Here is a 72089-nt window from a genome sequence, read left to right as displayed (position 1 = left end):
ATATAAGCCTCTGAGGCTTGTATTTTAGGCTAGAATTACCATGACCTGGATGACTGAGAACCTTCACAGACATCTAGCGAAATAATGCGAGGTGCAATGATCATAGTAGATTAAGATGAGATAAGATCGAGGTTTTTCAGTAAGAGGTGACTGGATCTTATCCTGTCTTAATGTTGGGACTTTGTTAATGATTTAATAGAGTATGGTCTGGACCTGCTATGTTTGTTAAAGTGTCTTGAGATAATGTGTGTTGTGATTTGGTGCTATACAAATAAAGATTGATTGACTGATTGATTGATTGATTAATTGATTGATTGATTGATTGATTGATTGATTGATTGATTGATTGATTGATTGATTGGTTGGTTGGTTGATTGAACTGGAGCTGCAGCCGGGCTAGTGGGAAGAGGCCTTACAGCTTTGAGACAACAAGTAAACGGCATTGTGGGCCCAAATTATTAAAAAATAAATAATATCGCTGTGCTGCATCTTAAATCAAGCATTCCCTTAACCAACAGGTGTTCCCAGAGGAGGCAATATAAAGACTTTGGCTTCACTTTTGAGGAAGCTAGTTGTAATGAACACCTACCTTAAGGCAGCAGTTTAGAGTGGAGGAGTGAACATCCATGACAGGTAAAGGGAAGACAAAGAGCTGGTCCCCTTAAAAGGCTCGTCGTCAAGTGTTGGGAGTTTTTTAGGTTCTGGGCAAGTGACATGAAAAAATAACATAAAGAGTGAATGAAACCTGTTTATGATGCAAAGCAACACAAATAATGTCCTCAACCACCTGAAAAACATCATAAAGTGCTGTATGATGAGTGTTTGAACACCAAGAGGAATGACAGACTGCAATTACCAATGCAATCTCATTCCAACTGATCAAAGATATGTGTCCTATAAATACGATGGGTAATGAGGGCTTCAGGAAATTGGTGAATTCATTGGACAAAAATATATCGTTCCACCACACAATTATTTCTCCAAAGTGGCATTACCTGCCCTATGTGAAAGATGTCAAAGAAAAAGAGAGAGGGGTGGTACAGCTGTAGAGAACTTCACAAGCATCAGCGACTTCAGATCTAACAGGGAGCTATTCATTTGGTGGCTGTGTTGAAAACATTCAGACCGTGCTTAGTGGCCTAGCTTTCAAAAATGTTGTGTCCACAAATAGACAGAGAAAACTAGTAGTTTAACCCTGCCTGGACTGCAAAGTATGTATTTGTTTACTGCCGACTCCAAATGCAAAACCAACGTACCTCATTTGCAACGAGTGTGTTGCAGTAATTAGAGAATATTACATTCAGAGGCATCACTTTGAAAAACACCCAACTCTCCGGGGCCAGCTTTCCCGGGGGATCACAGTAGAGGGAGGCCGGAGTAGAGTGTTTATCTGCAGCTTAGAAACTCAAATTAACAAATAATTGTCATCTTGATGTACAACATAGATCAAAATATCATTCAATATCAAAAGAGGCTATCAATATTATCATTTTGCAGCATGATTATGACTCCTACACTCAGGAACAGTGGCTGCTTACCGTCTCTCAGATTCTTATGTGTCTTAATGGTTTGTCGTTGAAGACGCAGGTAGTGAGGGGGTGGGTCAGTGCACTTTTTCATCCTGAGAAATTCTTGATCAGCTATGTTTAATGTTGCAGACAGATCAAAATCTAACTAGACTGTAAAGCTAGGTGGCTGTCTTTAAAGCTAGGGTTGGTAGTCTCGGAAAACCAGCATGAATTTGAATGTAGCTTTTCCTCATGACTCCGTCTAACCCCTCCCCTCCTCCCTCAGAGCTCCTCCAAAACGACGCCCCCCCCCCCCCCCCCCCCCCCCGCTCACATGCACGAGCGCCGCTGAAGGCATTAGGAGAGGTGTAGAGTGTGCGAGTGGGAGAGAGGAGAGAAGTTTTTCATTCATTCAAACATTGATTGTTGCTTTGTTGGTTGGCGTGATCACGGCCGACAGTGACCGGTTATTAAAACTCAACGCGTTCACAAATCGGCTCGTCATCACTACAGCGTCCGGACGGACGCTACAGTACATATATATTTTCTGTAGGACTTACTGAACGTCATTAATTATTCTGCTTGTTGGTGAGAACTTTTTAGACTCTGATCCGGACTACAGTCCTGAGCAAAGCACCTCATCGGGTCAGAGGGGACAGGCCCGAGGACGAGCGAGAGGGGCAGTCAGTAGAGTCAGGGGAAGTAGAGGCAGGAGACGGGGAAATGTACGCGCAGGAGGAGGGCAGAACGGCTGGACGGGATTTGATTGGTTTAAAATTTGGGGACCCAAAAATTGGTGATTGGTTGGTGTTTTCCCAGGTTTACTCCGGCTGTAGATAGCAGTTTTTTTTCACTCTTTTTTAGGAACACATCATGTATTGATTGCCATCAGGACATAAAGATCATTTTAACCAGTATGACAAAAAGTGTATCTAAATCTGATTACCAACCCCAGCTTTAAGTGGAGCCAGAGGAAAGGCAGTAAATGGCTTCAGATTTTTACAGCCTTTTTTATTCATGTGAGAGAAAAAGAACAGAAAACACAATTAAAAGGCTTTGACATGATATGGAACCTTAAAAGTTTTGGTGTAGCTTCTTTACTGTTATTTCACCACCAAACCTCCCTCTTATCTCTGAATACTTTAGCCCTCAGTGTTATGCAGTGTCCAGAAAGTGCATTATCTTTTTCTTTGTAATTGGATATGTACGGATTTTCAGCCGAAACCTTATTGGTTGCCTTGTCTTCATATGACGCCCTCATTACCAACCAATCAGTAGCAATTACTGTCTCATGGTAAGGGCTAAGTGTTAGAAAGTGCACTCTGTAGTAAGTCCACCTGTAGCTGTGCTCACCTTCCAAACACGTGCAAGCATTTTCCAACCTATGTTAGTTCCACTTTAACCCTACAGGAATCAAATGACTTACATTCAGTCAGACAGTTTAGTAAGGTACAAAGAAATGTGCAGGAATAGAAATACTACATGAATGCATTATGGACATCAACCCTCAGGCTTTTATTACAGTATTATAAAAATATTTATCCGATTCTGAAAAAAGCATGTAGTGTGGTTTGATCACTGTACTTGTGGAAAAAAAGAAAAAAAGGTAAAAGCTCTCATAGTGAAGAGAATCTCGCCAGCACAGTTTGGAGCGTTCCAAAAGTGCATTATATCCACAGGAAGAGGCCCTGCTTAGACATGAAATTGACTCCTGCTGTTTGCAACTTCTTTCACTCAGCTGGAGTCCTTCAATCTAAAGAGCCTGGGGTTTCCAAAGCCCTTTCTCTCCTTCTCAAGATAAAACTGTGGTCTAAACAAACAGCGGCGCTGCCCTGAGAACATCGACGCCAGCTAAAAAAAAAAAGCTAAATTTATTCAAAGCAGAAGCTATTTGCATCATCTTTTGAAGTAAATTCATCAGGATAGTGTGCAGCACTTCTTTTTCAACATAGCATTTTACATTTACATCAACAGCTGAGGCTTGTACATCTCATAATTTGTTTTAAAGCTGTTAGCGTTTAGCTAAAGCCGTTTTCTAAATGCTCAGCCTGCTGATGAAAACTCACAATCAAAACACAAAGTGGTCACTTTAATGTGAATACATGCACTTTACCATGGCTTGGGTGAATTATTCATCACAAAGATTAGCATTAGTGAGTGAACATGCTAAAATGGACATTTTTGCCAGAATATCTTATAGTAATTTTGTAAACAAATAATTGCCACAGCACACGATGAACACTTTCATCAGAAATAACTGAAGACCTATTAGGAGACGATGCACTTAAAGAGCTCAGAGTGCTATTACAGATATTTATGTGAGAATATGATTCACTTTAATGCACATTTGCCCTCCAGTACAATGGGCTCTTGAAAGAAATCAGGGAACAAGTTGAAAAATAATGTGGCTTTGCTTCTTAGAACAGAGCTTGGAACTCCACATTTTGCAAGACTATCACAAAAAATGTGTTGTTTCTAATTTGAAAAGACTATTTGAACCTTTTTTGATCAACATTTTTTTTTTAATCTAAAACTGGTAATACATTCTTCTTAAATTGGGAAAAAAGAACACATTGTTTTCTTCTAAATGCAGAACCCATTTAAACATCAGTGTGGTAATGCAGAAGAAACGGATGACACGTTTTTAAACACATATGTGACAGCTTTCAAACAGGACTATAACAACATTAATATTACTAAAATAATTTCCAGTAAATATGTTCAGATGTCACTGGTCTAATTTTGCAGCTCCTTGAGTAGTTCTAAATATTCAATCCATTACTCTACTAAATCAAACTTAATTTACCACATGGTATGCACTTACATTAAAATAAAGTCAACGATTCTTAAAAGGCATTACAAAAGCTCCAGTAGAATTAAATGTGTTGGCATTACTGCAACAAACACTGATATTATAGAGTTACACTAATTAATTAATTCATGTTGATTTATTGCAATCGTCTGCATTGTGCAGTTCTTTCTCTTTGATTTTGAAAGTTCTGCTGTTTTCTGTAAGCAAGAAACCATGTGAAGAGTCTGTCACTGTCAGCTTGTAATATGAAAGCCTGACAAGAAAATCACAGAAGTATGGATGAAAAAGATGGGATCTTAATGTAGCACTAGTACAACAAAAGCACTATTAGAAAAATTATAGATATGTGATATGCTTTTTTCCCCCTATCGCCACTGTTTAGTGTACAAAACAGACAACTACAAGACAATTCAGCCAGTCCATCCTATAACATATAAAACAGGGATTGAAAAACTCTATTTTGCCCACCTATAGAAATACATAATAACATTCAGTAAGGAAAAGTGCTTCCTGACATCTCCTTGCCAATGGTGAAGGATGTGTATGCACAAACATGCTTTTCATACATTACTCACCAACTTTATAAGTCCAACTGTAAAGAAAAGAAGAATACAGAAAGGGGTTAACCTTGCAAGGACTGAATATTTTGATCCAGCAGACACTTGAAACACAGTGATTAAGATATTCTAATAGACAAGCATGATATGAGTGCAAAGACCTTGCAGTAAGAGCATGTCTGATATGTCTGTTTGTGTCTGGCTGTGAGTTCTCTTTAGTCAAAGGCACAGAGAGTTTGAAAGCATGCCGATGGAGTTGTTTTGGTTTCTATCCTCACAGTTGGTGTATGTATTTTCAGTCTGTCCTTTCAGGACTTCATGTCACTGATCTAAAAACAAGTATACATAAACATTTCCAAGGTTAACCAATGCAATGTTGTTGAAAGGAAAAAAATCAATACACCATATATACTGTGTTGAAAGTTTGAAATGTTAGAATCTTGATAATATTTCATTACTCACATATACAAAATCCCTAACACAATTTTGAACATAGAGCACAATAATTTATTTCCCTCAGATGAGCATTTAACATCAACTGAGTGGTTGAGTTGGGAGATAATAATGCTCTTCAGACAAGAACAAAGACAAGAAAGAAAAATTTGTATTTAGTTCACCATCTGACTTTCATAAAGCCGCTATTGTTATTCATAACCAGGAAATCAAGTCTCTTCTTATGAATACTTGGGTGTTAGGATTGAACATTTGGTATCCTGGAAAGATGAGAGAGAGTTTGTCAGCAAAGACAAAGCAAAGATGTGTTTCCTCTCTGGACTTAGAAGTTTTGGGGTGAGCTGACAAACCTGTCCTTTGATGTTTTTACTTTGTGGTTCTGAAAGTCCTACAGTACTGTAACACCACGGTACAAGTGTTCAAAGATTGTGAGCCAATCCATCCAGAGACTCTATGAATCAGTGTACAACGAGAACAAGTTCGAGCATGTTAACATTACTGCCCTTGACCACCATGTTTTAATAAGATCAAACTAAGGTAGTGATGTCAATTAATCAAAACATAACCTTGATTAATTGACTGACACAGTGGAGGCTGATTCATCATGATTGATCACAAGTTTACGAGAAACATTAACCTAAAAAAAAATTTGAAATATAAAACGTGCCACATAGAAATACAAAGAAATAGCATTATGGCAGCCAGGTGCAACACATTCCAAATCTTTTATGTAGGATTTTGGGACTTTTGATGGTCAGTCAAATTTCAAATGGGGCCAAGGCAACATTGGCCACTCCCTGGATCCGCCTCTGCAACCCAGCCAACATAACCCTGAGCCCATTCAGCTTATTGTAAACAACAATACGCAACATTATGGATGCAAATAAAGGTCCACTCCATCATCTATTTTGTACTTTGCACAGTTATAGCCAGATGTTGCACACTCTAACTTGAGCACATAAGCATTATATGTTTAGCCTACAGTTACTGCCAATGCATTAAAGACAGGGAATAGCTTACACACTGCAACAGAAGGTGCCTCTGTTTCCTGCTTGCATAGATGTTCACTTTCTCGTGTAGCAGCCCTTTGGCAGATCCCCTTTTTATAACATCTAGTAGTATAGTGATCGATGAGTTAACAGCACTGATCATTGTCTGTTTTTTCAGTTAGAAAAAAGACTTTGTTCTGCAGCATACTTCTTATATTTTACTGATTATACACAAAACTGTTGGAGCAGTAGGTATTAAATATAAAGCCTCTTTTTCACGTCATCAATGTGGTCCTAATAACATTGCTGGTAGCTTGCTAGCGGTAAACTCTGGCCTCACCTTCTCTGCTTGGAGTCTGCATCATGGTTTCTATCATCCCTCAATGTTTATTATTGGCTTATCCTGTTGAATGAGGCTCATTTGCATTTGAATTGGAAAAGTACTATGATCAACTTGCATTAAAAATAATCAATATGTCAAGGCTTCTAGCTTAAATTGTATATGTTATGTCTGACAGCCTTAAACTTAAACAAAAGCACTCTTTTGTGAACCATCAAACTTCGAGCCAAACCCTGGGTTAAGAGTAGACATGGCTGATTATATTTTAATGTTACAAATTGTGTTTTAAAATGTGAAAAGAAAATACTTAACACCTTCAAGAGCTATAAACCCTTACATTTGCTTTGTATCTCAACTGTGAGTCATTATTATTTTGATATTTAAGGATCTTAGTTAAACACACCTAACATTTTGCATTATGTCCTGCTCTAGCTTTAATCATAGAAGAGACAAAGCGACGTGCATTTTCCTCAACATACATAGGGCCCATTACATCCATGCAACAGACTCTGACTAGGGCTGTTAGGCAGAGGCAGCTGTGTTTTATAATGCAGTTTGCATTCTCTGTTCCCCATTAAACCCATTCCTCAGGACAGACTCGAACTTGTGACCCCTCTATTAGCCTTCATGCACCCAGCCTGGTGATTAGAGGAACATTAGGAAATTAAAGGCAAATTGCATTACCAGAGAAACAGACGGAGGTGCTGCTGAGGACCCAACATGCATGGAACCTGCTGATGCTCAGGCTTTCCGTCCCTTTCATCGGCCAACGTGTGATGCTAAATGTCACCCCGCAGGTAGCAATTTCTCAGGTGGCACATTCTGATAAAGGATAAGACCTATTAGTGGTGCCAGAGCGTTTTAATCTGAAAGTTGGGTTACTAGTCAGGAAAGACTGTAATGTTATTTCAGCCCTCAAACTACTCTGGCATTTTAATAAGATGCAAATAACTTCACAACATGCAGAATGTGTGTTAACACACACTTTGGGGTTTTGAGGAAACACATCCCTCATCTTTTACTATTTTGAGCAGATAAAATGTGATGATGCAGCGAAAGAGAAATGTAAATTGACCCCAGCTGAATTTATGTTTCTCTCAGTGTGGAAATATGCTGTAAGCTCTTCACTAACAGGTATCACTGCTGTGTACATTTACTTTGTGTAAATGGCAGCAGTAGTAGATGATCCTCTATGCTTTTTATTATTAGTGTTTTGTTCTCGCCTGAGAAAGAAACTGTCACAACATCAGATCCTGTCTTCTGATCCCTCTATCAGTCCACCCACTTATGTAATCATGCAAATTCACATAAAGACTGCTGCTTAGTTCACATATAGACTGCACCTGAAAACAGCCTGTGTCTTATAAACGTGTGTGACCTATATTGAGTTGTACACAGCTATAGGTCAAATGTACACAAAAACATTTCAAGCACTTGATTGGGGTGTTTGCAATGTTTGTTTTAGCATACCTTGTGCATTTGCAGGAAAATAAGTAGCCTCGAAATGTGCAAGCAAACAAACAAAGAAAACGTTTTTAGAATTTTGGAAATAGAAAGCTATTTCCTCCTCACAGTTCTTCAGCTGTTTGAGTCTCTTTAAGATTACCTCAGAAATACAATGACCGGCAAATGACTAACTGCATCAATAAACTCTGTCAATGCTATTTGAATGGAAACAATCTGCTAAAGTTTGATTTAGCAGGCAAATTACCTTCAAACAGGCAATTTCATCTATCATCTTTTTTTAATTTTATTATTGAAGCGAACATCTCTTTATCTTATTTTTGCATGACTGTTATTATCTCCATCTCTTTTGCCAAGCAGTACTTTTAATGATGTTGCTGTTCTGGTTGTATTGTTTTCAGCAGTTGTCAATATAGTACATAATGCTATAGTAAATTGTTGCTTATTATTCAGCTTTTTAAAACACGTGGTTAATGAGACTTTACATTAGTATTGAATAATCAACATAAGGACAGGAAAAAATAACATGAAACAACTTCCCTCTCTCTCTCTCTCTCTCTCTCTCGTGCTTACTCATTCACTCAGCAGACTCTGTGTGTGCTCACGGGATGTTCAAAAGTGGCTTACACATGAGCACATGTCTCTACCTTCTATACACACATTACACAAGAGTCTCTATACAAAGGGCTCCATTTAATATGCATAAACAAGTTAATGCACATTTAATGCTCGCAAATATTTGTGAAGCACATTACAGTGTGTCCTTAAGATAGTCCTAATGCGTCTGGGTTGAGTTTAAGTTAATAAGAAAAATAAGTGCGATGTAAATTACAGAGACAATTTTACACATGCTATATAGTCTCTAGTCTGTGTGACCTTAAATCTTAAGAGCCAGACTAGATTTTAACTGCTGTCATAAATTTGAAAGTAAAAGCACCTACAATTTTAGCTTACATAATTTATTCCCAATTTTCTCCCCTTATTATCCATTCTCCTTCTGGGATAGCTTATAAGACTTATTAATATTTTAAATGTTGCCCTAGTAAAGATAAGGCTCATTGCTCATCCCAGGATGGCATAGGATAGTAATGAAAGGTAAGAGCCTTTATGACATGCACACATTTTGAATGAGCGGATGTTTTTTTTAATAAATGATTACCAATAGCAAAGCTTAATTCAATCAAACAAAACACTCCACACAGCTATTATACTGCACTTATTTCTCTGCCTGGCTATGCTCTTCGGAAAGGGTGCTGCCGCTTAGTTTCCACCTCAGACTCGCAGGGAACAGAATATATTAAGTTTTGTAGTTCTGTGCTTTTATATTCCACTGAAACTAATAAATATGTATTTTTGTGCTCTTACTCTTGGCCGATGTTCAGTGCCTGGAGATATGGAAGTTGTGTGGCTGCTTTGACAGTGTGACAGGTTTAGCGCTGGAGGATTGTCAGATGTCTCTCTTGCCAAATATTGTCCTCAGTATCTACTCCCAGATTTCCCCAGAGCACACGTCTTCACAAAAACAAGGCTCACACAGGAGTACCACCAAGGTGACATCTGTAAACAAAATGCCAGGAACTCATCTCACCATGCCTTTAAACCCCTTATATGTCCCTGTATCCTTTTGTTAATATGTTTTAACTTGAATGTTAAAATGTTTGAATGCTTGATCGTAAGGGATAACCATGGCAACAACCCAGCCGCTGTTTCATTAAAAACGAGCTATTGCAACTAAAAATTGTGTACATATTTCCAGCTCCCATGTATTGAAAAACTATTCTGTATGTTTACAACATTAATTTCAACAGCAGAAAAAAATGTCAAGGCTCTGTCAAAGCAAAACCATCCATTCATCTATATAGGAATACATCTAGACCATGAATTTCAAAGCAGTTTGCTTGCTCTGTAACTATGACCTTCCCAGGTCACAATATCTAAGCATAAACTGGCATCATTACAGCAGAAAAAAGCCCCAGTAACTTTACTATTACAATGTCTTACATCACTACAAAGGAGATCATCTTGTAACCTTAAAAACTAATCAAAAAAGTGCTAAAGAGCAATAGAAATGTTCAATTTTCTATCTATCTCCATTTACATTTATCTATATATTATCTATTCTTTATATAGCTCTTTGCGCCTACAAAGAAATGTGAGTATTAATCTTGATGCTATGTGTGAGATGCTAGTTTTAACCTATGTTAATAAGAAGGGGGACCTGCAAACAGACATTTGTAAAAAATGCAGTGGTGTGTAATATTGGCATCCTTGGTAATGGAGTTGTAGGCTGACTGATAGATTGATCCTATAAAGTGGAAGCAGCAGCATGACTGAAGCTAAAATAACCGGAACCTATAACTAGTCAACTGACAGACTGATTTAGCTTGACTTATGTTCAAGAAGATACTTGACCTTTTTTCAGAATGAAAACTGATGATTTTTCCAGGGTTTAGTGATGAGATATTCAAAACTGTGTTTAGATTAGAGATGGGACATGGTTTTAGAATGCTTGATTAATTTTTCAATTATCAAAAATAGCAGAGTTAAAGCGAATATTATCTCATTTTAAAAGTACATATTTTAATTGTTTTCACAGGTGCCTGGTTGTATTACAATATTCCCACCAGACAGTGGCCATATAGCATTTTAAAGCTGTTTGCTAACTGCATTCAGTAATATAAGAAGAATGCTAACTGCATTAAATACCAAAAGAAGAGGAAAACATTGCTGGAAATACCTGTGTAGTGTTGCGAGATTCAGAAATCGAGAAAATTGCAGAGACTAAGCATCGCCGTAAAATGTAAACATACACGCCACGCTGCCCTGTCACAGAAACAACGACATAACGGTCATTACGAATCGTTGCTGAAAAGATGCCAGTGATTATCGAATAGTATTTTGGCTTGAAAAGCCCATCGCAAGTTTAGATGTGAATGAATCACTTGGCCAAATACTAAAATATTCATTCTTCAGAATTGTCAATTATTGTTTCCATTTGGTGAGAATAAGTATAGAGTATTAGAATAAATATTTATTGCCCTGGAAAAAAAAACATGCATTTGGCTTGCCGGTAATATGCTCTGGGCTTAAGGCTGATGAGTATAAACTGAAGATCACAAAACAAAGTCATCGACTCACAAAAGCAAGTTGAGAGTCAGTTCATAAAGCCAAATCATCAGCAAAATGATTTAGATGTAATTGTGACACAATGGATAGTGAAAAGTAAAGGTCCCAAAACAGGTCCTTGTGGAACACCTTTTGTTTACCATTAAACTCTGATCTGAACATTTCCAGCTCTGACACAGACTGTAATATTTGTTTTAAAACTATTGCTGCGACAAGGTTTCGGACATTAAGAGTCTCGGCACAATCTTATGTAACCTTTGTAGACAGCAGCACATGTCAGATTAAGCCATTGAAGATATGCTGGGAATAAACTGCTCTGCTGAAACAAGTTTCCGGTCTAGCACTCTGTGAACAGGGAGCCTCAAATATCAGGGTGCAAAAACTCTCATATTTGAAAAACAGAGCAGATGTTCCTACTGGGCGTGCATACTTAAGTGGCTTCAGCACATCCAGAGGGATCTAGATGTACATGATTTCAAGCATAATACAGTAGTGCTCCATGGGGAATTTTATTCATATATTTAAATGTTTCATATTCATCTTGACTTCTTACTTGACAATAGTGAGGAGTTGTGTCTCATTTCCATGAAACTAAAGGAAAGGAGATAGAAAACACTGAAAGTGGGGTGACACAGTGCTAAACGGAGGAAAGGGTTGGTTTAAGTTGTGAGTGTGCTTACAATTAGGAACAGATGGCTTCTTTACACAAAGTTTATGTTAAACCTTGTTCCTGCCTCTCCAAGAGCAACCTAAAAATACATTAAATCCACACCTGCGTCAGTGATGCAGGTGGGAACAAATAAAAGAAAGTCAGGTTAAAGAGGGGCTGACAGATTTGTAACATGGCTTATTTTATACACTAGAATATATCGCACTGAAACAGATTTGCCTCCCACAGCTGTAGGCAACGTTCATAACTTTTGCAGTGAAAGATGAAGTCAGTTTTTGTATATCACAGCAGCTGTGGGAGACACTGAAAGGGACTCAAACTCCCATTTTGAATGTAGTAGTTACCTCTCAAAAGGCTCCTATTGATAGACAAACAACTGTGAGGAGCATCGTCACTTTGTCACACTCTGTCCATCAAAAAATAATAGCTCTTCTTTGATGCAAGACACCAAGAATAAGGACGAGAGATTTATTTTGAAAGCAGCAATTTATATCCATCTTCTGAACTTTGAAAGACACCCAGAGACTTAATCATTTTTTTCTTTTGTTTTCTTTTTTTCCTACCCTGTCCTTATTCATCAACCCTTCTTCTTATAATCTCTGGTGAGCCCAGAAGGACAGGCTTTGATAATGATGATTGACCCAGTATGTGGGTTTCATGCAGCCAAATACTCACAGATAATTCTTCCCCCCTTTCTCTGTTCATGATTAGATAGCTGGCACGTGGCGACTCGTAGAGTGCCCAGAAATTTGATTGTGCTAAAGCGATTGGGATGAGGTCGGGACTGCAAAGACCCGTGGTTATCACCATGCGGGGATAAGTGAGGGCTTCAAAGTAAATCAAACTGAAAGGACCTCTTCTCTCCTTAACATGTCCCTGCTGTGATTTGAAGCCATTTTATGGGGTTTTAAGACACATCACAGGAGGCTGTTTACTTCTCCCTCTTCTGACTTTTTTTCCCCCTAATGTGGGCAAGGGTAATCTCATCCAGGAATTTTAGTACTTGATGTTCATATTTTCAGCCCTTTTTTGCATCACATATTCTTCAATGTGCATAGGCCCATTGTATTTAAGTGTTAAGGCTCCCTATCTGTCCTGGAGAAGCATCTAATAGCCAATTTCATGCAAGAATGATGAAGACAAATGTGGAGGGTTATTAGGAGCAAAGGAGAATGGTTAGGTGTCACACCTCAGGGATCTTTGATAAGAAGTGAACAGGGATAACTGTGGGCAGTGTAAGCCAGTGGCAGTGGCTCCTTGTATCTTGGTGATACAGTAAACAAACCCACAACAAGGCAGAAGCATGTCTCTCAGATTAATACACACACACACAAGGGAAAAGGATTGACAGTCTTATTTGTGTTGGAGCTTACCCACGCAGAGCTACGGACCGGGTTGACATTTAGAATGTTTACATCAAAGCATGAAAGCACCGTGCCTGCCTCGATGACTGGTACACCCATTAGCCTCTTTACATATGTCAACATTCCCAAGAAAAGGCCGACAGAACAAAGGAAAACACTGCTGAGGGTACTTAAAAAGAGGGTTCTTCTTCAAAGTAGACAAATGAAAGAAAAAGGAGAAAGCACATTTAACAAAAGAGACGCTTAATAAAAGCTTTTCAATTTTTCACCAGGAAAGATGCCTTGCTGCTCTGCCCCCTCCCCTAACTATTTGATGTCTGTCTAATACTGACTTTGCCATCTTTTGTCTCTCAGCATCGCTTAGATCTAATCACAAGTGAGAAGCTCTGAATGAATGATTGAACCAAAAACCTTACAAGAAATGTGAACAGTGCGGCCCTTCTAAAGTGGATATTTAAGAATATTCAAAAGCAATAAAAGCTGTTTCCATGGTGGTTAAATTAACTTTTTGCTAGCAGCAAAGATTTTGTGAGATTTTCTAGGGTGCTTTAAATGCAAAGAAGTTATATTTATGGCTACAACAATATTTTTTGGGAGAGGGTCACTCCATTCATTGGGCTGTTATAGCAGCCAAAAACCAGAGCCAAGTTGGATTATGTCTCTCAGCCTCTTGTAGTTTCAGGAGTGTTTGTCTAATTCCATCCTACACTCAAAAGTTGCATATTTTACATGTGCAGTTTTCTTTCACCTGTTTTAATTCATTCCACTCAAAGTTGAAGATTATACCTCTGGTAACCCAAATCAACAAAAATGTTCTAAATATGATATTTAGTCTCATGTACAATATTAGTGCTGAACTTTATTCCATTTATTAAATAATGTCAGTAAAGTTATTGATAATGTTATGACACTAGGTTTATGTGGCCGGGGTTAACTTGGGCATTTTTAACGAAAAAATATCTAACTAATCATAAAGCAAACACTAAGTCACGCCACAACATGTTCAACAAAACTACTCCGCTCCTGTTTAGTCAGTTTCCTAATGTTTGAGCGAACTCCTCTCTTCATCGCCTTTTACTGTTAGCTTGGTCGCTAACCATGGGCTGCCTGTCTGTATAGCCATCTCTCTGCTCTTTGTGCCTTTGTGCTCATGGCTGCAATGCCATCGGTGGAGATGACTTGTTGACATTCTTCTATTTTCCAACCGCGGTGGATTTGGGGAAACATTGGGCCATGGTTTAGTTGAGCCGTGGTCGACTGGCTAAAGCAGTCCTGCATAGGCTAGGCTCATTTCCCAGAACCAGTTCACCAACTTTCCCCAAACAGCTCAGAGTTTAGCCAAACGGCTCTGTCTGGACCCCGGAGCCGTGCTCTGCCTTCCTGATTTTAATCCTCTGCTGCTCCGGTCATCACGTTCCTGATGCCCCGAATGTGGAGACTACGTAGCATTAAAAGTAATAAATATAAGTATTTTGTAACTCAGCACTCAGAGACTATTTCAAATAAACAATTTTTAGATTATTGAATTTTTATGTCTTTAGATTCTGAGTAGGGATGACCGCAATTAATCAAGTATCGATTAATTGATTGTTAAGAAATTACTCGAAACACGAATTTTTGTTATCAATTTTCCGTCACGTGGAACAAACATCACGTGGTCTCATATTACACTCAGATATCAGGGAGGTGTTTTAAGTATAAAGCATGTTTCGATGTGAATCAGCTGGTAAAGGTGTTGCGCACAGCGGAGACGCTCGGCTGGGGGCTGCGGCTGCGCGTCAGGTCTCCACAAGCACTTTTTTAAAGAGGATCAATACAAAACTGCTGCCAACAACGACACGGACACGAAGGTTGACAACTTTACACAGGACATTTCCCACCTTTGGATACGAAGGCAACAGAATGGGGGGAAATTCAGGTACGCTATGTTTGCAGAGCAGCAACATCAGAGCCGTCTGAGCTTTTCTGCAGCTGGACTGATTATGACCCGGTTGCGCTCTCGTCTGACACCTGATCGAATACACGTTTATTTTTCTCAATAAGAACGAGTAAGCAGAAAACTGGACACTGTGAGTCTGAAGTACTTTTCTGTTAGTAGTCTCAGCCTTCACTTTATAAGACTATGTCCGCGTAGAATATTTTAATGAGCCCGTTCGTTGATATTCTGCGTGTCAAACATATACCCGTATTCAATCCCGTCAGTTATATGCATTTTGTTGCTGTAGAAAATAAAATTCAGGGGGAAAACAACGTATTTGGCCTTGTTTTTGATGTAAGAATAATAATGTTTTTTAATCAATTAATCGATAATTGATCGTTAACATTTCCAAAAATTGATCATGGAAAATACTTTAAATGTACATCCCTAATTCTGAGTCAAGCGGCTCAAACATGCAGGCTTTGAACACTCTCTTAACGTGTCAATCAAAGAGTTACCTGCCACGCCCACGCAGTCCTGAGAAATGGTCTTAACTGGAAAATAAGCTGTTTTAAGTTTTCTCATAGTTATAGATGGTTTATTATAACTCAGATTGTTGTTGATGCTTCATGAGACATTCAATTTTGATATTCTATTTGCATTTTAAATATTCCAAGTCACATTCCCAGAGGCTTTAAAGCTAAATAAAGTGATCTGATTAAGGCTCAGCATACACTGTATGTACCGATCAGCTGCTTCTGACCGGCCAGATCAATTTCTGGCATGTTGTCTGACAGCGTTCTATTATGAATGCAGGGCCACAATCTAAACCCTAACTTCAGGGCTTTTTTCCTGATAGCGCCTGTGCTGAATGACAGCTTCTGAAAGCACCATGTGGACACACCTCAGCATGTAAACAACTGACATACACATAAACATACACCAATCAGCCTTGACATCAGGACCACCTTTACAATCTACCATGAAACTTCTTCATTTTCAGCTTTTGTTGAAATGTCAGAAAGGTAGTTTATATGACTTTAACGTCCGTCTGAGGGAGCTTTTAAAGGAAACTTAATCGATAGTTGTCAGTGATCCATTCATCTGGGATGACATTCCACTAAGCCATTTATAAATCACACAGCGATGCCAGGCATGCTTTTACATGCATCAAGCATTTGATTGGAATACATATAATTCAGACGCACAGTTTTTTCCGCTGTTTTAATGGTGAAAAACATTAAAAAGGCTGTTCCTACTGCCTGTGTTCTAAACAGACAATGCTCTACGCCTCCAGACCTCGCTCCTCTGCTTTGCCCCTCGCCATGTGCCAAAGATTTCATTATTTTTGCTTTGACTTTGGATGTCTGTAATGTTTTTTTTTAAACGGACCTACATCTTGTACTTACAACAATACTTTTGTTTCTGTTGTTCTCTCTAGTTAAGCTACAACTCGGCAAGTAACTCAGAAAGTAAATGCTGTGCTAGAAAAATAATTATGAGGTATATCATTTTATTTCTAACAACTATTGAGATATTGTTTTGTCAGGATAAACTATGATACACTTCAACAATCAATTATCTTAAGTCTTACGAACGGCACTGTTAAATATTGTCCTGTTGTGTACATGTATGCCTGCATGCTTTATGCACGCTTTCACTAAGAGCTGTTTTATGCTGCTTAATGTGCTGATGCATGCTACGCTTTTCAGGTGATATGCTTCTGTAAAGTCCTGCATGGACTTTTATTAATGTTAGCCTAATGCTGTTTGCTGCTTACCCAGAATGCTTTTTTTGTTGTTGTAATTTTTTGTTTTATTTCATGTGTGTTATGCATGCTTCAAGTATTTGATGTATATGGCTACTTACCAACTCTTTCTAATATTGCTAAGTTATTTTTTTCATGTAGTTGTCAGTAAGTAGTGTCTAGTAGTGTTATTTGTACTCTAATTATTGTCCTATTTTGTTCTTCTTGGGGAGCCTATTTATATTCATATATATTATCAGAAATGTGAATAAATATGCATTGTCCTTGTAAATAAATAAAACTGCTGGACTATTTGCTCACACAGTTGTTCACGAAGGGGGGAACCTCACCCCATCCTTGATGGGATTGACTGAACCTTTTGGGGATGCTCCTTTTACACCCAATTGTGACAGTCATCTGTTTCCAATTAACCTGTTCAGCTTTGGAGTGTTCTCCCCAATTATCCCAGTGTTTCGTTGCCCTTGTCCCTGCTTTTTCGGAACATGTTGCACGCATCAAAATTCAAAATGAATGAACATTTGCACAACAAAAAACATTAGTTTGTCATATTAAATATGATGTTTTAAATATAGGTTGAAAATAATTTGCAAATCATTGTATTCTGTTTTTATTCATGTTTTACACAACGACCCAACTTCTCTGGAATTGGGGTTTGTAATTAATGCACATTAATTAAAAACCAACTTTAAATAATAGGGGCCTGATCTACTAAGATCCCAAATAACGAGCGCTAATTTGCGTGTGCAAATAATAATTTTGCACGTGCTATTTCTGGGCGTGTTGCGGGTGATCTACTAAGACTGCGTGCGCAAATGATAACGAGTGCAAAAGTGGTGCGGACCGCCCTATTTTACGAGGATTTTGCGTGTGCTATCGACTGTCACCATTGAGAGTTTGAGAGAGCAGAGTGGCCTTAAGCGATAAATGAAGTTTGAAGACATGGAGTTGGAGGTCTTTGTGGAGGAGGGAAATAAACAAATCAGTGAACTCCAGCAGAGACATCTAAGCGTTAGAAACACGATTTGGGAGGCCATCTGTGAAAAGGTGAATGATGTGAGAAAAAACAGAAGATCTGCCGATGAAATAAACGCATCTACTCTTCTCCAAAACGCAATCAGTGTTTTGATGGAGTTTAGAGAGCGATTTGATGAGGCTTAGTCTGCCACTCTTGTTCAAGAAAAGTTAGGCATCACTTGGATGAAGACAGTCGCCTCACTGTCCCAGGGAGCAACTTTCGGGTGAACGTTTTCAATGCCTGATATCATCATTCAGCAACTGTCCCAAAGATTCACCAGCTTAAATGTATCTGGGAACATGTTTGAGTCAATTCACCCCAACACAGTGCTGCAAGCACGAGATGAGGAGTTACGCCTGGCGCAGCTCAGCGAGCGCTCAGTCACGTTAAAACTAACCAAAAACCCCTTGATGAGCACGATGGGACAGAATAGACTGAGTGGACATGTCATGTTATTTATTGAGAATGACAGATCAAAGAAAATGGACATACAGTGCATCGTGGACAAGTCCGCAGAGCTTAAGGCTCGTCCAAACAGTGGTGAGTAGGCCGAGTACTTCATATTGATTTTTTGTTTTTGTATGTGAAGATGTGGGCCGCTGTGCCAATTTTACTAAACTTTATAGCTGTTGATACAGTGACCTACTGTGCTCTCATTAGTTGAAAAAGTTAAAGTGGGTGTCAGAATGATGCGGTCGCTATCCGTGGTGCTGAACTGCTTTGAATTTGTGTTGTTTTATTATTATTATTTTGTTCTCTTGGTTTGATTGACTAAAACATTTAGTAATGCTTGTAAGCCCAGCTTTTGCGGGCATGTTGTACAGCGATGGTATGATGAGCGTTACAGTGACCGCAGCCATGTGTGCGTAACGCTGTGCCAGTTTGCACCTGCCTTTCAAACGTGCTAAATACAGACGCAAATACAGCGCGCGCTATCTGCTTCAGGTTTGATAGATCACATTGCGTGTGCTAAATGATTAAATTTGCATCTCCTCCTCCCAGTATTTTGCGCGTTCTGATGATCTACATGTATTCTGCATATTCATGAAGGTAAACACGCTAAATGATTTGCGAGTGCTATTTTGCTCATTTGACAGACGCAATCCTCGGTGCTCCCGGTTAGTACGTCAGCTTTGCGCACGCTATCAAGTTTGCACGTGTTTTTATACACGCAAACCTTTAGTAGATCGGGCCCTATGTCCACTGTTCATACAATTAGAATTAGGCAATATTTTAAATAAAGGCATACTCAAATATAACATAATCCAAAGTAGCTTTTAATCAGACTATTGACATTTAAAATTATAGAAAGAGATTCAAGTTGCTGACCAGATGCTCTGACTATTTTCACTGTGATTTTACCATAGTACACTACTAAAGCCAGACATACAATAAATCTTGACCAGGTTACAGACATATGTGCCTTTCATCAGCTGACAATCTAGTCTAAAGACTAATGACTGTTAAAGCTATACCACAAACTAAAGATGGTATACCATAATAAGTGTTTAGGTTAAATGATTTTGATTCTCACCGTGGCTCCCCTTATTCAAATCAGGCTAATGGGACTTGAATAATTTGAATGATTTTTTAGAAATCCAGCTGATGTTGGTGCATTCAGTAAACATTAAAAAAAAAAAAAAAAAAAAGAGAGAGAGAGAGAGAGAGATATAGATGTGGGCTAAGCTAATGGATGTCTAATTTTATCTTTTCTTTGAAATGAAAAATATTTCTTTTCATCTATTCAGATGGCAGAAAATATCAGGATCAATATGACACAATATTGTGCTCTTAAAGGCTCTTTAAAGCCATATATGAGTGCTTGAATGTGGCCAGTATGGATAATGACTGGATGATTTTGAAAGACTGACAGGGTCTTTTAAAGAACACTGTTCCACCAGTCATGTGACCACTATTTTTTACCTGTTGTTGTTATTTTTCTTATCTATAGGCTCCACAGGGCCTTCTTCCTATACCAGTGGATCACAGCTGTGTGCAGGATTGCAGGTGGTCAATTGTAATTTTCTTTTTATGGTTGAGAAAAACCCACTCCACCTGGAGCAGTTATGAGGTCAAATTTCTCATTGATATTTAGGCAGTTGAGTTAATTTGTTGAATGTGGGACACCTCTTCTAAAAGTAACCAAATTTGTGAGTCAGCCCATAAACAAGAGAGGCTTTCACTGTATGCCGAGCAGTGTCGCGTGACAGCCAAAAAAACTTGTACGAGACCAGCTTGGCAAAGTTGAGGTTGCATTGATGAGAAGGACAAACTCTCCTTGTTCAATGAGCTGGACTCAAAACCAGCTGTCAAACCAATAGATGTTGTCGAGACCTGGGATGTTGCTACGCCTAGCACCATCTCTTCTGCTGCTGTTGAATAGGATGGAAATGATTTGAAACATTAGCCTATCGCTCTTTTTATGCTACCCAACCTGTAGTGTGATGAGTTAAGTGACTATTTGTTCCGGTCACTGGGGTGATAGCGTTCTCACTGAAACAGGGTTCAATTGGAGGCAAGCCAAGACCACCATTTGTAGGTCTCAGTTAACATCAGAGTGTGATTTCTGTGTTCACACATGTCCAAACGACCCGGGCTAAGGAGGGAAACGCCCCGTCTCGGAACAACTTCTTCAAATGATCCAGGTGTGAAAGCACTCAACACTTCTTATACCACATTAACAGTTCACAAAACTCAACACTTGATAAAACACAAACATCAAACAAAAACACTTCCAAATAACGACAATTAAAAGCAGAACATACTTTTCTTTTATAACCTAAACTGACTCTGTACACTTGAAAACAGTCAACAAGTATACCACCTCCTCAAAACCCATGATCTAAAAGCATAAGGCACAAGTGAAATATATAACAGCGAAAATGCCAATTCAGGATTGGTATATTTCGAAGAAACTGCAGAAAAAGGGAAGCAAAACAAACAAGCACAACTGTGAATGTGTTTGTTTGACGGAGATCCTTGAACTCGTTTTTTAACTCCAACCTTGTTGTGGAAGACACATTATGAATTATTGTGTGGTAAGATTTTGACACATTTCCAAGTGTATCCTTGTAATATATTTCAGGCATTCTACCATCCTTTCTGAATAAAAGGCATTTGGATGATTTCTTATTCATAACCTAATTTTTGTTATATTTTGTTCATACATCTTGAAAAAGTTTAAGCAAAGACTTTCAGGGTGTTAAGTTATAGCATCATCATTGTGAGTGAAAGCAGTAGTTTGCAAACAATTGATTTGTTTTCAGAGAAAAATTGAAGTGCAAATGGAATATTATTCAGCGGGGAATAGACTGACATTGAATGGTGTTTCTTGAAGAAGCAAGACTTTTCAGACGTGCAATGCAGCTGAAGATAATCTTTACAGAGAGGGAAGGTCATCCCACCACTGGGGATGCCAGGAGGGTAAAAAGTCAAGTGGGCGTGGGCCAATGACAAGGACGGCACAAGAAATTAAGGGTCAAGCTGAAGTGTTACTATGCAGTAAGCTTTTACATTGGTCCACAGGGGAGAATAAATGTAGATGAATTGAAGAATCCTTTTGTGCCATACAACTTCAAATCTCACAATACAATAGTCCAGATCACTGAAAATTTAATTTGCAATGCATAATCCTGGTTATGTTTTTTTGCCAAAAATTTGAATTCACTTTACATTTGAAAGAACAAAAACTTTGCTGAAATCTTTTTCTAAATTTCTACTTTAACCATGGTCAAATAAGGAAAAAAAAACATGGCAGAGGTAAATGCAGCATAAAACCACCCCATTTTGCATATAAAGTGAGTGGGCACCTCTCAGTTGTACAAAGATCAGTGTGAAATGCAGCTGCTGTCTGTCTGAGAGAGAGCTGACAGGATTTTAGAGCGTGGAGAATAGAAATAAGAAGTGCCATTGGAAATGGCTGCTTCCTTCCTGGAGTTATTGGTGTCTTGTGTCTGCCTCTGATTACCTTTCCAGCCCCCATTTTACCAGTTCCACTCCTGTTTACTGCCCATTTGTATTTTCAAGGATCTTCTGGGACAAATCTCTTTGATTTGTTCAAAACAATTTGGATGGACAAGTGTGCCGGTGAATGGAGCGGCTCTCTGAAGAAACACCAAAATATCATAAAACCAATCTTTTTTTTGTGTGACTTCATTTGTTTCATTGTCCTTGTGTCAGATGATACAGCTTTTAAAGTAGATCTACAGTAAGGCTGCTAAAAGGCAGAAAATAATGTTTAGTGAAGGTTAAGAAAGTGAACAGTAAGGCTGCACAATGTTAAAAAAAACCTGTCACTTCAATATGTTTTACTAGGATACATATTGCAATGATAATTTTTAAAAAAACCTGGAAATTATATCCGGTATGTGTAGTGTGTTATTGGTGAAAATATATTGAAATTAACCTTTTTTAAGGGTGGGGTGAAGGAGGGGGACTTGGTCAGAATAATTAAAACAAGAAACCTCCTCCCTCCTGACACTCTTGGTTCAGTCCTTTCATTGAGTCTCTTACACTGAACTGGAGATAGAAGAAGTGGAGGAGCACGTTTCAAGGTGCACTTGGTGCACGCAGTTGTGTAACTTACACAATGTGTGCTTATCTTAAGGATGTTTAAAGTTGCATTTATTCTGTGTGACTGGCATCACTTGACAGTGTTTCCCACACAATGACACTGTACCTGTGGCAAGGTGGTGGCACATATTGAAATGCATTCCCCTACTACTCCTCAATATTATGTCTTGCAACCTGGGTTCATTAGGTTATAAGGTATAAGGTTTTAGTCTGTGTTCACAAATGCTTTAATTAGCTTTATCCCCCCAAAACACATACACACAGTGAACTACAGCTGTCCTTTCTGTATACACACTGGTGTCCTGCCCCTTGTCTTATGGTATCCCTTTTCTTTGTGTGTCTCTCCTTTTGACAAAAGTAATCAGCAGCAGGTTTCATAAAGACGTCCAAATAACAACTCACTCTTTAAAGTATTTCACTCAATACTCAATAGGTATTATACATGTATGGCAGAGGCTTGTTAACAGCATAGCATTTCAGCATGATCCAGAAGTAAAATATTGCAGAATGACATTGGAAGCAACAAGCTTCAGATGACTTTTAAACAGCTGCAGGAAAAGGTTAATATTTAACATGAGACGTTGCACTGCAATCAGTGTATTAACACAAATGACATACCAAAGGACCTCGCTCTCTGATCACCTGCAGAGCATGTCAGGTGCTGCAGGTTGGCAGAGATTTTTGAAAATCTTATACAGATAAAAATAGACAAATAGATAAATGTGGTAATGGTTGCCATTATAGTTAGGCAGCTGAAAAAGTAACTGGACTATTTGTGGAAACAAAGCTTTGGTATAAAGCTCCCTGTCTATTACTGCCTTGAACTCATGCACTTCATATTCTCTAAAAGTACACGCCCCACACATATGGAAGCATATGGCGCTCTTATGGCCACACAGCATGAATCAGGACCTTAATGAAGCGCTACCTATAATACACTCACTGATAAATCCTCTGCCTGCCTCAAACATCAAGCCAACATTAGCCTCTTTGTATGGGGTGTGTGCTTTAATCGCTAGACCAACTGGCGATCACCCATTTCTAATGACGTGCAAAGTTGTGTTAGGTTCACCTGACTATCCCCCTGACAAGAACTTTGAATAAAACAAAAATGTACAGTCTTCTTCTGCGAGTGATTCTGCTTTACACGTCCACAAACACCCCGTCTTTTACCAAATCCACAAAACTCCCACACTGGAAATTGGTGTGTTTTTTGGGGGGGGCTATTTGTATGTGAGTTGCTGTGTCCCACTGGGATGGGTAACTCTGATTGTCATCGCAGCATGAATACATGCCAGGCTTTTGCACACACAAGGCCAAATAATTCCCAAGCTTCATCAGCAAAATTACTTCTCCTCCAGATCACACATTCAAAAGGGAAAAGAGCAGAGGACACTTGGAGAGGACCAGCGCAGGTGGCGTGGAAAGTATCTGTACTCTTTTGCACTAACCTTTGCATGAGAGAGGACTCTTACTCTCAATTATTTTCATGAATTTTTCATCTCTCACATAAGCACCTCACTTCAAACAGCTAGAAAGCACCACTAAAACTGTACAGCCCACAGGCAACCATCAGTCGTCAAACAACCTCTGCGCTCTCAGTAGATCTGTCTTGAAGCAGTAAACGCAGATCATCACAAGGGGGGGGGTGACAGGGTCAATTCAAGGAGAAGAACATTATGGGGGAATACAGATATTCTAATACCATTCATTAAAAGCCTTGTTTTGTATAATTCATGCAATTTTGTTTGAAAGCTACACACTTCAAACAGCTCATGATTTGGACAAATTAGAAAATTATAAAACAAGATAAAAAGTAGATCATTAGCTTTTGGGTAAGTGTTGCGAATGATATGATCTCATCTTTTTCTGACAGCTGCTGAGGGATCTGTTAATCATTCATGTCCTTCTTGAAAGCTTATCTCTCTCCCTTGTCTTGAACTGTCTTACAATTTCCCTTAAGCATGAAGACATCAGGGAATCTGAGTGCCTTCAGGTAAGAAAACAATTTCTGTTTAATTTGCGTTTTGAAGACTGCTGGAGAGGGTCAAACTAGCCTCCCAGGGATTCTTCTCATGCGGCTTTAACAGATGAAGGCAGCCATATGTTTTTCCTCTCTGTCAGCACTTGACAGAAACCCCCTAAGAGAATGTTGTTAACAACAGGTGAAGGGGGGCCTCGGGGAATAGCCTTATTGGCACAACAGAATGATCAATTTGACTGCAGCATCAGTATGTGGATCTGCTCTTTGGTGGGTTGATAGTGTTTGTGACTCAGGACAGAAAAAAAGTGTGGTATAAGATTGATTCTACTGCCAGTTAAACCCTGTCTTTTATGAAAGAGCATACAACGTCAGACAACATGCAGACACAGATTGGCACATTTAATTTTCCTGGTGCTGAAGAGATTAAAAAAAAGGAAACACCAACTGTGATTATGGATGGCAACATCAAGGATGTTTAATACAGGTCCTTGAAGTCCATACAAAATGGCATGTCTGCTTATAACAGCGGGCAGCAAATGCCAGGTACAGAATTTGTGAATGTTGCATCACTTCCCACTGTACCATACTGAATCTGGTTTGATCAGACCTGCAACAGCACCATGGAACCATTTGAGATTAATTAAATGTGGGTTGAAGGACGAAATGCACAAACATAAATGTGAAATGTAGGCACAGCTATGTACACACCAAATGGAACCACAAGCAATAAATAGCAAGCGACCAGAAAAAACATATATGCAATAGGGGAAAATGACTGCAGTAGAGTTGAACATGGTAGAAAATGGAATGCACTACCCTTGCTGGCTAGCAGCTGCCTTACTGCTGTATTTGGAATAAACGAAAGAAGCTTGCCCCCCGAACAAAGATAAGAAACCTCTCATCCAAGTTATGCCCCTTTGTCCACCTGACAAGTTACATAACCCACCACAAGGCTCTAAGTGGTGCAACCCAAACAGTGTTGCCACCTTTGATGGATGAAGCGTCAGTTTTCTTTGATCTTCCAGTTGTTAACAACACCAATACTAACTACTGACCCATCGCAATTAATGACCTCAACAGCACACACAGCATAGCCAACTTCAACAGACCCAGGCTCCATTCATCTGAGCTTTCGGATAGCCAACATTAGCCTACAGCACACAGCACATGAGAGAATGAGCCTACTTTTAGCTTTTGCCGCTAATGTACAGTGTTTGCTGCAAGACAAACATATGTGACCTGCAGCAAATTGGTCAATGAGTTCATCGAAGTCATCAGATTTGTCAAGATCTTTGGTCCTTCTCCAACTGATGGCTAATATTTAGAGATCCACAGATAGCTCAGCTGATATTCTATTTCATCATATAATAGTGTTGGGACATTAACAACAGGTTTATTCAGCCAAATGGTTATTGAATTAACAAAATACTGCTGGTGGCAAGTCTGTGCTTAATCCTCAGTGAAGTTTGCGAATGCCCACTGAAAAATCACTGGTCATTTGCAAACCTTATGATTACTGTACATTTTTATTGATTGCATTAATGACCAGATGATCAGCAGATGCTAGCTCTAACCTAGATGTCTGCAGATGTTAAGGTTGGGCTTTGGAGGCACTGAATACTCTCCAGCATTGTGGGGTGCAAAACAAACTGTCTGTCAATCAATGTACCCAGAGGTCTTGCTTCAGTTGCCTGATGACCAATTAAGCGGTTGCTCACATTTCCGAGAATTGCTCAAATAGAAGAGGGGCTCTTTTAATCACACACGTGGCAGGTTATTAGCAGACTCAAAACATTTCTGATCAACTTTTGATCTGATCTCACGTTCATGGTGCTTCTATGATATTTTATGGACACCATTGATGCACCAACATTTGTGTTGTGCCCACCACTGCTTTTGCACCTTTAGACAACTAATGCCCAAGAACTTCGGGAATGCACTTCTTTTTTGTCTATGTTAGACTAAGCCAAAGAATAACCATAGCCTAAAGTAATTATTGTGAATGTCATAGTGCATGTACTTTGCATTGCCAGGTACCATATCTAACTCTCTTGAGAAAACAACTGTAAACCTTCCCAACAAATTGAGCAGTGTTAGGAGTATATACAGTATGTGGTCTGCCTGTCCCCCAACCTCTTTCACACATTTTCAAATTCAGTAACTCAATGACTACTGTGTTGCACCTTTTTCATTTTGATAAACTGTTTTTTTAGCTGCTAGTGCAACATAAAGGAGTTAGATTATTCTGCCATAGCTTCTTCTTTCCTCTCTTTGTCACCCTAACTGTCCTGCATGTTTTGCATCGCATCTGGATGTGCTCTCCAATGGTTGACACAAGCTTTAAACCACTAAAAAGAACAATTTCTACCTATTTGATTTGACACTAAAAGGAACCTCAAGAGGTAGACTAGAATTTGCAAGATGCTAATGTTATCTCCCAGGTGCAATCCAAGTAAATAACCAACATGTTTTTTAGTCTTTGTTTACTTTTTATTAAACATATAGTTTTGCATATTTCCTTTTCAACACTCTACCAGACAAAGAGTCAGACAGAGCTAGAAAAACATTTCGTGTTGCAATATGTCTGAAAGAAACACACTTTTTAAAGTTCAACTTGTTAAAGTGTAGTTCATTAAAATGTCTGGATGTCACCATTCTTGCAACATGATTGCAATACTGGCTCTGTCATAGGGGGGAGACTTATCTGTAGAGGATTTGTGGTTGCTAGCAGTAAATGTGTGTTGGGCCATTATTCCGAATACCGCTCAGAGCAGAAACCATCCAAAAGGAAAGAATTGATCAGAAGCCAATTCACAGAAAGAGCCTTCAGATGTGTATGCAAGTGTGAATGAGTAAATGAAATATAACTGCATCCAAGCTATGTTTTCTGAAAGCGTCTCGGCTGTGAGAGCCTATGGGTGAAAGGACCAGTTCAGCTGCTTCGCTTACACCCCTCTAGCCCCTCTAACTGTAATGTGTGACGGTGTGTCACATACTGCTGTTAGCTTTGGCAGGGAATGCTAGCAAGACTAATTGAGGTGAATACATTGTAATTTGCACTGAAGTCTAGACATAGCCAGTCTTTGCCCTAAAAGAGATTTTTGACACACTTCAATGGTAAGTTGTTTACAACAAGAAAATCAAAACAAATTCAGCATCTCAGTTTGTTACTCAGATATATCAATGATCTGAGTAGGAAAGATGCTATAATTATGACTTGTTGTACTTATTTTCTGCCTGAATGTTTTCTGTACAAACAGCGAAGGCGTATGCAGAGGCAGAAAAGCACCGAAACACACGAAAAAGCGCAGAACAGCGAGTGCAAGTACCAATTCAAAATTAGTTTATATCACAAAGTGACAACACATACTGGTGTCTCTTGTTGTTGAAGCAGTTCAAGGTGAAGTGGTTAGTACAAACAAGCAAAGTACCGTATCGGCTTGAATATAATAATGTATTTATCCAGGAATGCATCTGATAAAAGTGAGATCATCATTTTTGGAATTTGGTGATTAATTTGCAATAATCGGGACAATAGATGGCACCACTTTGCAGCGAGTGTACCCCTCATGAATACAGATATGAGTTATTTTTTGCAGCCAACATCAGAGCAGTTGGCGTGTGTTCTAGGCTTTGACATCTTGACTCTAGGACACTGAAGCAAAACCACAACAGTGTAGGAGGAAGAAGAACTCCTTGAGGTGTGGGAGTGGTTATGCATGCTATGCGTCATCACAGGAGCCAATTCAATTCTGCTCTTAGAAGCTGTGGTTTTCCAGTAGGTGGGATACAGAACAATGCAGAGGCTGTTTTGCACCCACATTTTAAGGTTAGTAGACTGGAGAATGACTAAAGTATACTTGTATATGCAAAGGAAGCTGTGTTTTTCATTATATGGGACTTTCAATGGCTTCTTCACGTCATAGTCCATAGACCAGTGCTATTTTGAATTTAATATCCTTCAGGCAATTTAATTAATGTGTAATGCAGCAGTTGCATGGTGCCAGGGAGCTATGGAGGATTTCATGTTCTAACCATTGTCTCTGAATAGTATGGACACTGTGCCTTCATTTCAACACAGTGGGCCTCATTTATCAATCTGGTGTACAAACCGCCGAAGATTTGGGTGCAGATATCAGCTTTCGACAATGTTCACGTGTCATTTATGAAACGTGCGTATCTGGGTCAATCAAGGCGTATGCCTGATCAAGTGTTGATAAATGTGGCGGCTGAAAACAATCGTCATTTAAATATCACGCCCCTAATTATTCACGGTTCAGCCAGGATCCTCCACAGAATTTCGACATGGAGGGACGCTCTACGGCAAAAAAAAACAGGAAACTTGTCTGAGCTGGAGATCGACACCATATCAACGGAGGTAGATAAATACGACTGTGTTGTTTGGCAGCTAGAAAAGAGGTATTACGGGAGTCAGAAAACCACGTCTGGATGAAAATAAACACAGCTGGCAACAGCGTTGGTTTGAAATCTGAACTCAAGCTGAAGTTCAAACGTTTGATTTATGAATTCTTCAATAAAAAAATGTATTATTCATCCGTGATATCACCTGTGTCCGATGCAGTTGATGGCAAATATTCAATATCGTAGACCGCACACTGGTTAACATACCAACTGTTTTCAATTAACTCCAACTTTGGTCATCTTGTAACACGTAGCCTGGGCACATGTATAGCTTATGCGCAATTTGAAGCAGAACAGAGTGGTACATTAATTATGATTAAATGTTCTTCGCTATTAAATGGTCAGCTGCCACACACAGTCCATTCACTCAACAAAATAGTCAGGAGTAAAACAACTGTCTTCATGGTTAATCCTGTCATCAATCACATCTTTCTAAAAAAAAAAGTATGATTAACAGCTCTGTGGACAAATGTGGCCCTTGCCTTGTTCTAAAAGATCCCTGTTGGCTACGTTTTTTATTTAGAATGAGAAGATCTTTATACACAGTCACTGCTTGGAACCATGTAATGTTACCCAGACTATTGACAGTTAAGTCGTCAAAAACTTCTGAGTTCATGTCATAGTCTAAACATGGCTTGCCTTCAAAGCAAAGGCTTTCAGTTTTACAGCTTCTTTTTTTTTAAGCTTGATAAACATGTTTATATTTAATAGTTAGTTTGAAACATGATCACGAAACAGTTAAGGTACAAGCCACCTGGGACTTGGGGAGAGCAAGGTTTCAGTCTGACTGTGTGGCACCCTGATTACATGTGTGGATAGGTAGGCCCTAGGGGGAGCCACTGCTAATTGGCCGGGTGGTTAGCTCTGAGGTCAATTGTGGGCCAGGTCTCCAGGTCATCAAGGAGGCTGGTGCTGAGCACAGAGCAGTGTTTGTGCTCCCTGGGGGGGCCGGTTGCAGTTGTGCTCCTCCATCAGTTAAGTATTGATCTGACAGAGAGGAGTCAGCCTGAGCATCAGGGTCCGAGAGTAGACTGACTGAGGAGGAAAAAAAGACAGTTTTTGCTTCCTTTTTAACAATCCCTTAAATTGATATATATTTCCATGATCAACTTTATTTAATGAAGAAACAGGAATGATAACCATCCTGTGAAGTCCTAACCTCTCAAACATATTCTCTCAACAGTGAACAGTTTCATCCTCTCAAAAGAATCTCATGCTCTCTTTATGTAAGTAGGACAGCTTAATAGTTTTTCATGGTGATTCATTCGAATCAGTATCTAGAACAAACCACACTTTCTATACTCTTTTAAGGTTTAGTATATCCTTTAAGAGTAAATATGACGAATAAAATCCCCCCTCTGTCTTCCTATAGGGATTTAGGGACTGATACATTGAAGGCCCATTATAATGCATCCCAAAAGGAACTGAAAAAAAGGGGCCCCTAGGGTTTGAAAAAATCAATGAGAATGAATGCTGGCAGTTTGCTGACCCGCCCAATCAATTATCAAACAGGGAGCAGCTCTGCTGTCATAAAAAGAGGTGTGTGTGCATTTTTTTTTCTTGCAGTCATTTCTTTGATGACAAAATATAAGAATATCATTTAAGTGGGCTTGAATGGATTTTATTAATCAAAAGCAGTGCACTGTTTTAAAAAAAATAAACTCAAAATAGTGTAGCCAAGCCTTTCTAATCTGTATGCCGACTCTAGTTTAAAAGTACAGTGTGTAGAAATGGGAATGTTATGAAGATTATAAAGATATTGCGATCCCCCCTCCAGTCGGTGAAGTGTCGTTGGCCATCGAGAAATAGTAAATCCAGCGATGGACGCATGATAAGTATGATCCTCCAATTGTCAAGATAAAAAATATGTAGCAATAATACTAAAAAGAATTAATGCACAAACGCTGCTTCATTCTTCTTCCTCTTATCCCTACAGTTGGCCTATTTTCATCAAACTAAAAAACCCACATGGCGTATAGTTTGTCCATTCTCTGCTAATGTAGAAACATGGTGGTGCAGGATGGCGGTTCAGTCGAAGAAGAACCACTCCTTATATTAAAGGCTCATTGTAAATAAAGCTCCCTCCAATACTGCAAAGTTACAAGATCTTGGTTAAAAAACGGGGTACTTTATTCTCTGGTAGACCTGTGAGAACTGGGTGGAAAAGAGAGCAAACAATAAACAACCATTTGAATCAATTGGCTGTTGTCACAAATGTAGCCTCAATGCTAAACAACACAACCTTTAAGACGCAAGTACATTACACACAACACAAAACATACCTTGTAGGCTGCTTGTAATTAAAGGGGCTTGATATTGGCTAATCTTCTTTTTCTCTTGTCTTCCTTAGTAAACTCAAAAACGTATGAGTGGTTAAATTGACACGTTGCTCTTTTTAGCGATCTTTCTGGATCTTCTGTAGCGCGCTCATCTGAGGTGTTCTATTTTTAGAAGTCGTATGAAACTAATTAGCTAACATTAGTGTGACTTCATACAACAATAGGATACAACAAACAAATAGATGGACAACCAAAACTTACAATGTAACGATGATGAGACGGACAACCAAAGCTTACAATGCAATGAAGATGAGAGGCAGTTACAGTACATTAACAAACTCAGGTGATTGAACATTATATTCCATTTCTACTAAGTCTGTTCTGCTGAATGCCCGCTAAATTCTACACACTGCACCTTTAAATATTGTGACTCAAAGTTGCCTGACAGTATCATCACATTGATACATTTTTTGATTGATATTTTATTGTAAGAATTCGTTTTTTTGCATCAAAATAGTTGTGAGGCAAGGGGGGTTAAGTATCCAATGAACCCAGTTTGACATGAAACCTGCAATAGTTGTTCCTAGAAGCAGTTCATGACAATACATGTTCTGAATAAGGGGTTGTAAATTCTGTTAGCTCCATAATCATTAATAGTGCAGTATTATCTCATTGCTTATCTCAACTGTTAGTAGTTTTCAGGCAAACTTTGATGTTCCAATGGGCCCTCACTTGTTGATCAATCAGATATCTTCTCAGGTTTTCAAGATCCTCTTATACAACATTAGAATAAGAGAGATCATGCTTCAAATAGCAGCCTGTATGTTGTAAGGCCCCTGTAAAAGCCTTTCAGTGTCATCTTTTCCTTGGCTGGATTTTCATGGACATTTTTTTCTGTGCAATTTTCTGGCAATATCACAACAAATGATGTCCCCATTCTTAATTCTGCCAAAGCTCTGATTGGATATGGTTATTTTTTCCTTACCAGCAAAGCAGCTGCGAATTAGCACAACACCTGACCTATTTAAGTTTGCTGAAAAAATCAGGACGTGCAGGCAGCCATTCAGAGGTTCACAACTAGGTTAGCAGCTTAGCTTTGTTAACAACTGTTAGTTAGTTTGTTCCTCGGCTGAACTTCAGCTATCAATGTTCACATTGTTAGAGATGTTGAAGATAGTGTCTTTTGTGTGTTTTCATTCTCCAAATTATTGCACCATGGCTGTCAATAACAGAAAAATAGGCTGCAAATTACGACGTACTTTCTCTAAATACAAATTAGTGTGCCACATTGACCATGTTTAACAGCTACACACTTTGAACACAAAGAGAGGCTTGCCAGCTGTTTGATAAGCCAGGTAGAAAATGAGCTCTAATCTGCATTTTGAAGACATGTTGTACTTCTAGACAAACATGTTTGGCTTTTGGATGTGGTAAAAGCCTCAATTCTACAATTGTCAGCTGATCACCCATGAATGCTCACTTATCATCTTACTGTGGGCCTGTGTGTGTGTCTCAGCTGGAAGCATGTTCTTGGACACTGATAATCCTTTTGATTTGACAAGAATAGACGACAGCATGTCTTTGCACTGCATGAAAGGATCCAGCAAATATTGAACAAAGCTGGTGACACCAAAGTCATGTGGTGGAGTAAGAGTTCGACTTCGTCATGGTCAGATCAATGTGTTGTTGACCCAACATTGATTCTGTTTTCTGCGACACAATAACTAAGACACATTAGTGTTTTTTGAAAGGCAGCTTCCTGTGGTTTTCTACACCATCCCCATGTTGGAGTTCAATTGGATTGGTGGCAGTAAATGAAGTATAGCCACTGATAAGGAAATGATTCTCTGTCTGTTTGTGTTGTCCCTTTGATGAACTCAAAAGCAATCTGCCGTTGTCCATCCTTCTTCCCAATGTGGGCAGGCAGAGACTCGATTAACAAGATGAGGCTGCATGGGTGTAAGCAGGTCAAAGTGTAAATAAATGACCTAATACAGACTAAACTTGTGTTTCCATTCCCAGATAGATGATTTGTGTTGCTGTTGTTGTGCAGCATTATTGTGGCCATTTGTCTGCAGGAGAGTAAGACAGAGCTCCATGTTTATGCAGGTCAGATGATAGATTTAGCTTCTAATAGTCTTGGAGAAGCTCATCTTGTGTGCTGCGGCCTTTGTATCTAACTCATTATAGAGACAAGATTGTTAAATACATCATTTTTGCCATGGAGACATTATTGGACATGAAAAAAACAATCTGATGTCTGTTACATTCACTAGTTTTACAAGGATCTATGTTCAATTAATTCAGTTTCTATCTTCCTTTTCACTATCTATTACAAAGATAAGATGCTTTTTAGAGTATGCAATCTTTGAAATGTATGAGTTATACTTATATTCCTTTCTTTGTTAGAGAAGAGATGTTCTGACATTAAAAAAAATGCGTGCTTTATCATTCCTGAGTGAGTTATATTGCTCCTGATATGTCTGTAGTTTTATTTCCTTATTACATTGGTTTCATATATTAGCCTGGCAGGCACATTTTTTGAATAATTTCATCATGTAACAGATTAAAACTTCCTTCAGACTGTTAGAATTAGCCTGTTTAAATGGAAACTTTAACACAGTAGAAAGATGATTTAGTTGAAAAACAAACCCGATCATCAACGACAAAACACATAATTTTAGTATTTGGTTATTTTTGATGTATGTGATCACTGCCAGGCAGGTGCCAGATGGAGTGGGTTACAACCATAGACAGAATAATAAATGGACGTAGTCTCCATGACAACACCCATCTGTTTCTGAAGCGTTGTTTTGAATCCTATCATTGGTGGGGGCCTTATTGGGAATGCAGAACTCAACTTAACTTCTGTCAAGCTAGTGGGAGTCAAAGAGGTAGAATTGAGGCAGGCTTTTAGCCTCCTTGCTACCAGCCACAGAGCTCCCGCCTGTCAGTCAAATCAGATGTGCTTCTAATTCTCGTAATCTTATTACCTTATAAACTGCTGTGGTAAGGAAAAATTCACCCCCCGTACAGTGTGTGCCATTAAAAAAATTTGATATTTAGACTAACATAATTTTTTTGTACCAGGCTGTAAACATGTTTATATTTGCAGTAAAGATACTCTTGGTGTGTAAGTAGTTTCCCATACTTCTGGAGTCAGCCTCAAGTGGACACTGGAGGGACTGCAGTTTTTAGCACTTCAGCATTAGCTTCATTTATTGTGGTAAGAGGTTGCCGATTTCTTCAAGCACAATGTAGATAACAGCCTTTGTTGATATTTCCCACAGCTAAAATTACAGTGAGGGACACAATGGGATTTTAAAAGAAAGCAGGTGGGACTTTTTTTTATTAGTAAACACTACACTGCTTTGTCAACAGGGGATTCCAAAACTGACGCCAACCTAAAGTTCCTCAGAGGAGCTTTAAATGCTTCAGGAAGATGTCAATGACCATTTCAATGTGAAAATATCAGTGGTGACCAGTGATGAGATTCCAGAGTATGCTAAAGAGTCTGGGAGGAAAAAAATGGAGTTATTGAATAAAATGAAACATCCTCATCATCTTTGTCTGTATTCATGTTATTTTTTGCAGACTAAGATTGAATAGTTCCATGTCATACTTGAGAGTGAAGTGGATGTATGAGAAGTGCTCCTGTGAAACAATTCAAAGGCTTTCTCTTTAAATCAGATTTACCCTCCCATTGTTTTGGTTCTCCAAGAGCTCAACAATTTATGTACCTTACGTACCTTACAATTATTTTTTGTTGTTGTTTTGTTTTGTTTTTGGGTCTTTTTTCCTTTATTTGATAGGACAGCTGAAGAGACACAGGAAATGTGGGGAGTAGAGAGTGGGGGAAAATATGCAGGAAATGGTCGACCGGCCAGGAATCGAAACCGGCAACTCCTGCGATGAGGACTGTAGCCTCTGCATGTGGGGCGCTTAGACCGCTAGGCCACCAGCGCCACTGTACCTTACCATTTAAACTTTTTTTATGATTTAGTTTTTCCACTTTTTAGTTTGCTACAAACTTGAGTAATGCAAATAATGAAGATGGTATACTCTAGCTACGTTTGGGATCAGTTTAACTGCAGTAAGGTTGTACTCTCGATTAGATCCCTTATAAAATAAATTCTCATAACAGAAATCCAAATAGATTTATTAATAGTGAAAGATTGAGGGCAGTTTCACATTCAGTCCGTAACATCTCCTGTATCCTTTTATGTAGCTCCTGTGAGGCCTTAAAATGAAAGGAAGTCTTCAATCTGAAAAGCTTGTTGGTTGATCTGGCCTGCAGTCTTTGAGGTTTTATATTATATTATATATGGATAGTTTTTTTTCCTGGCCCCTAAAACTGGTACTCTACAGGTTAATTATACTTGCAGCATCCTATTACAATCATGAACATGATCCTATCCATATTTAACCAAATTAATAAACAGATATGTGAAATATCCATAAGCTTTCAGTTTGAATAAGTCGGCTCACTAATTTAAGTCACTTAAACATGAGCTTTGAGTTTATCATATTATCCTCTTCAGATTCAATGTGTCAGCTTTCCAAGTCACCTGAGCACACTCTCATGATGAATAGAGAGGGATCTCTGCAATGCTGCACTGATATGAACTAAATAAAATGTCTCACAAAACTCATGCTTCCCAACACATCAGGACTGATACTATTTATACTATACCTGTATTCACCCATTAATATAAAGTAAAATTACTTTTCTATTCTATTTCTTTATTGTCTATTTGACCTTTTGCTGATATAATTGAAAAGGGGGTATTTAGGGGCATGAATAGTGTCTATTGGAAGTTTTCTTAAACACTCATTTCTTCCACACAAAGAAAGGAAAAAAAATGATCGAAAAGAAAAACATTTCGTCATCTCTTCAGCTGTTAAAAGCAGGGGCTACTTTAATAGGTGGCTGTAAACCTGATAACCTGGTGACTTTTGTCGTCAAAGAGAGTCCAATCTTTCAGCCACATGTATTTGGCAGCACATGAATAAACAGCACAGTTATATAAATAAATATATGAGACATTCCACGCCGTATAAAAGTTCTATCAGAAGCCTCAGACTGCAGCTTTCTTATTGCGAGGCACATTATGGCCGTCACATCTCTGGGATTACTGCAATTATTTATTTATTTACCTTTATAGAGAGCAGTCATCAATCCTCTGTGACAAACATACAGTGTAGTCAGCTCCTCTAAGGCTCCATGTCTAATGAAATGTACCATATACCTGTCCTCAGTTGCTTTCTTCCTCTACCAGTGGCCATTTGCAAGTGCTTGAAGGAGAGCAAAATCATTCAAAAATATACTTGAGCCATTTATAAATGTTTTCATGGCCCTTCATGGTTTTTCCCCTCCTCTGTGTGCATGACTCAAACGCAAGCATATTTACTGTCAGGCTTGAGATTAATCAGCTTTAGTGGCGCATAAATGCCAACATGCTGTTATCACTGTAAAGCTGATAGAGAACCAAGTAGCAGCAGTTGCTGTGTGGGCAGTTCAAATGTGAACTTACCTTGTAATACAATACTCCGTCACCGAACCAAGGCTTATGACTGATTCATCTTTTAGGTCAAAAGGAACAAATCCTCATGTTTAATGGAAACACTTAAAATCCTGCTGAGACAATGTTGCCTCTGCAAAGTGTTGCCCATTGCTGAAGCAATGGATACAGAGCCTGACCTCCTTGCATTGACTCACTGTCACAGGGCTAGAAGGAGCCCCAGGTGGGTAACTAACTCAGTGTCTTCCAAAATCTACCATCATGGAGGCAAAAGCACATTTGAATGAGACTATTTATTTTAAGGGCATTTGTCTGTCAGCCGAATAACTGATTCAATTAATCATGAAATTGTCCGGTGTTGACTGCAGCTGCAAGGTTTAACCTGTATCTATGACTGACTAGCACTTATAATGGAAATACTGTTTTTATTTTGTTATGTCTTAGCAGTTGATATATTCATTTGTTCTGTGTGCTATTATTCTCCAGTGGACATTAACATAATCGTCTCCAGTGGACATTAACATAAACACATCAATAAGACAACCTTGTAAGACCCAATGTTGCATTTTTTCAACCTCACCTTTAGCTGTTCTATGAAAACATCTGTTAATGCTCCCTTTTTTTCCTTAAACACTAAAAATAGTCACTCGTTCACAAGGCATGTGGATGGTTTTCAAAGCAATCAGTTCTGCTTCCTATTCTGATGCAACAGATTTGTCAAGGGTCAATTTATTTTTATATAATCTCAACAGTGTGTCAAACACAAAGGTAAGTATGGAAAAATTAATTATAGGTGCTTATTATGTCTTTTTTGCAACACTTAGCTTAATGGCTTTAAAATAGAAATACAATAAAATGAACTTTTGTGAGTGTAAATGTATGTATAACTAATTACAACTGATAAATATATTAGTGGTTGGTGATTAATATCCATGCTATTCTTAAACATGTAAAGAAGTTAAGAACCCCGCAAATTAACCCCCACCTGCTCTATGCAATGTATCAGACAATCCAAGTACAACAACTTATTTTAATTACACATATTTTTTTTTTTTGTGTGCATTAGTCTCTATTTTATTTTATGTTATTCTTATTTTCAATTTGTATTATTATTATTATCTTCCCGTCATATGTCTTGCCATTGTTTTATTTCTGCTTCTTTCTTTTTTTTCAAACGCTGTAAAGCACTTTGGGTTGCATTTGATTTGTATGAAAGGTGCTATATAAATAAAGCTTGATTGATTGTTTGATTGATTGATTGAACATCAAACTGAAAGTCCTGCTTCAGAGATCTATGGTTTAGCTCCTACATGTTATTGAATCAGGTGCATTATGTATTAATTACCCTTGATGTAACAACATTATGATTTTGAGTTAAGTCATATATAGTTTTGAATCGGTCTTTGTGGCTAATGCCGTCTCATATAAAAGCCAAAATTTCTGCAAACTTCCACAATTCATTGGCTTCCTCACCCCTGTATAGAAAGCATGTTACCAACAACACAGAAAGCGCCTGTGATAGTTCCTCATTCCTGAGGGCATGGGGCCATTAAACCTGTATGTTATTTTAAGTTGTGTTGGAGGTTAGAGTTAGAAGTAGGGCTATGACTACCTTTTGATTTAATCAAATTAAAAAAGATGGTTTAGGACTCACAGCTTTTCAGCTCGGGTAAAAATCAGACAACACCCAATAAAACATAGACAACCCTGTTTGATCTCATATTAACTGTGCCCCTACCCTATGTCTGTCACGCTTTGCCTTAAAGGGTAGAATTGTTTCCTCAGTCCACTAATTCTGTCCTGATATGGCCTCTTAATTCATGGGCTAGTCTTTTTGTAAACTGAAAGTTCAACTGCACCCTACAGCCATAAAAGATTATGGCTGCCCTGATTGCCCAGTCTATTTTGTATTTTTAGAGCTTTACATGCTTTTTTCCCCCCATGTGCATATCTCACCCCCATTGACCCCCCGCTCCCCTTTTTATTTTGTTGTCTTTTACCAGACTCCACTCCACTCCTCTCTTCTTTCAGTCAGCGAAGTCTGAGTTTTGATTATAGCATATGAACAGGCACTTGTTTAATCCAGATAAGAGATCAAAACAAACACTGCATAGCATCTAGTCTTATTAATCAGATGCCTATTACACCCTCGTAGCTAGTTCTATCGACACTGCGCTGTTCTCTCATTTGGGTTTCTGTAATCTCTGATTGCAAATCTACAGGCATTGTTTTCTCACTGCACCAGTTATAGGCCTTGATATCATCTGCAAATCATAACATACATTCATAGAAACATTAGAATATAATCATGTTTGCAGCTCTTATTCAATCGAAATGGGACTGCAAAACACACTTGTCTCTCAAACTCTTATGGTGATTAAAATGAAGAGGCTTTCTTATTTCTGATGAGTGATGTTATGGCTGCCTGTCAGATTGAATTGTGTCTGTGCGCTGTAAAGGGGAAATATCACTAATGACATCATAACCATGACATTTGAGACGGTCTGCATAATTGATTATTGTGAGTAGTGACCTGTAAATGATCATAACTTTTGTTTAGCTGAGAAACTTTGACTCCTTAATTACCTTAACATTTAAAAAACATAAATAAGAGGTCATATTAATTTGTCATTGTTGATATTAGCTTGATATACTTGAGAAGTTTTCCAAACAAGTCAACTGACCGTCAACTTTAGGTCAGTTTGTATTCATTCATGTTTTAGCCCTCATGTTCAAGTTTTGGTCACTTCTAGAAATCCCTGTGCCTCCCCATGGCCACTATGTATCCCATGAACTATACCTTTTGGGTAAAGTTGGACAGTTTGGACGTCGAGGAATAAGAACTGAGTTTCTTGGGGGACTGCATGATCCTCAAACATCAACAAATACATAGCCTGCGTCTGTATTTCTAGAGGAGGTGGTCTGTGAGTTTTTTACCCGATAACACTCCGCAGCCTTGTTGGTATTTTTTATTCATGCAGAGCTGCAGGAAACCAGAAAAATATGCAGTAAAGCCTGCTAAACCATAAAAAAGTACATTCCCTTTGGAGAGCAAACTCTGCCTTTTTTCTTCTTTTTTTTGTCTCTCAACTCTCCCTGTCGCTACACACAGTAAAAGCTGCAGAGGACAAAATTTGGGCTTGACAGTTCAACAGAAGGCCAGTCATGATTGAGAGTAAATTTACCTTCTAATATTGACCTAAAATATATAACAGAGTGCTGTTATAAGAAATATTTCATTGGTATGTTCAGGACACTGGGGAGCTCGTAGTTTAAAGCTTAAAACAAATAATATTATTATGCTTCTCTATGTGTTTACAATAACTGCCTTGCTTTAAAAAATATTTTTCATGTACTGTACATACAATGTAATTGGTAACACCAACACTCCTAAAGTTTGTCATGTGTGGTCTGTTCTAAGTTTTCTTTTAGTGATTTTTGGTTATTCTTTTTTCCACTTCAAGGTTATTCAGTTTTCTGTGCCTTTTCTTTCATGTCTTTGTATTGATTTTCCTAATGTTATATGTTAGTTATTTCCTGAGTGTGTTTTTAAGCTCTCCTTGTGTGAGCATTTGTAATCATCTACCTAAGTTAGATTTTTCTTGATCCACTATGTATACCCTCCTGTGTGTAAAGTCTGTAGTATGCCCTGCTTTATTTAGTAGTTCTTGATCCATGTGTTTGGTTTAGTTTCACTTCCTGCCCTCGTGTTTCCCTCCAGTTTGATTGACTAATTGGTTTCACCTGTGTCTTCTGTCACACCTGTGTTGATTACCCTGTGTGTATAGTTTATCTGTTTCCCCTTTCCTTTGTCAGTTGTCATTGTTTGAGTCTTACAATTGTGTAGCTGTTTGTCATGTTCTCCAGTGTTTCTCATAAATTTGGTAAAGGTTACAAAGATCAATCAGAAATGAGTACTTACAACTTTTTGCATTTTTAAATAAGTAATGCAAGTGTTGGAGTGAAAATCTGTAAAAAAAACAAACAAAAAAAAACTACTAATCACAACGCCAGGTCATGAAGAAACAAGCCAAGACATGTTACCTGTAACAGCCAACATGTCCTGTTACCTCAGCAGGTATTGGCTCCACTACTGAATGTCATTCAATTTGCATTGATTTTGGCGCCCCCTGTTGATAATGTGATACCTACTAAAAATCTTCGCTTTACTGTGCATCTGTAAGTATTATTTTTTGTTCTCTTTTAACAGTGAATGTTCCAGATATTGTGAATATGAAGAATCAAGGTAATCTTTATCATCCAAAGGGGTAATTTGTTTGACAGCCAGCAGCAGCAATCACACAGACAATAGAAATAAATAACAACATACTAAACTAAGTAAAAAAGGCAATGGTAAGAAAATAAATATCATACATAAATATAACAATTGGCTTTTTAAAAGTCTGATGGCAGTTGGGACAAGGTCTGTTTGTCCAGCATACAGAGAAGAAGTATCTAAAGACAGGCAGAAGCAACATTATCTAGTATTTAAACAGCAGATGGATCATTTAAGTTTGACCAAGCCTTTTTAAGAGTCCTGAGATTATTTACTTTGCTTCTGCAGTGTGTCACTAAATGTCTCATCTGACACCTATCTTCTTCAGCAGTTACAGGCATCAACATTACTACATATACATTGTCAGACTTGTTGATGGTCTTAGTTGTTTTTGTAAGACGTAAATAGGTATAATTTCTAATTCCAATTTGTTTCAAATTCAAATTCTCCACACAGGGCTCTAAAGTAAAAAAATTATATTCCCCCAATGCCCTGTGTTACAGGCGCAGACCCATGGAAGAATTAAAGGTGTGTGGCACTTTTATCTCACAAATGTCCATTTGTACCATTCCACCTTGCTCTTCTGAGGTTTTTGGTCCATACAACCACCATCAAAATGACAACCCTGCCATAAGCTGAATTCATTTAGATTCCTGTGAGCCCAGCACTGTAATTGAGTATGAGGAATGGGAGCTATAACCGTTGCCTATGTTCCCTTGTCCACCTCATCACCTGCCATCTATGTAACTGTCCATCTATTGTCCCTGTGGGAATCCTTTCCATCATTGCTGGTAATGGCTTTCAAGTTGTCCAGATAATGGCTCAACTGAAGCTTGGTTGTTATGTCTCAACAAGTCAGGATGAGTGGCAGGTCTCAAACGCTGCATAGAAGCATATGTTTTTTTTGGACATTTTAAATGTGACATAAGCATCTGTTTCATTACAAAACAGAATCAATAAGAGTAGCAATGTATCTTCAGGTTATCTTAAAGCTTGTTGGCCATCTGTATGTTGACAAGTGTAAGACTGGACTCTACTTAGCTAATCGAGGAGCCATCTATCGACTAAAAACCACAGAGCTGCCATCTTGGTTAAACTTGAGGTGAAAATCAATATAGTTACCACATAATGAGATAGGACAGATCATGAATAGACCATTAAGGAAATATCAACTACGTGCTTTTTAACCTTTTCTTCAAACCATTTCTTTCCTTAAGGGCAGTTTCATCAACTACAATCCCTTGACAGCTGATAGGGAATCCACAATATCACAACTTACACCCTACAGGCTTTAAAGGTAACCCTTTTTCCTCACACTATTTAAACATACAATCATTGATGAGCAAGTCCTACCACATGGTGCAAATACAACATTAAAAATCTGTTTAAATAAATCCACTATGCCACCATAAACCCCCATTCCCTACACCATACCCATTAAATTAGACCAACTATGCAGCCTTTCAGCATGTTAAATACCAATCATAACATGTTGGTCATCTTGTTACAAAGCTATTTGTGTGTCTGGAATACAGGACCTGGGCACTCTGAAGACAAGGACGCATTATGCTGAAGGACAGCACTCAGAATGACTTGAATTGAACTAAAACCTAATTAGTGTTTCCTGTATACATCCATGATTGAATTTTCTCTAGGGCGCTGGACAGGAGAAACCCTGCACACTAGAGCTCCAGCCTCTGGCATTGAAATGGTAATAACATAACTAGGTAATGCTAAAAGAATGAACATGAGAGCATTTTGCAAGAGTGAATAGTCTTATCTGATTCTCTTCTCCATGTGGCCAATATGTGGTCAATATCAATTTTGTCCAAATTGCTGCTCAAATTGTGTTGACTCTTCCCCTGTGCACTCAGAAACAGATAGGCAGTTTTGTTTCATTCGTCGCTTGACAGCTAGTGGCATTTTGTTTCTCTATAAGAGCTGTCATCCTGTCAAGTTTTAAGAGGAAGAGCAGAGCAGGAATGAACATGCCGTGGTGCGGGCTGTGAATGCTGGACACAGACGGAGGAAGGGTGGTGGAATTGTTAACAAACAAACCTGTTGAGGGGCAAATAAAAAGGCCCAGGGACCAAAATGTCTCTTATTGATATTGCAAAGTTTTTTTTAGATTGAATATTGAAAGTTTGAATATCAATGCCACCACAAAGTATCAAAGTATTTGAGAGTGTGTGTAAATGGATGTCATCACATCAATGAATCACTCTGTTTCAGCTTTTTCTTTTTGTCATGTTTAAGCTTATGTTTGTCACTCACTGTAAAATACTAAACATGCTGCAGAGGCTGTGAGCAACAGGGACAAGGGTTATACAAGACAAAAACACAAAAACAGCAGATGATACAGCAGTGAGTGCATTCACTTAATATTCTGTTAAAAGCTAGTTAGACGTCAGAGTTAGAGAAGCAGCATCGCCTATTGGAATTGCGTCACCAAATGCTATAACATCAAAGTTAAGGCATCTACTCCCTCAAGAGGAGGGTTAGGCTCATATTTGACTTACTTTTTCAGAACAAATTTTTCCTTTGAGCTGGTATTTTGGACCTTTAATAGACTTTTGGACGATTAATATCACACACCTGAACCTAAAGGTTTGACATGACTTCTGGTCACTGAATCTGTTTGTGACATTGTGCCTGCATTAACGAAAATCCTCACAAATGTTGCAGGAAAGTGCTTGCAATTACTCTAAGAGCATATTTAAAACAAAAAAGTGGTCTCAGATTTAACTCTAACAGCAAACAATAGAGCCTACATATGCGTCTTTTGTACAGCTGTGAAATATTTGAGTGTGAGAATGAGGGGAGACACTAATTGGTATAAAGTGACAAAAAGCAGCTTAAACTGAGCAATAGGGCAACTCTGATGGGCTGAGAAAAGGGTGTTTGTACTGAGTCTTTGGGAGCAAAGTGATTGACAGGTATGAATGATGACAGAATCACAATGAAGAAGCTCAGCACAAGAAGCGATGAAAGGAATCCAGACATTTTTTTTTGATGATTCTGCCTTCACTTTGAGCATGAGAATGCGTTTGTGCAGACTAAATACATGATTGGGTGCGGGAAGGGATGTCCTTAAAATTAATTCTGTCACTAGCAGCTTGCATAGTGAGTAATCTTTGTGTGATCTAAAGAGCCCTTTCATTATTGTCCTCTAACTGCCATCCTGCTTTTGTGTCAAGATATGAGTTGTTATATAATCACGCTGCTGTGTTAGAGCCTAAATTATGAAAATGAGATCATAGGCAGAGTGTGTGAGATACAGACTTCAGAAAAGATTAGAGGTTGAGTCATGAACATATATAACATATATACTTTCTTTGTTATATATGAAAAGGCAGCAGATGTGCAAAAAATATTTCAAAGAATGATGCTGTGTTCTGCTCCTCCAGAAGAGGGCAATGAGGTTATACAGTGCTTATTCCTCAATGTATGAGCAAAAAGAGGTAGAATATTAAAGCACTCTTAGCTCAAATTTTTGCAGAACCCTTTATTTAACACGGTCAAACACAGTGCAGCAACAAAAATGAGAACCACGTCTACTTATACTTATATGGTAGTATAAAAATGAATGTGTAGCATCCATATGACTCAAAAAAATATGCTGTTCTTCCTAATTCTAGTACCACTATCCTGTTCTCCAACATGTACCCACACATCATTAGGTGGGATTAGAGGAAGGCCTTTCTTGTTATCTCAAGAGGTTTTAATTGTGCTTGACTGGCAGGACCTCGGTGCCCCCCTTATGACCGTCTGATCTTCAAAGAGTCTCTCTTCATGTCACAGCACAAAGGGCACTCCACTCACCTCCCGTATCCTGAGTGCCGTCACTGCTAGGGGCCAGCTTCTGTATCCATCCACAGGGCCAGAAGTGCACACTCCATGGCAAGGTTAAACAAGTATATCATTATGCTCAGCATGCTGGCTTCATCCAACACTTGTCAATGTGTAATATTGAAACAGAACACAGCCGGTGAGAACATCCAAAGGGAAACATATTGATGTACAGGTGTTAGAACATACACAGACTTCAGTATTAGTTCACAGACATCATACAAAGTAGCACAGCTCTCAAGGCCGAATGAACTCAGACATAAAAGAGGAAAAATTGTCAAGTCGTGAGGTGTCTTCCAATTCAAGATCAGACAGTGCAGCCTTGAATGAAACGGCCTCAGAGAAACAGTGCCAGACCAGAAGGCCTTAGACAAACAATATGTGACCAAACTGTATCAGACAAACGATGAGACATAAACAGAGTCGAGCAAGATCAAGTGTTTCTTCAATATCAAGGGATAGTACTTCTGAATCGGATGTCTACCTCAAATACAAGCTCCGTAACAAGTCTATCAAGTATTGTCTTAAACCCTCACAGTTTTCAAAGTGTGTATTCATGTTATAGAACATGCAATAAGCAGGAATAAAATGGTGCTGTTTGTGACACGTGGTAATATGAAAATGTATGTTGGTCATTAAGATGGTTTGTTGGGCAAGAACCAGTGTTAATTTTGGCGGCTATTTTAGATTTAGTCTTAGTCTTAGTCTTAAGACAAAAATGCCTGTTAGTTTTAGTCACATTTTAGTCTTTTCAGCCCTTTTTAGTCTAGTTTTAGCCAGAGGAAACTCAAAACATTTTAGCCTTTGATTTTTGTCGAAACGCCTTCATTCTTTAAATAATTCATGTAGTCGATCAGATATTGGTATCAGGGTTATACCAAGTGTTAAAATTGTCAACATTTCACTCCTTTAACACTTTTGCTTGTGTAATATCTTAAGTGTAATATCTTAAGTTAAATAATTCAGCCTGGCCCTGCTAAAAAGTCAAAAGAAAACAATCTTGCTGTGACCACTGTGACTGTATTTTGATTCTCTTGACTCACAGAAAAATGCCATGAAAGGGCTGTATTGCACATTTACGACGGTCCATGAATGCACCTCGCAGCGACAGAGGCACTGGACAGTCAGTTCACGGCACTCTGAAATGCATCTGCATCTTTGATGACAAGGAGTTGATCAAAACTCACTAACTGTGTCTGATGTTTCACCAAACTGGATTAAATCAAGCTGTAGACGCAGAGGTTTTTACGGTGAGAGCGGCAAAAACAACAAACATTAAATATTAAACAGACGTCCCCCGGTTATGTCTTGGCATGGAGGTGGGGAGAATTGGTTCACACAGCACTGCAGGTAGTGACCAAGCTAACACTGCGCCTTTCACAGGAATGCATCACTTTTATCTTTAAAGATTAGACGCACAGCGGGGGAAAACATGGATTTTTCATGTCCAACTGTCCGTCATTAAAGTTTTCGTCTCGTCATCGTCTCGTCAACGAAATCAAAACATATTTTCATCAGAGTTAATATTATCAGTGTTGTACTTAAGCTCGTCATAGTCTCGTTTTCGTCATGAAAAAATGAGTCGTTGACGAACATTTATCGTCATAATTTCGTTAACTAAATTAACACTGGCAAATACACAGACAATTAATACAGTAGACGACTCATTTTCTGAATTCCCCTTGAAAAAGTAATATAAGTTATATCTTTTTGTATTACCTAGCTTTCCTACTCACCTAGCTGTATTAAAAATGTAAATGTTATTAGTAACAACCCATACATGACAATCATTTCTTAACAGCAAGATTTGCCAGGGACAACCAGATCACGTTATTTCAAATCAGTTTGTAGAAAATAACATTAAACATTCATAGAGTTTATGATTTCATCTCTTCCTGTTGACAAAGATACTGACCATCTCACTTCAGAGAAAAGAAGACGAGGGGAAGAAAACTGCACAGAAAGCAGCGATGTTAAAACACACAGGAAGCTGAATGAAAGAGACATCTACCAAAGTGAAGAAAACAGGCACGAAGCAACCACAAACTCCACCATATGTTCTTTGGCCTTCAAAGCCTGCTTTAAGTATAACTTTGATAGCACTTTTTATTCCCCAGAACCTTTCACACTCGATCACCGTATCTGAAAATAGCCCCCATCCCCACTCTTAAAATCCAAAATCAACATGTTGACAGCTCTCCTGCCAAACCTGAGCTTCACTATGTGAGTCTACTAACACATGGATGATGTCACGTTGGTTTTTCTCAGAAGCTGATAGCCAGATGCTAACTTGTGCAGCACTTTACAGGTGACAGTGTTTCTCCTTTGACCTAAAGTTTTCCAAAAAAAGAAAGAAATGCTGCTTGGGCCTGGGGTGCATGGCCTTAAAATGTGTGCTCTCGTATACTGGGGTGTTAGATTGTTGATAGTTGTCAGAGGAAGAGATGAATTTCTTATTTTACCCCTGCTATTTTATACTTTGCTGTCTCCTATACGCCTCACTGTTTTGGTTGCTTCTTACCCACTGTTTTTTTTCCATTCCTCTTCTCACTGGGCATCCTCTGTGACATGACACGAGCCTGAATGACAGCCTGAGTGTAAGAAAGAGAGCAGCCTAGGCACTGAAATTGCAGTGCCACAACTGGAGGTTTTCACAGCGAGTGCATGACATCTCTCCCATAAGAGGGAACTTTTGTCTTTGTGAACAATATTGCAGCTTGAAAGCCGAACCTCATATTTACCAAAACAATATAAGGGTTATGAGCAAAGTTCATTCACTGCACCCAATTACTGAGAGCACTCTGAGGCATTTTCTGTACTCAACTGTAATTTATTTTAGGCCTGCCTGTACCATGCCCTTCACATAAATCACTTTTTTTTTTTTTTTAGGGAGGGGACTAGTTTTGGATTGGAATTAACAACATGCACAAACATGGCATATGACATACAGTTGCATAGCCCTGCTCTAACCAATTACAAAGAAACAGAAAACACAGAAACAGTTCGTTCTCTCTGATAGCCGGTCGCCTCCTTCCGGCCCCGCTACAATCTCTGTTTACTTTTCCACATTGATTCAGAGCGTGTAATGTTACTCTACAGCTGAAACATGTTGCTGTTTATCATACAGACATGATTACATGAAGAATAGAGAGGAGGAGATGAAATACACAGCCGATGTGCAGCCGATGTCCGGGATCCCGGAAGTACTGTAAATGTGGGAAATACAATGCCGACGAGCGGATCAATCACAGGGCTTGCAGTCCGCGTCGATTCTACGCGTAGTTACATTTTGGAGGAGGTGCACGTCAGCTACGTGCGTAGACCTCTGCGTAAGTACGGGAGCTACGCGGGCCCCTGACGTAGGCTACGCCGTCGATTCGACGCAGAAGTATAAATCAGGCTTTACTCAGAGGTAGAGTGTTGGGCTTTTGCATGTGTATGAAGTATTAACTTTATACTCACACAATGAAACATAACATTGTACCAAATAATTTGATTTGCTGTGATATGTGTTGTTTTGATTCAAATCTATCCATAAATATGCTTGCATACAAATTAACATATGTGATTAAAACTGCAGAAAAATTTAAAATGAGATGGTTGTGGTGAAATTCATCAATAAACTGGAACTGGACACAGAAGACTCAGGAGACTGACGCTTACGTTGAAATAGTTTATGTAGAACTTGGCCAAGGAGAAATAACATAACAGTGCACAGGCAGGAGAGTGCAGTGTAATGCCAAGTCAACTCTGCCAGACAATTCCTCAGGCGTGGTACTTTATCCCCAAAGACGACACTAAAGCTAGATACCCATATTTGGACAATAGGAAACAAAACAATTGGGAAGAAGAGCGGTGCTCTACTCTGGAGACACTAAGTCAGTCGTAACACACAGATAAAGACAGGAACAGAGAGAAAGACCTTGATTACTACAGTGACCCTGTCTCGCGTATCACCCAGCAGCCTCGGCTGACATTGGAAATTTTTAGTTACTCCATTGGAAGTTACTGCCCCTGACACTTAGACGGGAAAGATACAAGAGTTAAACATTCTTACATACATACGTATATATCCGGCTATGAAAATTCCATGACAATGGTGCTACAGAGGAAAAAAGAAAAAAAATACTCTTGATGACATATTCAATTCCACTGAGTAGATGGATTGATTTCCTAAATTAATTGAAAATCTGATTTGCATAAATCTATGTCAAAATGTTTAATTATGTTAGCAAAAAGCAGGAAGTGATAATTTATCAATTTTTACAGAAAAGTAGTATTTTTTCAGCCTCAAAAGGGAACATTTAATCAAGCATGTTCAAGCATTGTTAATATATGGACCACTCTGGCTTTAGAGCTAATAAATAGATGACATAACATAAACAGGGCTATGCATTTCAATAGTTTTAATGGATATCACATGCTTCTTCCCTCACCACAGATAAAGGGTCATTCTGCTTCTACAGTTTTATATGCAACAAACATTAATTTTTCTGACAGTAATGGTCAAACTGGTCAATGTGTCATGTTTTAGTATTTGCATTGAGCAAACACTCAGTCACAACTCTGCCCGGACCACACTGCCATGTTTTAACACAGGCCTGCTCCATCCATGTCCACAGCTGGGAGGACTGTCTATGCACGCGGCAATCCGATAGATTTCCAGCCAGACTTCCTGGGCCAAGTGGCACCTTTGCTACTTGAAAGGAATCCAGAACATCTCTTTCTGAGGCACAGTTAGCCAGCACAGGCAGAATGGAGTTCCAGGAAAAGACCAAATGAGGAGATAAGGTAGGAAGCTTTTAATGTTTGCTATTACTCTGCCAGATGCCAAATTGCCAAACACTTTTAATTACTTAATTTTTTTGTAATTACTGAAGATTTTTATTTAAAAATGTTTGGGGGGCTTTAGTCAGAGAAGAAAAACAAACACAGACGTTCCTCCAGTAGCTGTGTGCTTCCCCTAAGTGGAAACTATTTTTGGCCTTTTAGACTAAATAGTTCTAGGAACTAGGGAGCCTTAGGAACAAAATGTTGGACCCCAAACTGCTGTCGCAAGTGTTCCAGCATTCTTGAAGATCTGCAACATTAAAGCAAATTAGACCACTGAAGGACAAAAAGCCATTATTCTATGACACAGCTTTGTGCCTTTCAATGCGTACTGCAAATACAGCCAGCCCAAGGTAAAAGAGAGATGGGGAAGGTATATAATGCCAGTGAGAATCTACTGAGTACTTTTTTTGTGTCCTTTTTTGAACAAAGGATATCCCCATCCAAAATCCCAATGACAAACCTTAGTCACTTGCACTGAATTAAGGTGGTAAACATGATCTTTGCATGTAACAGGAGCTAAAACTTTGGCCAAGAGAGAACCAATTTCCACACTTGGACTGAAGGTAAATTTCCTGAGGTTCCTGATGTCAAGCAGTCAAAAAAGTGCCATTAGATTTATCTGCTAGCTTGTACAGCTGTCTGACAAGCTTGCCAACACCCCTCGGAGAATCAGACAATTTCACAGACAGTGACATCATGGTGTCATTGCTCTGATCTGTGTCATTTTGGTCACTTCACAACTCAACACACCGGGAAAAGCGCAGAACACTGTTGACAGCTGGAACTGAGCTGTTAGCAGCGTGTTTCTTTTGGGAAGCTTTGACAGTTGTGACATCACCACATATGGCGCCAGTTTGGATCTGGGTAACAAGTTTCATTGAAGACTAGACAAGCGACTTTACCTGTGTTTATTTCCCCATTTTAGACATTTTGTTTTCTCTAGTAGTAAAACAAGTAAGCAGGTCTATGTTCATTTACTGGGTGCTTGTATTTCTCATAGGAAAGCATAAAATATTTGTTAAACACAAATAAATTGTCTCTTTGAGTTTCCTTGTAAATGATTCATTCATTCTCAATCAAAAGTTCATACTCGTAGCCCTTGTGGATATACCTATTGATCACTAACTTGATCAACTATCCAAGCACTTTCACAAATAATAACTTTGTTTTATAGTAAACACTAAAAATTGGACCATCTTTTTTTGTGAAATAGGAAACAGCTGACCACAGAGCCTACAGTTTATCTGAGTTACTATTTGCTTATCCAGTATCTAATTAAAACAGGAAGTACTTCCCCTGCGGCTTATGCAATTGAAAAACAACCCCAGAGAAGTTGGTCGCTTGGAGCCACAATAATGTATTACCAAATGTTTGTAAGCCAATACTTCCATTAATTCTCAGAGCAGCATTAACATCTCCCTTGCTGACTTAAGCAGAAAGGCATTAATTCCTGGCACCATGAGTTCTCAGTGACTCTATGTATCTTTTTTCTCCCTCCTTCAGAGTGATCGGCTATGTGTGCATTTACATAGTAAGCGCTTGTGATTATGTGAGTAATGTGAACTTTAGTGTTGATGCCCTGGAGAGAACCCCTGACAATAACAGAAAGCAACAGAAAAATGAAAAAAGCAGGCTACCCAGAGGTGGACCTGGCTTTGGTGTACAAAAAGTAATATGACAATACCTCGGCTCCACCTCGGTGGGGGCTGGCATTACATACATGGAGACGGTGTTATGCAAAGGCAATAGAGCATAACCCCGTATTGCAGGTTGGATTAGATAAGTGTGGTGCTTCAGTTGACTGGCAGATTCAATTTTCTCAGTGGTGTTGTAGAGGCCTGTCTCAAGAATAAGGGTGCGTAGCAGGTGAGAAGTGACTACATTTTGGCACAACATTGAGGTAATACAGATTATACTATACAGCTGCTGAAGAGAGGTTGGAGGGTATGCGATGTTAGAGGGGGAAAACACCCATATATCAGCTGTTTTGAAAAAATGCCACACAACTATGCATTTTAACTTAATTTTAATTTAGCTTGTTACCCTCATGCTTGTATGGCATTAGCATCCTGCATAATTTTCATTTTGATGCCAGTAAACACAGCAATATGTGAGGAACTGGATTAATAAATACTTAAAAGGGAAATTAAAATATTCAAATACAAATGTTCATGTTAGCCTCTAGACACTGTCACTATCCCTTAATTTTATCCGCTGCAGACTTTACGTATATGCACACTGGTGCATGCCTACCCTAAAGGATAAAGAGGTAATGAAAAGATTACACAGTCTCTCTCACCCCTCCCCCCCCCCCCCCCTCCCCCAGTGTAATACAGAGAAAGGAAACATTTACTCCATGGGCAATACCTCTTAGAGGCATGAATACCAAATAACAAGGCTTATACAGATTCAGTATCATGTTAGATACTGTTAATAAATTTACCAATCAGAGGTTGTGTGAACCTAATACTATCTGTCTCTAATTTTTTGAACAATGACTGAAAATCTAGTGGCTTTTTTGATGCACTTAACTACAGGTCTGATACTTTTGGGGCAGGAAAATCTGCCAACATTTTTCAGTGATGTTCACAGTGCCATCGTCAGCATATGTTTGCACAGTTGTGTACAGAGCAGAACAGCCGGACAAGCCGCATCAGTGTGGAGCACCTGCGCTCCATCTCACTCTCTCCCTCTCCCCAACATTTGTGTATTTGGGCAGGTGTGCAATGATTCAACTGTGTACAACTTAAGTGCATATACAACCTTCATGGCCTCTTTTCCAAAAATAAATCCAGTTTAAAAACATCACATAGCAGCACATCACACAGTAGCACCTGCAGGATGAATGACATTACGGTAACGCTACTAGTGTAGCAGCCGGAATTCAAACAATATAAGAAATATTATGTTTCAGATGTAATAATGAGTCACTGCTGATTGCTTACAGTAGATTATATAAGGACATGCTAGCTCACTGGTTTCACATGCAAGATGCAAGAAGCTGGTTACAAATGTGTGTTGGACACATGGACTGTGATGGTTTGATATCATTAGGAGGATATGTTTATGAAAAGAATGCTCTGGTCAAAATTATGAATGGCAGGTAAACTGTGAGCAAGTCCAACACTGGCTAAATACTGCCGCACCGCGCAATTTTTTCCCTTGCTATCATTGGCTGTTTTCAAAACCGCCTACTATACAACTAGTATGTACTGATTTGGCCAAAATTCAGTATGTTGTATGCAGTATGGGAACAAGAGCAAAATATGTAATATGACAAAACTACGCAGATGACGTACTTATTTGGGAAAATTTATCAGAATGCAGCGGACCAGTCTCCCTTGTGTACTTTTTCCCACAATGAACAGCGCTAACGTTCCACATCTTCTTTTTTCCATTTGTGACTGGGGGCACTCTAAAAGGATGCTAAAAAAACAGTTTTGCTATCAGCTTGGTCGTTGTTTACTTCCGCATACCGAAAATGGAAATCCGGCGACACCTGGCCCACCATACTGCATAACAGATCCAATAGAAGTCATACTGCATACTACCTTCAAACACAGCATGCAGTATGCAGTAAGTACTGCATGCTACATTTGTAGGTAGAATGTAGCAGGTGGTTTCGAAAACAGCCAGTGTTACAGATCACAGCTGACCCATTAGGACTGATCTGTTAGGCTCATCCACCATAATTTGGAATGCATGTGATCCACTTATTGACAGAAAATGTTTCATCAGGGTGTATAAAAAATGTACAGCCAATCTCTCAGTTAGCTGACATCATTCAGTAAACATGACAGCCGACATGTTATCATCCCCTGACAGTCAGTGTACTTCACACTAACAACAAATTTCAAAATCAAAATGGGATAACTAAAATGTCTGATTTGATAGCTCTGCTAGGACTAAGTACTGTGGTCTATACTGCAGTCTGTAGTTACCACAGAGGCTCTGAACAATGGAAGTTATTAGCCTGCCTATTTTTAGAGCATTACAGTAAAAATATAAACACACTTGACTGCAAGTCATTTCTGTTGGCAATGCCTCAGGTGGAGTCCACTCATTTAAAAGATTCTGGAAAAAAACCCACTGGTAACCAAACAGATCATTATGGATAGATTCAGGGTAAAAGGTCTGTTGGAGCTCAGGGCATGCCCTGTGGCAAAGACTGGATGTAATTGTCTCGTCCTGAATTGAGATATCTAAACTTTGACAGACCTGTGTATAGGAGATGAAAACTGGAGAGTGGGGTGAAAGAGAACAGCAGGAGAGAGGTGAGGAAATGTTTTTAACACTAATTATAGTGTTGAGCTCTGAGCAGGCGACTAATGGGCAATCATGACATGGTAACCTGGACTTTCTTTATTAAACTCAGTCTGTAAGGAACACAATGAAACACTAATGCTATGCTTGAGATAGACATAACAGGAACAAAGACAAAGAGATCCAAAATAGACTGCTGAAAGTCATCCTTAAATGTATTTTAATCTCTCAATTAAACGGACATGTCTGAGATTTGGAGTGACACAACTAATGGCTAATCATTAGCGGAGAAAGCTAAATGTAGGCAAGAGGATGACAAAAGTCAAGACACAAGCATTCAGAACCCCCAGAAGACATGCATTATACAGCCATCTGTGTCTGTACATCAATCTAATGAAATGACATACAGGATGTCTGTGAAGGAGACATTTAATGCCTTGTCAAAACATTACCCCTGTGACTGTTCTTCCTAACTTTGACAGACTACCTTGTCAAGGCATGGAGCGTTTTATGTCTCCCATCTGCCTCTTCCTGCTGACAGGTGGCTGAGTCAGACTGTCTGGCCTGAGAATGGATGCATAGCGCCGTGCTCAAACACACACTCACTGACCCATTTACCTTTTATTTGTTCACTTACACAATGCACAGCTCAAGTCATATATCACTGCTGTGGGCTATCAATCTGGTAACCTTCAAATTCTGTCATGAGGCTTTGATTATACGGCTGCACTAACGGTCTTAATTGAGGTGAAGCATCAAAAGGAATGACAAATTAGCCGTCTTGAAATATAAAGAAAATGTGGAATGATACATCTTAATCTGTTCTCAAAATCATGTACTGATGTTTCAAATTATGCCTTAATATAACACGTATAAACCATATGCGTGGTAAGTGAGTTACTGGTGGCTGATTTGTTCAAACTGAAGGTAAAGTGACATCTTTCTTATGGCACTTGAAGTATGCAGAATTTTTTGCAAACCAGCAAAAGAGAGTAAGATGCAACAAATCTCGGCTGTCCGGGACCCTACCACAGCATCACCCCGCGCTCGTACTGCGTACCATACAGTACGCAGGCACACCAAGATCCATACACAAAGGAACACTGTCCTGGAATAAAAGTGAAAGTTATTCACACATAATATCAATGAACACTCTTAACACACGATTTGTACCTGCTCTCAACCCGGAAGGTCTGCGGAGACTGAAGGAAGCTCCGACACGCAAATTTATCCCCGCAAACAACCAGGTAACCGGAGGCGATTGGTTTCCACCCAGCTGAGGGGCATAAACGGCTAATCACCCAGTTACACATAGCTAATACATGGTCACCTGTCACATTGATGTGGTAAACTTCCCAGCAAACACTTGCTTGTTAACACATCCTGCAGTTATGGGGCAACATTTATTTGGAGTTGTGTTTGTCAACCTGTTGGATTTGAGTCCAACAGTCACTAGTTTTAACTGTTTTCTGTGGCTGCCTGAGGTAGCGTAGTGATAGTTTTCAGAGCTATTATATTGAAAACAGCTGCCTGCTGAATGGGAAAATAGACCCTGAGTATAACACTTTCTCACAACAGAGAAGGCTATTTGTGTTGTCTGACTCTTGGCCAAAAATAATGAAAGGTAATACCAGAACAAATAATGTAAACTAGCAAATAATATGTTGTGTGTTGATTTGTTTGGCTTCTCAGTCTCTGGCTGAAATTGCGAAGTTACGAATAACTTTAATTTTTCTGTTTTTTCCATTTCACTCATCCTTATGTTTAAGGATCAATTTGTAACTAATTGGTCTGTTTTGTTTACCCTTTTCCCACCCAAGTTTCCATTAACTTTCTCATCAATCAATTCAACCCATCAATTTTAATTTATATTGCGCCAAAATCTAAGCCATTATCTCATGGAACACTCAAAAAACAGCAGGTCTAGCCTATACTTTTTGATAAGCCATTTAGAATGACTCAGCATTAATCCACAATGAGAAAGCACTTGGCCACATTAACAAGAACTAACTTCTTTTTTTTGGCTGAACATTGGAAGTTTTGAAGGCCAAAGTTATATTAATCTGCAAATGTATGTCCAGTTATTTGAGGTGTCTTCAAGTTGTAGAGGGTTTGTCTGTAGTTGTGGTGCAGGTATATTGATGATGGTTTAGATGAGTGTACTTGTCCTGTCTATGTTGTAATATTATCTATAACAAAGTGAGTTGCTATGTAATATACATATGTATACATCATTGTAATGTTTGGTGTTGTATGTAAATGTTTTATTTATTGATCTTATTTCTAGTGTTTAATAGTATTATTGTTATTGTTATTATTATTATTATTATTATTATTATTATTATTATTACTAATGCTATTATAAGTAGTAATATTAGTAGTAGTAGTGTATTATTAGTATTACTAGTAGTGGTAGTACTATTATAATAAGTAGTAGTAGAAGTATTAGAAGTAGTTGTAGTATTAGTAGTGGTAGTTGTAGAATAAGTATTATTATTATTATTATTATTATCAGTAATAGTAGTAGTAGTACCACTAGTAATAGTAGTAGTACCAATAGTAGAAGTATTAGTAGTGGTAGTAGAATAAGTATTATTATTATTATTATCAGTAATAGTAGTAGTAGTACTACCACTAGTAGTAGTAGTAGTAGTACCACTAGTAGTAGTAGTAGTAGTAGTAGTAGTAGTAGTAGTACCACTAGTAGTAGTAGTAGTAATAGTAGTAGTAGTAGTAGTAGTACCACTAGTAGTAGTAGTAGTAGTAGTAGTAGTAGTAGTAGTAGTTGTAATAATATTGCAATGTAATCTGATAGCTAGCGGGGATCCTAATAAACTAAACAGAATACACTCATTGTTGAGCAGCCATCTGCTGCTGTTGCATTGTGTCAAACTCGCCATTATGAGTATGGGTCTGTATTTGACCACTTTTTTCACCTGAAATATGCATTTGAAATTGATACCTGAAAAGTCCAGAATTCTCGGTTAGCCAAAGCCAATACCTGTCTTCATCCTGACCGTCTTAAGCCTACAGTATTTCTTGCTGCAGTCGAGCAATTAAATGCTGTCTGTGGAAACATGAGATTGGATCTTCAAAAAACTGTTAGGTTGTAAAAATCTCTTGATTTAGCATACTTGGGCTTCTGAAGCCTCATATTAAATGACTCATTGCTGCAAACTTCTTCTTCATTTTGGAAAAGGATATGAGCAGGGAAATAATTTCAGACCAGTTATACCCTGGAAAACAACCCGTTCCAGCTTCTCCTCTCTGGAATAGATGCTGCAGAGGACTGTTTACCAAAACAACCCAGATCTTTCTCCCCCTATACATATCATCATCATTGTCAAATATAAAGGATGCTGTTAGCAAAGATTGAGCCGAGTCTTATTGTAATATGTTTTACTTTATAGGTACGAACATATATCGGTGTACACATTAGTTGTTGATAGCTATCTCTTGTTATCCTTTAACCTCATCTTGATCAGATTGAGAGTTCTCAAGAGCGGTTTGTCTTTTCCTATCCTTCGATGAAATCCCTTTAAAACTGTGTGTACTTGTAAGCTGTAAAAAGTAACGCAATGGCAAATATCTAACTATTTAATAATTTGAGTTGATTTAAAGTTTGAATTTTGTAATCTTGATCCCAACTTCTTAAGTTATATTTGCATCATATGTGTATCATAGAGTAACCCCCCCCCCCCCCCACACACACACACACACACACCACACACATACACACTTTCAGTTTATATGATGGTTGCCAGGATTAATAAGTGGGAATGTGCATGAAGAGGACATCTGCTTTAATGAATCCATTGTAAGCATACCACCAACACAGAGCAACAAATGTGTTGCATCATGAATAAACTGTCATTTGACATACCACGCATTTTCCCTGCTCCTCTTTTGGGGCTTTAGATTGACAGTATAAGCTGAGGTCTCTGACTCTATTCTCCAACCAACAAACATGGCTGAAGCAATTAACCCTGTTCTGTTTTGATTTAGCTTCAGGGTAAGTTTATTCCCCTGGATTTTGTTAACGTTTTTGGGTTTCACCTCTTGGTTTCACAACGAAAAATGAAGCAGATAATGTAACCCAATGTTTAACAATATGAAAAAGACTCAACCCCAATTTATACAGGATGCATCACGTTACGGCTGCGCAGCGTGTGTTCCATCTGACGGCATGCGCTCTGCTACACAGGACGCATGTTTGGAGCGTAGTGCCAGCTCAGAGCAGCCAGGATCAGCTGGGTCCAGCATAGAGAGAACTACATACAAACAACAGGTTACAGAGTCTTTCTGTGGTTGAATCCTGCTCATTTGGATAGTATTCCATTACTTTTGTGCTTCTATCATCTCTGAGTATGCTTCATAACTATAAAGTTTCAATTTTGCAGGTTTAGATGAGTGTAATATTAATAATTCTGCTCTATGTGTCCTGTTACCTTCTGACACAGTTATTATCTTAAAGTCCTGTTGTAGTCGACCTGGATCACGGATATGTGGCTGTTTGCAGCTTACATCCATAATCGATGAGTATTTCTGATCTAAACGATCAGTCAGGAGTCTGTATATGGTGTTTTATTTAGAAATTGGCGGATGTTGCATTCCATCCTTGTGCCTGACTTCCTGTCCAGGTTGTTCTTTTTTGTGCAGATGGACACGTGGTGGGCGCGGGCTCCGTCAAAAATATACTTGAAGCGTATCTCTGGCTGCGTGGGGGCAAGCTCCCGTGACAGAGCTGAGACGCAACACTGCGCACCATGGGCCCGATCAACTAAAGGTTTGCGTGTATAAAAACAAGTGCAAACTTGATAGCGCGCAAAGCTGACGTACTAACCAGGAGCAAAATAGCACTCGCAAAACATTTAGCGCGTTTGCCTTCATGAATATGCAGAATACATGTAGATCATCAGGACGCGCAAAATACTGGGAGGAGGAGATGCAAATGTAATCAATTAGCACACGCAATGTGATTTATCAAACCGGAAACAGATAGCGAGCGCTGTTTTTGCGTCTATATTTAGCACGTTTTAAAGGCAGGTGCAAACTGGCACAGCGTTACGCACACATGGCTGCGGTCACTTCAAAGCTCATCATAGCATCGCTTTACAACATGCCCGCAAAAGCTGGGCTTACAAGCATCACTACATTTTTTAGTCAATCAAACCAAGAGAACAAAAAAAAAATAATAATAATAAAACAACACAAATGCAAAGCAGTTCAGCACCACGGATAGCGACCGCATCATTCTGACACCCACTTTAACTTTTTCAACTAATGAGAGCACAGTAGGTCACTGTATCAGCAGCTATACAGTTTAGTAAAATTAGCACAGCGGCCCACATGTTCACATACAAACAAAAAATCAATTTGAAGTACTTGGCCTACTCACCACTGTCTGGACGAGCCTTAAGCTCCGCGAACTTGTCCACGATGCACTGTATGTCCATTTTCTTTGATCTGTCATTCTCAATAGATAACATGACATGTCCACTCAGTCTATTCTGTCCCATCGTGCTCATCAAGGGGTTTTTAGTTAGTTTTAACTTGGAGAATGAGCAGTCACGAGCTGCGCCAGGCAGCTCTGCGTAACTCCTCATCTCGTGCTTGCAGCAGTGTTTTGGGGTGAAATGACTCAAACATGTTCACAGTTCCATTTAAGCTGGTGAATCTTTGGGACAGTTGCTGGATGATGATATCAGGCATTAAAAACGTCACCCGAAAGTTGCTCTCTGGGACAGTGAGGCGACTGTCTTCATCCAAGTGACGCCTAACTTTTCTTGAGCAAGAGTTGCAGACTAAGCCTCATCAAATCGCTCTCTAAACTCCATCAAAACACTGATTGCGTTTTGGAGTAGAGTAGGAGCATTTATTTCATCGGCAGATCTTCTGTTTTTACTCACATCATTTACCTTTTCACAGATGGCCTCCCAAATCGCGTTTCTAACGCTGAGATGTCTCTGCTGGTTTATTTCCCTCCTCCACAAAGACCTCCAACTCCATGGTTTCAAACTTCATTTATACATTTTAATTCTCCATGGTGACAGCCGATAGCACACGCAAAATCCTCGTAAAATAGGGTGGTCCGCACCACTTTTGCACTCGTTATCATTTGCGCACAGTCTTAGTAGATCACCTGCAACACGCCCAGAAATAACACGTGCAAAATTATTATTTGCACATGCAAATTAGCGCTCGTTATTTGGGAGCTTAGTAGATCAGGCCACATGTGTACACATGTGCATTGACTAGAATGAAAACATATTGGCTTCGACTTGCCATAATGCGACGCAGCCCGTCCTGGGTAAATTGGGGTTGAGTCACAGAAAAAGACATTCAATTACAGTTGACTGCCAAGAAAATTTGTCTTTTCCTGTTCATATCAATCATGAGATGTTTTATTTGCACTAGCTGTCTAAACCTCAGATAAAACTTCTATCCTCATGTCTGCTGGTAGTTTTCAGTTTAAAGAATGTTCTTTTGTTTGCCATTTTGAATATTGAATGTCAATAGAAAAACAATTAATTTTGTCTCCTATGAATAAGTACTGAAGCTAATTAATTTTGTGGGAAAAGAAAGTGTGTCAAAAACGAAAATAGGTTCGGAAGGTCACATGTCACTCTGGTCACAACCAATATGCTTTATTAATCTTTGTTGATTGATTATTTATGCAAATGCATTTTAAATAAGGAATGAATAGACTGGAATGAGATTTACCCATGGTTTGTGTAGTAATTGTGATTAATAATGTGTTTTCTGGTGTACAATTTTATTTATACAGCATTTGTATTTATATAGGATTTTCTATAATTGCTCCTTTCATCACAGTGTAACCAAACATTGTATGCAAATGTTATATTATCTACTTGTAAAAAAAACATTACCAAATACAAGAATGCAAGGGAGATTACACTATACAATCATTTGATAATTACCTTTCCTATTGGACAAACTACTGGCATCCTGTTTTTATTTGGAGCCAATCGCAGTTGCAGCAGTTCTTTAGTGTCTAGAAATGATTGACCAAAATATTCTACATTATCTGATGTACCTCTGGTATGTTGGTTGCCCCAACAGATCATCTTTTGAAAGTATGCTACCATTTCAACTTGCCAATAAGAGTATTGAGGGCAACAAAAAAGTAATTGTCAGAAGAGGTTTTCCTTAAACATATATCAATAAATGGAACACTTAAATATGCTATGTCTGCTACAACCATTAAAATGTGATACTATGTAAGATCGTAACAAAACCTACAGTACATTGTTTGCTTATATCATCCATAGCTTGATCCCAGTACATGTTCAGGCGACTTTGTATTGCACAGCTGGTGCCAGTGTTGTAGTCGAGTCACCGAATCCGGGTCTGAGTCGTGTCCTGAGTCCTCTGTGTTCAAGTCCGAGTCGAGTCCAAGTCACCAGAGAAAAATCGGAGTCTGAGTCCGAGTCGAGTCCGAGTCCAAGTCGAGTCCTCACCGGTAATATCATATATTAAAAGGAGGGCAGCCGTTTGAATCCAAACTATTGACTGTTAGACTGGCTGTGTGGGACCTTTTGGATGTGTCATTTTACTTTATGTCATTTATCTGTTGGTGTTTATATTAAAGGCAATGTCATGTGCATTATTATTATTTTATTTTAGTAAGCATTTTGAGAGTTTGATGGTTTTCACCTGGATGGGCAGGTAAGATAGGAGGGGCGGACACAGGGAGAGGTGAATGTTATTATTTTTTTTACCAGAATACGTTAGAGCACGAGGACGCTACAGACTGTTTGGTGGGAAACTATCTTGTTTAATATGACATCAGAGAATCTGCAGTTTTTCCTGGACATTTAAAATGTGTCTGATCCTGTACTATCTGCTCTCCCTCAGCGCTGTTGCCGGTTTGATTTTCAGTTTTGATTTTAGTAAATTGACGAGGTCTGACTGCCACTGCAGTGTGATTCTAATGAAATCTGGCCGGTGTGTCTGGAGATTAGTTTATGAATGAAGCCACAGCACTGTGTGCCGTGCGTAAATGCGAACAGCAGTCTTTGGCTGTTTCCGAAACGGCCTGCTACATACTACTTACTAATGTAGTAGGCAGTAGGTATTGCCTACTACATACTGCGTTTGAATTTAATATGTAGTATGGCTGTTCTGTCCGATCTGTCATGCAGCATGCTGAGCCAGACTTCGCTGGATTTCCGGATTCGGAAAGCAGAAGTAAACAATGGCGAAGCCGATAAATAAAATGCTTATTTAGCATCCATTTATGATTTAAAAAGTTAGGAAGTGGTTTATATGTAATTTGATAACTTTCACAGCACCCAAAAACGGATTTCCTCCCGTCAAAAAATGAGGAAAAAGAAAAAGCAGAACGAGCGCTGTGCATTATGGGAAACAGTACGCGAGGCAGACTGGTCCGATGCATGCTGAGATATTTTCCCGTATCTGTAGACATCTGGGGAGTTTTGGCTTACTGCAGATTTTGCTCTTGTTCACATACTACTTACTACATACTGAATTTTGGACATATCAGTACGTACTGCTAGTATAGTAGGCGATTTCGGAATGAGCCATTGACTTTTGCAGTCAATGCTTGAGTCCGAGATCAAATCCGAGTCATCGGTGCTCGAGTCCAAGATCAAATCCGAGTCATCGGTGCTCGAGTCCAAGTCAAGTCACGAGTCATCAGTGCTCGAGTCCAGGTCAAGTCACAAGTCCTGCAAAACGTGACTCGAGTCCTGGACTCGAGTACTACAACATTTGCTGGTGCAAAGTTTATTGGCGTGTAGTGCAATGGCACAAGCATCGCTATTTTCCACCTGACAGTCCTGGTTTTAACATCCACATTGTGTAAATAGCAAGTGTATTTGCACCTACGTTAGCACCAATGGGTAAATAGTAAATGATAAATAGTACTTATATAGCACCTTTCTAGTCTTTCTGACCACTCAAAGCACTTTTACACTACCCATCACATTCACCCATTCACACCACATTCACTCACTGATGGTAAGGGCTGCTGTATAGTATGGGACCATCAGTATTAGCTAATCTCATTCATACACATTCACACACCGCTGAACAACAGTGGGAGCAGTTTGGGGTTCAGTGTCTTGCCCAAGGACACTTCGGCATGTCACTGTGGGGGCTGGGATCAAACCGCCAACCATCTGATTGATAGGCGACCGACCAAATGGGTGTGTTGGCCAAAGGTATCTTGAGGACATGGAGAAAAACCCACTGATTGGGCTGATTCATGTTACGCCCAAAACACCAAATCAAAAATGAAGGACCTCTTTGTGCCCTGCGCCTTACTGAGCACCCAGATTAATGCAACTAATGCAACTTGACGAGCAAGATGTGGTCGAATCACGTTGCACCATGTGCCTTAGACCGTGAGTTATAGATTGTTTAAATAGAGCCCTATACACTCTGTTTTGTTGCATTAAGAAACTGTGATGTGATGTGTGTAGTGACAGGATGCTGTGCACTAAATGTCTGAAACATTTACATCTAAAACACTGAGTTCTATAAGTATTGAAGACAGGTATTATATCACTAAACAGTATTTTCAAGATTGTTCTTCGTACCTTTGGTTTGTCCAAATGAGAAAGCGTCTTTACACAACTGGGGAAACAGCTCTAAGAAGAATCAGTCACACTAATGGTATCCCTCTGCAATTACTGACAGAATACCACAATCATTTATACTGATATTGTGGGTCATAAAGAAGGAAGGTTTTTCCTTTGGTGCTAAAGTGAGCATTTTTATTTTCCAGTGACATGCCTCAACAAAATTTGCATAGATGTCCAAAAATATGGTACTGCAAACCATGGTGTTCTGAAGGTAATATATTTTGACTTTACATTTCCAGTAAATATCTAAAATCCACTGCACTAAATTTTAACCAAATTGTCTTTTGTGGTTGCCTGACAGTAGCTGCTTACACATTGCAATTACACAACACTGCAATGACAAAGGTCTGCGGTCTTCATTCCTTTGTTCTTACACACAGATTTGCATCTGTTAACATATCAGGTGTAAAATCAGAGGCGGAACAATTTGGCCCCATCATTCTGCCTCAATGCGTTGCATATAGCAGAAAAGTCATAACAAAATCACAAATATCCCTTTAACAGGCAATGTGTGAATTATTTATCAAAGTAACTATGGTGATCCTATGACTTCTCTTTACCTGCCCCATGTGGTTGAAGTGTGTGGCTATGATTATAACGTATCAGAAAGTATGTACAGCCATCCGTAGCTCTAGCAGAATGAACTGTGTTTATTATATTAAGGGCCATTATGTAGTGAACATAAATGTTGAAATAGATGCCTACAAAATACAACTAATAGCAGACTTATCTATACTTATGTGGTCCATAAATATCAACATGCTAACATGCTAAACTTTAATAATTGGTATTACACTAGCTCAACATCATCTGTTTAGCATTTTCATCATAAGCAAGATTTATGACAATTTTTTTCTATTGCATCTCCTTCTTAAGTACAGTTTACAGGAACTACAGGGACAGCAAATGCCTCCTGAGGCTGGTTTAGATAAATTCAAGCCTCAAACCCCACAACTTTCACAGATTAAAGCGTACCTGAATCTATCCTATCCATCTAACAGGGCTGTGTGATGCATCCCAGCCAAGCCACTTTGAGGTGGTTTCGCAGGGGGTAAAAAAATGTTGAAACCAAAGAAACACTGGCCTGTGCAGAAAAAAATAATAGTGATGATGATTGTAATAATGGGATATTACAGGGGCACCAGGTTTAGGCAGGTGGTCATGACCACTAGAAATAACACTACAATTTCATAGATAAGTGTTGCTAATGCACATGGTCACAGCATGGTACACTGGGATGAGAAATTGAAACAATAGCAAGCCTTAATAGAGCTTATGACAGGAATTATATCACACCTCCTTTATTATTTCTTCCCAAAGTTTTAAAGAGTGTGATTTGGAGAAATGAATGCCTGGTCTTCTATGGTAAGTAGGAGATAATGCCACGGGCATTTAAAGGCTGAAGGACAGGTGCTCTCAAGACTGTCAACCCCAGAGCACATCCAGGTCCTCAGGGATGATGAGCTGAAGCAATCTCTTTCCTCGCTGTCCTCTGCTTCTGATCCCCTCACCATCATACCCCACACTTAACTTGCCATCCTTATTTCCTTCCCTCTGTGTCTTATCCTCCTCACTTACTCCTATCCTTTTCTCATACCTTTTTTTTATTTTTTTTTCCTTCAGCCTTTCTCTTTTGCCCTCTTATCCTCCTCCTTCTGTATCTCCTCTGTCTCCCCAGCACAGGCTTTGTATTTTGGCTGCCAGGAAATGAGAAAGGCACTCAATTACTGTGCTCATTGAATCATTAATGTCAAGGTTGTGGTGTGTGCTCTGCTGCCCGACAGGCAACGGCTAACAGAGAGTGTGCCGAGTAGCAAATCTTCCGTTATATGTCCCAACAAGACAGACACGCTTTGATACGGGTCTCACTGATAACAAAAGGCTTGGATGGAAATCACAGCGGACAAAACGATAAGAGCAGTATTAATGATGGACCTGGCTAGGCCTGTATATACAATGATAGCATGGTTTGGGCCTCTAACAGCAGCAACAGGAACATATCAGATGAGAGAATGGCCTGGCAAAGAGACTCATTACAATGTAACCTTGTAAACATGTCCCGTCTCTGGGCATGACAGGGCTTTTAGACTACTTAAACACACATGGATGTTTATCTGCTGATCACATGAGGTGATGTGGACAAAGAGCTGTTGCTTTGACAGCATACTGTACGCAGCATATTTCTGTTACATTAGGTATTTTTAAAGCAACAATGGATCAAAAATGACTATTTTTGGTCTATTCTGAAGGCGTCATGCACAATAATACAAACCTACAGAGTATTTTTATTCGACTCTGCAGTTCCCCTCATCTCTACAGAGAGTTTCAGCATCTTTTAACTCCCCATTTTGGTTTTTGTCCACAGATAGAAGCTGTTGTCAGCAGAAAAGCTTTCAAATCCCACTGTACACTACCTGCTCAGCACCAAACTGCAGACAGACAAAGTGAGCGTCAAGCCAGTGAACCATGTGGAAAAGTGTTTTTCTCAGGAGTTGTTGGAAAGAGAAATGGAGCCTGAAAGAGAAGGAAGCCTGCATCCATATCTGTTCATTTTAACATTAAAGTCTGGATTCGAAGTACTTGACTTATTCATTTCTAGATACCACATATATTCAACCACATTCATCACCACCCCACAATATGACATAGTATGGTAAAGTCACATTTCTTATGTATATTCACATATCAAAACTTTATCAAGTGCTCCTTTTTTCTTAATAATTGCAAGTTTATTTTAAAAACTTAGCAGAAACTAGTTTGTCATCAACTAAGAAAAGTCCATGCCATAAATGTGAACTATCTCAAGGCTCTAAAGGATTCAGTATTTTGTTTTTTCGACGCTGTAGAAAGCAGAGTTTTTAAAGTGTACTGTATTTTGTTTAAAAATGTTGTCTTGCTCAGTTGAGCCTGAACTAAATTTCCTTTAACACAATGGCAATGCAGTCACCAAAGAGGGAGTTTGTTTGATGTTTGATGTATGTCAAATTTAATGTCACATTGATATTTACATTTTTAAAATGTAACACAAGTCTGAACAATAAGGAGTTAGGCGACCTGCAGAGTGACAAAAGAAAGGAAGCAGTATCAGGAGAAAAATGGTGCAACAGAGAAGTTTTCCTGTAATTCTTTTTAAAGCAGCTAAGTTTCTTTTTCATTTTTCAATTATCAACACCCATTACTTTGCACAACACCGCAGAAGGTGTCACATAATGTATGAATACAGTGAAAGCTACACTTACAATTGTATCATCTGCAGCTCTTTATGGATCCAACACAAAGCAGAGTGTCCTTCTTCCATGGCTGTCATGTATTTACGCTTCTTAGCTCTCTTTGGGCATCTCACACAGACAAACAAGGCGTTTTTGAGATTGTGTTGTAGACAAACAAATGCCTGAGAAGATAGACAGGTGGGATAGATGGCACCTGTTCAGCAAAGTTTTCATTTTTTTTATCCCAGCCTTTGGAGTGATGGTCTGTAGCCTCACACCCAAAGGTTGGAAGCCCAGAAACTTTTTTTTTTGTAACAAATTTTGAGGCTTTTTGCCTTTATTAGAGAAGCTTGAGAAACACAGGATATGTGGAGAGAGAGAAGGGCCAAATCATGCTGGAACCAGGAATTGATCCAAAGACGGGTGCAATGGGTAGTGTTGTTTCTGTACATGAAGCACCTGCACTACAAACGGATCTAAATCAGAGCCCGAGAACTTTCTTAACACAGAAAATGGAAAAACAACTTAATTCAATAGGTTATTCAAGAATCAGACACCTCAACAGTCCTAGTAAGAATTACTTCTAGGTGGTATACTTTATGAATTAGTCCACACATTGGCCCCAAGTGGCAACCTCCAGTCTTAAAATATGAAGCCAATGCAGAAGTGTTAAAAACTGCAGTTCATAGAGTGTCCACTTGAGGCTGGCACCAAAACTCTGGAAACCACATACACACCCATTCAAAAAAGCCCATCCATACAGCAAAAATAAACATGTTTACAGCCTGGTACAAAATAAAAAAGGTTTTGGTCGCTAAATAGTTAATTTCTCTATCAGCACACACTGTATTGGGGAAACATTTTTATAACTTGTCATTTTTCAAGACATTTATCTCAAGTTTTGCCTAAATAGCTGTCAAGAGGCTTCAGAGCCCGCCTCAACTCTCCATCTACAACGACCTAAGTTAGGTTGAGTCAGCATTTCAACATGGCAATCGCTGACAATAGGCTTCAAAACTCTGCCCAGAAACAGGTGACGTCACAGAGAATACCTCCCTTTCTTATACTTGATTTGCCCTCATTAATGTCTGAATGTGACATGCAACTGAATACTGGGTAAGGTAATTTCCACGCAAAGATCTACTTATCAACCTGGACATGGGCGAAGGTTACCCCTAAAATCCCAGGCAAGGTCTCAGTCTGTGTACACAAGTTTTCAAGTCAGAGTGGAATGCGGTGCAGCAAAGTAAATCTGTCTGTGGTTTTAATATTAATATGTAGAAAGTAAAATTAGACATGTCACCTAAAATGTATTTTTACTTTTCACCCTACCTCTACCTATCACTATAAAATACATTGATTTTAAAATTATGTTGAGCATCACAAGCTTTCAGCTGATTTCTTCGGTTAATCAATCAATCCATCTTAAAATTTAGAGAGACTGCTCTCAGTAATTATAAACATGTCCATGTGTATAGTAAAATCTATTTGGATATTGTTGGAGATTTCAGCAGAACAATTTAAACTGGAAATGAATCTGAGGAAAGTAAAATAAACTTTCAGCGTGTGAGATGGGGTTTTTTAGACAGCTGCAAGCCATGACAGGATTTACCAAGAAGATGACTGCTTGACTCCTAAATATTTAAATATATGAACAGCTACTGTGTGTGTGTGTGTGTGTGTGTGTGTGTGTGTGTGTGTGTGTGTGTGCGTGCGTGCGTATGTGTGCGTGCATGCGTGACAGAGAACCATTTAAGAACATACAACCTTTGCACCAATCGGCACGTCTGGAGGCATAAATAATCAATGTAGTATTCTAGATTGAGTCATTCGCAATTGCGTACACGCACTTATAGGCCAGGCTTCATGTGACAAAATGAGCACAGCCGCAGTTAATTGAAAACAATGAGTAGGTTAACCAGTCTGCAGTCCAGGATATTGAATATTTAACATGATTTGCATCACACACGAGTGCAGGTTTATTGTGATATTTCAATGAAGATTGTTTTTAGCCGCCACATTTATCAACACCTGATAAATGGGTATGCTGTGATTGGCCAGATACGTATGATAAATTGATGAAACATGAATCCTGTCGTACGCTGATTTCTTTCTAGGAAAAATTAATTGAGACCTGGACTGCTTTTTTATCAGTATTGTTTGCAATTTAAAATCCTGGTGATCTATCCTTGTATACCATCGCCCAAACTAGTGCTCTTTTGGCTTCCAGTTGGTCTTGCCCACCATCAAGGAAACATAGCATACTGTCAGTTTTTGGCTCATCTCCAAGCTTCTATTCCCAACCATCTATACAGACATACGGAGAGGTTAACTACAAACAGGTGTGTAACATTGTCTGCTCTTGACTCCCTTTGCCTCTTGACCTGCTGTCAACCAGAAGTCTGCTTTCATTGCTCAGTTCTTTCTCAGAAAGCTGGATGAATACCAAATCAAACAGTCAGGCTGGGCACACAGTACATGCACTCATCCGATCATCTTCAATGATAGGCATTACTTAAATGTGGATGTTAATTTAAAAAAATGATTATGGAAACCTTGAACTTCCGACAAATTCAGTTTATTTTCATGTTGTCATTTTCATCTGACTGGAATGCAGACGAACGTATGAACTCTAAAGTAGGAAGCACGTGTCAATCAAACTTGGCCCTAAGAGTCGGCTCTTGTAAGCCAAAATGCTACTATGAATAACCATTTTGGGGTCGAATGAGCCAGTTCTTGTTGAGCCACGTTATCTGGATCACTAAAAAGAGCCAGAATTCCCATCATCCACGCTGAGGTTGTTTACTTGAGTAAGAGGAAGAATTCAAACCCTGCTATTACAAGGTAAGATGGAGCGCAGACAACTTGAGAAAGTGCATGTGGCCTTCGTAGATTTGATGTTCCTGAATATAATGTATTTGCAGCCGGAGGGTGGGCGGACCGTCAGACTTTCAGCAGGTTTTATTGTTAACGTTAAAAGAGTGATTTCCACCTTTGGAAATAGAACAGCCTCAAAAAGCTCAGTAAGACTTTTAACATAACTGCACAATGTATTTTTTTTACTCACTGCAGTGCATTGGAACGTCAGATCTGAATTTCCTGCCTGTAAAATCAGCTTTTGTGTAAGTAATTTCAAATGAGGATGTTTGCAGACGGAATGGAGGAAGTTGTGGGATGTTATTGCATGTAAATGAAGACTTGAGGAGAGAGGCTCAATGTACATGATGTAATATTAACTATAATCTACATTATATGTCACCAGTTGTATTTGATAGATATGGTCTCCAAACTAAACAAGCTTAATCTGCTTAAGTTAACATAGGTGGATATAGCAATGATACTTTATTAACATTCTGAAGCTACATACTGTACATTATCTCAATACTATGTTCTCCCACATGACAATGTACCTTTGGTAAGGGGAGGTCAATACATTAACCTTTCTAACATTATGTCATCGATTTATGAAATATTTTATTAGAGTAATCATAACAGCGCATTGGCAGCTTTCCTCTTCACGTTTCTGATCTTAACAAAATGTATCACCCTAAAGACGCCCAAACAACAACTCAGTTTTTTAAATCTCTCACTCAACATTCTGTGATTATTACAGGTGATCGCCAAGTGTACAAGACTTGTTAATGACTTAGCGGGTAGCAACAATCCCACACTATGATCATGCAGAATGACTTCGGTGGCATGCCGCTGCAACTTTTAAAACAACAGCATGAGAAGGTTCATATTCAGCATGAGAAGGTTCATTTTCAACATGAGTCATCGCACCTCAGCAATGTATGAACAGCAAGAATGTACTGAAGGACCTCACATTCACAGTGAGAGAGACACGTAGCGCACGTGCCAGGCGCTGCAGGTTACCAGATGCAAGGGGGAGAGAGCAACTAGAAAATGTCTAGCTAATTGATGGTGAAGTTGTGTAAAAGAGTCAAATGGACAAATGGTAGGCAGTCTAAAATTGACCTGGGTGGCCCTCCATCGTCTATGTATGGGAAACACTGCAACACTGTCAGATCTACTGTAGGGATGTCCAGGTAGGCAAGCAAAGAGGCATTACCAACTGGTTTACTTAGCTTGATGTGTAGATCATTGAACAATAATTTAATCTCAGGGTTTGTAAACACGCATAACAAAATCCAACCAAAACCAAAGGCCAATGGTTTGGTTGGTTTGATGTTGTTTTTTGGTATAATCAGTGACAGACTTTAAAGTTATACACGTTTTCCCTGACTTTTAAGTGAAGTTGAAATATCTTTATTGGTTAAAGCCCTTTACTTTTTCGTTGCATGCTCAGTAATGTAGTCCTGTTGTCCCACACTGCCACTGGCTTCCTTCCCTGAAAAAAAAGAACATCTTTCAAACCTCGCAGAGATGCTTCCATGATCTCCAAATGTGCCCATACCAACACATGAGACAGCTGAACTTATGTACCCTCTGAAAAACATGCTCCCCAAACTACAGCTTCTGAAGTAATGATTACATGATGTTGACAAATTGATTAAAAATGTTGTCACACGCAGAAGAAACTCCTGCTGTTTTGTGTGGGTGTACCAAGACCACCCTAAATATTACACTGATAACTTACCCAGAACTGCTGCCAAAATCCTGTTTGGAACCAGGACAGAACACATAATTACACACTCGCTCCCTCATATAACCAATCGCTTCAGACTTGTACTGCCAGTCTGGGCCTTGTGCTCCAGCCGAGCTCACATAATCATTTCTAAAAAGTCAACAGATGGTGGGTTTTTCTCCTTCACCTCCCTCGACTCTGAGAGTAGTCCGAGGTCTGTGGACCAATCTTAAGGAATCTTCACCAGTTTCCTGTTTTTAAAATCAAGCTCAAAATATCACTTACATAACATGCAATATCATCACTCCCCTCCTCCATTCTACACAGCCCTGCCCTCATCACCTCCACCCGCCCAGGGCTACTGCACCCCCTCGTGCCATCCACAGCACCACCCAACTGAAATGAAACATTCAGAGTGAGATGAAGAGGCTGTATTACAGTGACTCATTCTTGGCGTGAGTTTCTGCATGTTCTCTCTCCACCTCTCCCTGCCCTCTGTAACTAGTGCCCTTGTCTGTGGCCTTCCCAAATTGATGCATTTCACATTCGTCCTGTCTTCCATCCAGCCTCTGGGGAGCAACACCCCCTAATCCTTGCGCTGCCTTCAGCCCTTACCCTGGACTGCTCTATGTGTCTTCTGGGTGTGTTGCTCCTCTATCCTTGTACTAACCTTTGACCA

The 72089-nt window shown here is 39.1% G+C and overlaps 1 long non-coding RNA gene across 3 annotated transcripts; it reads left to right on the top strand.

Moving 5' to 3' along the window:
• The first annotated feature begins 40656 nt into the window (after positions 1–40656).
• Positions 40657–66189, top strand: LOC117813930. Of its 3 annotated transcripts, XR_004631490.1 has the most exons (6): positions 40657–40942; positions 42257–42336; positions 42695–42750; positions 44782–44944; positions 49511–49679; positions 65979–66189. It is a non-coding gene; the product is annotated as an uncharacterized LOC117813930 (long non-coding RNA). The 3 variants fall into 3 exon arrangements; XR_004631489.1 differs by lacking the exon at positions 42695–42750; XR_004631488.1 differs by lacking the exons at positions 42695–42750; positions 44782–44944.
• The last annotated feature ends 5900 nt before the right edge of the window (positions 66190–72089 follow it).

This window comes from Notolabrus celidotus, chromosome 6 (genome assembly GCF_009762535.1).
Source record: "Notolabrus celidotus isolate fNotCel1 chromosome 6, fNotCel1.pri, whole genome shotgun sequence".
Lineage (NCBI taxonomy): Eukaryota > Metazoa > Chordata > Actinopteri > Labriformes > Labridae > Notolabrus > Notolabrus celidotus.
This window is presented reverse-complemented; position numbering and strand designations above follow the sequence as displayed.